Raw genomic sequence first — 72,089 nt, 5'->3', positions numbered from 1 at the left:
AGTCACTGTGTGATGACAGTGTAACGTATTACTAAGTGCAAGCTTTTGCCCTTCTCTGGCATTTCCAGCTGCTGAGCCACCAGAGTTGCTGTTAGAGATGCCAACACATTTCTGCATATTAAAGCTAATGCTCTAGCAAAGGCAGTCACTGAATTTCGTTCTTCCAACCTGATACCTTCCCTTTCTATACAACCCACCCCTGTCTCCTCATCAGACAGGTCTTTATCTGCCTGGCAACTTTTTCATAACTTCTCTTTTAGCTATTAATCTCACATATGGCACCGTGTCAAGTATTTCATTGTAGTCTGGACAGATATGATCTCTATCATTTCTCCTTTCCAAAACAGTTGTCTTATCAAAGAGAATGATCAAGTTATTCTGGCATGCATCGATATTGCATTGTACCTCACTGCTGGTTTGTCTCTGTGGTTTTGGTTTAGTTTTTTTAATTATTCCCTCCTACAGATTGGCTCTAAAGTTGTGTGCACTGTGGCAGTCAGAAGAATGGGTCTGCCTTTCCCTAGATTACAGCCTTTTCCTTTTCTTAGAGACAACAGAAGTACTGCATCTGTTATTTTGCAGTCAGACACTGCCACCACCAACTTGATAGATTAATTAAAAATCCACCCTGGAAGACTTGCTATTTCATATGCCAACTATCTGGATATTCTGAGATATTCTAGTCCCTGTGACTGGAGCTGATCAAAATGCTTACATTCTGGCTTCATCTCAAAGCAGTGATTTCCTTTTCTATACACCTGGTGCTTACTCTGTGCTCTCCTTTGCCAGAATTACTGAAAGCTAAAGTGTTACTCATTTAATTCATGCTATCCTCGGGTCACACCTGTCATCTCAACGTTACTTCCTCCAAGCATGCACGGGACATTTCCACATCATATCACAAAGGAATTGCTTGTTGTTTCTTTAACTTGCCTTCACAAGGTCTACATCAGGTTGCCTTCTGATCACTCTTAATCCTTAGTTTTAGCCCCCTTGTCCCTCAACACACAGCAACCATTGCTGTGACCTGCTACTTACTTCTAGTACTGTCTGTGCTTTCTGGACTCACACCGCTCTAACCATCAGCTGAATTGGTTTAGAGCCAACATGAAAGAGATGTCACCAGGTTCTGTATGGGTTTAACATTGGTCATGTTCAAAACTACTAAAAATTAAACTTCTGCAACAAGTATCTAAAGATAAACATCTGAAGAGAAATTAAACTTGTGCAACAAGTGCCTAAAGATAAATCCTTCACTGAGATTTAAATGAGAGCATTTCACACCAAAGACCCAGTAGTTCTGGGTCAGAGATAAAGAAGCATTTTTTTCTCCTTGCCTGTTCTACATGTTCACTTATTTTGTAGATTGTCTCTTTTGTATTTTTAGAAGTGGATGTTGCTAAGGCAACCAAACTAGCTGAACATTTTGTTTCCCCAAGAACAATACATGTTTAAATATTCAGGCAATTTTCCATTGTTCAGCACGAAGGGTGAGATCAGTCAGATTATCCAGACCAGATGAGGGAAGTTTAGGTTGGCTTTCTATTATATTTAAAAGTCTTCAGTGTGCTGACAGCCATTCAAGAGCTCTGTCCAAGGAGGAACAATATGCAGCAGACACATAGATTACCCTCCATAATGGGAGAAATGTTTTGTTTTATTCCCTTCTGCTACGCTCCCCACAAAAATCCAAAGCACTGCTGTATTTCCAGGTAGCTGAGCTACACTCACGACTGTACTGAGGCTGGCACAAGGCCTGCTCATACTCTTCAAACACAGCATCAGATAATCACAGAATCGTACCATACAGGTCATAAGGAGCAGATAAAAGATATCCAATGCATCACATCCTCCTCTCTTGCCTACTCTGTGGCTTTGTTTCAAACATCTGAAAATGATTTAGCATATTCCTGCAGATTAAAGGGGGCTGGCACAGCCCATCCCACTGCCTGATCTGTGATGACAGGAACTGCCACCCTGTGAGTGGCTTGGAGCACAGTGCAGCGCCCGTACCCTGCAAGAGAGCTAGAACCAGGCATTGAGACTGAAACACCTCTAAGTCTGCTGCTGAACTTAAAATGAATGTCTTCTGAGATGATCACTAAGTATGCTTAGCTTCACTTTCCCAATGGCAATGTGAGGTAGCTAAAACTATAAAAACCTGAACTAAACATGCTTATATCTTAAAAATGTGTGTGTTGGTGTTGTTTTTTTTAAGGAAAGTGCAATATGCTGTTATAAAGCTGAAAGGAGTAGAGGGGAAAGAGGGAAGGGAAGAAATAACAGAGATAAAAAGTGTGAAAGTGGTCAGCATATGAGTGCACAGACAGAGAGGAACAAAAAGCTTGTCGCTGCTGAGAAAGGAGAGCTGCACCCAGAGCTGACCCTCATTAGGCAGGGAGCAGCCTAATGCTGTAAGATGGAAGGTGCAGAGAAGAACCGTAATGGGAAGATCAGTGAGGAACACAGGACTGAAGCTACTGCCAGTGAATGACAACAGAGATGCTGCACAGTGGAGCAGGCACCGAGTGACACAGCACATGCCTGACTGATGAGTGTTACTATGGGATGGAGCTGTTTATCCTTTACAACACATCTAGCTCTGGAAACGTGTACCTCCCTCTTCCTCCTAAATACCTCTTCTGGAGATATGAGCAATACCTTGTTAACACTGGGCTTCAAGTTCTCAATCTGAGAAGAGAAACAGCTTTGTAGTTGTCATAATTTAGTAATTTCAATGTGCATATTTGTGCTCCACACTGTCTTCCTCTTTTTTAATAGTGAAGCATGTCACCTAGAGTATTCAAATACTTAAGCCTAGTAGCAAAGGGGGTTGTGCTGCTCAAAGAGTGATAATAGCAAGGTCTCCTACTTTATCTAGGCTGGATCCAAGCACACTAAACAGTAACAGATGTGTTCTAGGAATGCCAAACATAACTGGGCTGAAATGGCAGTGTTGGCAGGGAAAATTAGTTTTCATGACACTAGCTAGTTCCTAGGATGATGGACAGCTAGGCAATGGCTGAATAACTTGGAAGGAATAATAAATTGCACCAGTACAGGCTGGGGAGGTGATCTGCTGGAAAGCAGCCCTTTGGAGAAGGACCTGAGAGTTGTAGTGGACAACAAGCTATCCATGGGACAGCAGTGTGCCTTTGTGGCCAAGAAGGCCAATGGAATCCTGGGGTGCATTAAAAGCAGTGTGTCCAGCAGATCAAGGGAGGTTCTCCTCCCCTTCTACTCTGCCCTGATGAGACCTCACCTGGAATATTGCATTTGGTTTGTGGCTCCCCAGTTCAGGAGGGACAGGGATCTACCCGGAAGAGTCCAACAGAGGGCTACAAAGATGATTAAGGGGCTGGAGCACTGCCCTATGAGGAGAGGCTGAGGGACCTGGGGCTTTTTAGTCTGGTGAAGAGAAGACTGAGAGGGGATCTAATCAATGTTTATAAATATCTGAGGGCTGGGCATCAAGAGGGAGGGGACAGGCTCTTCTCAGATGTGCCTTGTGGTAGGGTATAATGTAATGGGTATAAACTACAGCACAGGAAGTTCAGCCTCAACATGAGGGGGAACTTTACTGTAAGGTATATGGAGCACTGGAACAGGCTCCCCAGAGAGGTTGTGCAGTCTCCTTCTCTGGAGACTTTCAAGACCTGTCTGGATTCATTCCTGTGTGACCTGCACTAGATTATGGTCCTGCTCTGGCAGAGGAGTTGGACTTGATGATCTCCAGAGGTCTCTTCCAACTCCTAACATCTTGTGATCTGTGAACTAAAAAAGTCAATGAGTCATGGGTTAGCCTGACATAGCCACATGAGCCATAAAAGTCCTAGTCCCTACAAAAGCTAATCTGCTTGGCTCTTTCCACCCCACCATTTCTCCTGAAGGACAAGAAGAACTGGCAGATTAGATGGGGTCCAGGATGGGTACACATCACATCATGGATAATTAAACTTCAGGATGATTCCCATCAAGTCTCTCCTTTACAAGCCTGAAGATTGAACTGCCTACATGACCAGTCTCCTCAAACTCAGAGCAAGATGGAGGACTAGGAAGAAAGTCAAAGTCTGAAACAGGGCTCATGGCTGAGAATGGGGTCTCTTTAGTCAGAGATAGGAGTCTTGCAGATGCTTAAACCTGAGTAACTGAAAAAAACAGAAACTGGGTAAAACGAATTATTCAGAGGTCTAGAAATCAGGCAGACTGTCCTACCCCAGTGCTTACAGTTAGAAGAGGTTAGGGAGAGTCCTCATTCATCACTCTGCAATACATCTGTATGCAAAAAGAAGGGGATAGTTTCAGCTCTTGCTCATGGTCTGCTGAAACCTCTGTGCAGTCAGGGCATGAAGTACCTGAGCTTCTTGCTCCCACGAGGAAGCCAGTTGCAGGGAGTGAAGAAGGGAATAAAGAAGTGGAAATCGTAGGTTGGAGTGGACCAGGAGAGGGTACCAGAGGGACAAGGGGCAGAGGAGAAATACAATACGTGCTTGCTTTCGTTGCAGCCTGTTGTTGAAGCATCAGCAAACAAAGCCTTTATTTCATCCTTACTGACTCTTTAAATGTCAGCATCTCTGCTCCTGCCATGTGGCACCTATAAATTATTCAGTCATCACGTGAGAAAAAGGGAAGACTGAGCTGAGCAGGACCAAAACCCAGAAGGCATTATTGTAATTTAAGCAAGAGCACCTACTGTGTAAAGAATCAGCTAGTTTCTTGCCGCAGACACCTCTAAGAGAGAGGGGAAGAACCGCCAGCAGCCATGCAACCCCAGTGTTGGCTGTGACAGTCATCTGCAGCGAGTCTCTCTGGGGCAGGAATGGAGAGCCCAGAGATACTGCAGACTGGTTTACTGCACATTGCATTGGAAGTGGCCTAAGCCAGGCACAGTTTCAAGACTAGGCACTGCCAATTGATATTACTCATACCACTTTGAACGATTCACTTGCCCTCCAACTGTCTCAGTTTCTTCACCTGTGAAACAGAACCTGATAGTGGCTTTGCAATGACTGACTGCTTTCCTGGCCCTGGCTTCTCCACCTGCTCTACAGCTGCTGGCAGGGCAGTCTCCAGGTGGCTCCCCTTTCAAGTCTGTAGCCTTAAGGGAGGCAGCTTTGGATATGGGAGACCACAGTTTTATGAATAGGAGAACAGTGCAGGCAGTGCTATCATGAGAGCAGCAGTGGCTGATACAGGCACTGAGAAAAGGTGATTAGAGCCATTAGGCAGATGGTGCAGACATACAAGATGTGCTTGTCTACCACTTTCAAATTCTACTTGCATCCATATATGTGAACTCACTGCAAAATGGTTTCCCCTTGCCTGTCAGTTAGCCAGGTATTCCTCTCTGAACATCACACAAAAACATATGACCATTCCTCTTGTGACCATTGCCTGGCATACCTACCCTGCAACCAGGCACTGTGGCCTTTGCATGCAGCTGTGAATGATTTGGCTAATCTGGGAGAACAATGCACAGCAAGAAAAGGGAGACTTTCCATAAAGGAGCTACCAGAAACTCATATGAGAAGAGACATTTCTCTGCACTGAGCAGCAGGCCTCCTAAATGATTTTTATTAGTTTTCTGTGGACAGCAACTTTTTATTTGGCCAATACAAGAAACACAGCCATGGCCTTAGGTGTTTGTATGAATGAGATTCCTTCTTTCTCTTTTATACACACCTGCTCTTCCAGTTGCTCTTTTACTGAGCATTCAGGGAGAGGGAGGAAGGGGTCAGGAGAACAGGGTTTGAAACAGCCTAGATTTATAGATTCATACAATGGTTTGGGTTGGAAGGGGCCTTAAAGATCACTGATTCCAGCCCCACTGCCATAGGCAGGGACACCTTCCACTAGACCAAAGTTGTTAAAGTCTCATCCATCCTGGCCTTGAACACCTCCAGGGAGGAGGAATCCACAGCCTCCCTGGGCACAGTGTCTCACCACCCTCACCATAAAGATTTTTTTTCTAATATCCAGTCTAAATTCTCCCTTCTCAAGCTTCAATCCATTCCCTCTCATCCTGTCACTTGTAAAAAGTCCACTAATGGATCTCTTGTAGGCCCCCTTCAGGTACTGCAAGGATTCTATATGGTCTCCCCAGAGCTTTCTTTTCTCCAGGCTGAACAGCCCCAGCTCTTACAGCCTATTCCCATAGGGGAGCTGCTTCAGCCCTCTAATCATCTTTGTGGGCCTCCTCTGAACCTGTTTCACGCTAGTTTCAAGAAGCTCCTTACCAGACCTCCTACACAGGAGCTCAATTTTTTCGCAATGCAAAGCTAGAAGTTAATAATAAAGATGTGGCCTTGTTGTTCCCACCTGTAGAAACAACTACCTGCAAGTCACATTTAAAAAAAACAACTCACAAGTTCAAACATCAATGAGAAGGCTTTCAGGAGTGAAGAAAAGGGAGGTTTAGATTCTCCTCTGAATCCTCACTAGGCATACATACTCCTGATTTTGGAGCTGTGAGTAAGCGGCATTACGTAACTATGCAAAATGTCAGAGGTGTGGGGGCAAGAATCCTGTCGGGGCTCGGGTATTAGACTGGGACTCTGAATACATTGCCGTGATTTCCATCGCAAATCCACTGAGTCACAGAACTGCCGGGGATTATTCACGCTGTGGGAGGAGCCAAGGGAACACAGATCTGGAAGGAGACCTTTTGCACCAGCCAGACAATGCTTCAGGCAAGCAGGGAGCACTTTTCTGGTCCATCTGCAAATAGCCTCAATGTCCTTTCAACTATTGCACACCATGAACAAATGTTTTCACACTGCCACCCCCTCTCTATACTAGGTGCCTATGTACAAAGATTCCTTTGGTATCACACCAAGACACTCAAACAGTCTGGCTCTCCTAGAGCCTTTTTATACTACACTGATGCAAAGAGCTGGCAGCAGATTTATCCTTACATTGGACAACCAGACTGCAACTGCTTGACAGCAGGCTCAGAGCTGAGGACACAGAAAGATGAGAGGGGAGGATCTCCATATGTGAGGGGATCTCCACACAGGTTTGAACAAGCAGCTCTCTGCTTTGATTTCAGGGTGATAATGATGATCTTTTCAAAATGACAGCTTAGGGCTCAGCTGCTGCAACACTGGTTTTGGAATCAAATTACCAGAAAGGTCAAAATCATTAACATGCGCTTCAGGAAGAGGGAGAATACCAGGCAAAACCTGGCAGCTTCCACTGCTGAAAGATGCCCCCTGGACTAGCAGATGCTATTATTTGCTTGATTTCACCATAGGCAGAAGGGTGTCATCTCACCAAGGGAGCAGAGAAAGAGGTCATTCTGCTTGCAGGTCTTTAAAAGCCGTGCATAGCGGGAGAAGCCTCTCGTGACTTTGTAGAATTTAAACTGCACAAATCAGAGTTAGAGTGAGCGAAAGAACGGATTATGTCCCTCTTCTCTGGCACAGCCCTAACCTGTACACTCTCCAGAGGGCCTCTTTAACACTCTGAGCTGTTGGAGATGGTTGTCCCAGAGCTACAAATGCACAGACTTATTCTTGGTCCCACAGCAGGAGACTGCAAATACGGAGTTGGTGCTACACCCAAAGGACAATACAGAATCACAGAATCAGAATCAGTCAGGGTTGGAAGGGACCACAATGATCATCTCATTCCAAGCCCCCTGCCACGCCCAGAGATGCCCTACCCTAGACCAGGCTGGCCAGAGCCTCATCCAGCCTGGCCTTAAACACCTCCACGGATGGGACTTCAACCACCTCCCTGGGCAACACATTCCAGGCTCTCGCCGCTCTCATGCTGAATAATTTCCTCTTCATGTCCAGTCTGAATCTCCCCACCTCCAGCTTTGCTCCATTCCCCCTAGTCCTGTCACTACCTGATAGCCTAAAAAGTCCCTCCTCAGCTTTTCTGTAGGCCCCCTTCAAATACTGGAAGGCCACAATAAGGTCACATGGGAGCCTCCTCTTCTCCAGACTGAACAGCCCCAACTCTTTCAGTCTGTCCTCATAGGAGAGGTACTCCAGCCCTCTGATCATCCTTATGGTCTTTCTCTGGACCTCCACATCAGGAGGATTTTGTTCATGCCTCAGTTGCACAGTTTGGGGCATAAGCATAACTGTGATTCCATTACAGTTCTTCTTCAACAAGAGTAGTTAATAAATACAAGAAAAAGAGCAGACAAAGGTTTCCAAAATGGTTGAGCGACAGCTTTGTGAGGCCACCTGAACACATCCTGAGTCTCACCAAGGCAGTTAGCAGATCAGGGAGATATATTTCCCTTTGAGGGAATTCCAATGAAAAGCTAAAGCATCTGTCAAGAAACAGTGTAGAGTCCCAACAAAAACCTGAATTTTGAGTGCTCCATGCACTGTTTAGAATTTTGAATTGGGCCTCACTAAGTAAAAGGCAACCCTACATCTTCCAAAATATGGCTAAGACACTGAGCTCAAGACAGACATCTCTGCTCTAAACTTTGAAAGCTGAACAGGACAGTGTGCTCACAGGCTTCTCTCCCACTGATGCTTTTAACCATCTCCTCCCATGTAAGCAAGCCACTTCGGCCTTGCATGCTCCAGTGATGCCCTCATATTGATCATGTGTACTCCTGTGTAAATAATAGGATTCACCTTGACATGATAGTGCCAATGTCTCTAAAGTGATCTAGCCCATGAAAAAAACAACTTTCTAATCCCTGAGAATGTCCTGTGTATTAGCTGCACCCTTCCTGGTATGAATCCCCCAGAGTGGATTCAATTTCACACAAGTCGTGGCAAGACAGACCATCCTAGGCTAGGAATTCATACCCCCTAGAACCTCTACTCCTCAGAGAGGAAAGCAACCACTGCTTTTCCTATAGGATCCACCTTTAAACCTACATATAATTTTTGCCTTGACTGGAGCAGGGAGGTTCAATCTGGGAATTTGGAGGCAGAATGCTTTGCATTGTCTTGCCCCATATCTCCGTTCTATATTTATACACCTTTTTGTGCAGCACTGCATGTCCACACTCAGTGTTCACTGGCAACGTTAGATAAGAGTTTCAACTTATCTAACTTATCAACTGACCAGTGTTGAGTATGGGGGAAGAATAACCTCTCTTGTCCTACTGGCCACACTTCCTGATATAGGCCAGGATGCCATTGGCTGTATTTCCCACCTGGCCACACTGCCTCAGGACACTGCAGGGCTGAGGACCTGTGTGGTGATTGTAGAAGTCCTGCAGCATCACCCAAGTGAGCACAGCTTTTCAAAAGGACATGCTCCAGTACAGCTTGACACACTTGTATTCACTTGGCCCAGCTTGATCTGGCCTAAGGTCATGCAACAGCAAAAACACACCCTTCATGCATTGTACTCTTTTAAGCTTCACCTTCCCAGTGCATTTCTTATGTACGTTGTTGCAGTTGTCACATGGTTATTGTCACATCCATCACAGACCACTGTGGCACAGTCTGACTGGGTTGGTTTGGGGGTTGATTTTTTTCAGCTATTACTATTGCTTTGCATTTCATTGTGTTGGCTACAGCACTGTTGCTGCAATCAAGTACTTTGATTCACAGCAAATATGAATAATTATCCTAATTTACCCTGCACACAAAACTTAAAGGCTGTTGCAATCACTCCCACTGGAGAAAAGAAGTGTCAGAAACAAAACATCTTAGGAAAGGTTCAGCTCTCTGCTCAGAAATGGCAATTCAGGAAGGGTTTATAGAGGTCAGATTTAGTTTGCCTTTAATGTTATGAAAGGGGAGAGTGTTTTAAACTTTCAGAAGTCAGTAGCTGCCTCAGGACAGTGTCTCCTTGACTCCATTCTCTCCAATGGAGAGCCCCTCATTATTCACCACAGTAAAATAGCTTGGTCATGACCTTGCTCTCAGCTTTCCCTGGTACCACAGATCTCTTTGGTAGATAGTACTTCTGAAGGTGTGAGGACAGCAGGACTGTATTCACCTGATGATGAGGCCAGGACTTGTCTCTGAAGGAATTTAGCAAATGTACTGAAAACACAAGTCCTCTGCTTCTCTTTTCTCTCTGGGGATTCTGGTATCCAGCACCTCCATGCAGAATTTCCTCAAGGGACAGCAAGGGCTCAAAAATGAAAGAATTGGCTTCAGGCCAGCACTTGGTCCTTTGCTTGTTCAGGGAACTCCAGAGGTGCCCTATATATGAAATGAATTGTGGACTTCTATCTCCAAGGGAATTAGAGTTAATAGCTTCATGTTCTCACAGCATGCACACACACACACACACAAAAGCCAAAACCATGATGCAGGCATTTTGAGCAGCATCACTGCTGGGCTGTGTACTTTCTTAATGCAGTTTCAGGAGAGATGATTGTTAGGCAAAGGATGTAGGATCCCATTTTGTATGCAGATTTCAGTGCTGAGTTGAAAGTCTTACAGTCCCATGATACCGGGGCAGCAGCAGCAGCAGTATCTGCCCATTCCTCTTACAGTGATCATCAAATGACCTTGAGATTTACCCAACTGGGCCGGTACCATATCTAAAAATATCCCCATTTTCCAGGACTCTGTTTTCATCCTGGTAAAGAATCCTCCAAGTGCAGAATCAATTCAGTTGGGCACAGCCTCACTGCCTTCTCACCCTTCCCCTCCCCCACCAGCCCTCCCTTGTTCTGAGTTTGCAGGAAAAAAAAAGGGCTCAGAGCTTTCTCTTTTAGCACTGACCTTCTGAGCTGTCTAATGATGAAGATAGGAAGAGGCTGCAACCAGACAGTGGAAAAAAAAAAAGCAAAGCCTTTTGCTAGCAGGGGAATGTGTGAGTAATATACACACTGCTGGACTGCGGCCAAATCACTCTAGTAACGGCTGTTAGTTCCCCTTACCAAGAAAATGATCAGATGAGAAAGAGAAGCTGCAGTCGGGTGTCAGCAATGCTGAGTCGCAACGGGAAAGTGCCGCATCCGATGGAAATTTACCCAGGAGCCAGCGACCTTCACAGGCTGGGCAGGAAAACCAAGGGCTTGCAGGGATATCCTGCCCTCACTCACACGACGCTGCTGTGCTACCTCGGTGTCACCTCTCAGGAAGAGCACACACCAAGCAAAGAGGCCAGGAGATGAGCTCAGGTGCTCTGCAAGCTTCAAGACAGAGTGGGCTGCCAGGACAACCTTCATGGCTTGAAACAGGGCTCTGCTTCCATGGAGTAAAGGATGGCTGGCTCCACAGCACTGGCCCGACTATGGTGATTATTTGTTGGGTGATTACTTGCTGCTCATCTGGCCCTTCCCCTGCTGCTCTGGACACATGGTCTTGAAATCAGACAGCTGGGTCCATTCGACCCGTGCCTGGAGCTACCCCACCTGGAGACTGCAGGTAGAAAAGATTACTTCACAGCTCCCTGCTTTTAGGGCTCATGGGCTGTACCTTGTGTCAGGCTACAGCTTCCCCAGGGGCGGCTTCAGTACTTGCTCTGTAGCCATTTTCACATTTCAGGCACCCAGCATAAGTAGAGCATCAGGATACTCTCAGCTTCACCTTGTCTGCAGCTTCTGAGGTTTGAGCATCTCCCTTCCTCCTTACTCCCAAGTACTGCAACACAGTCAATATCTTTGCCTGCGAGTTTGCAGCCTTTCTCTGAAAGACAATGGTGAGCAGGAAGGATATGCAGTAATACCAGAGGACAAAGCATACAAGGCAGTAAAGAGCTGAAAACAGAGGACAACTACCAGCATCGAGCTGGAAGATGGGAAAAAATGAAGAGGTAGCTGATGATGCAGTGATGGGGATGCTTGCTAGATGGTGCTAGCACATGCTTCTCTGCTTTTGTCAAGGACTAACACAACATTATTACTGCTTTTTCTTGAGACAGGGGTTTCATTTCCATTGCACTCTCCAGAGCTGGAGAAACTACTGTCTATTGATAACACTGCTAATAGAGAACTGGGAGTCTTCAGTGGAATTCCTATCCCTTTCAAAGATGAAGAGCTTCTGGAAAATAAGAAAGATAATGCTCCCTTTGCAGACTGGGGGAATGATACAACTGCCTCAATACAGTACTCCTATGTTGGTTAAACGTGACACAAAATATGATATCCGCCTTGCATCATGCTTGAAATCAACCCTTCTTGCACTGTGCTGCAGGGACTCAGTCTTAATCCTCTGGACTATACTGGATTAGGCTCTCCTGGTTGTGCTAACAGAGCTGGCTCCTGTCACCAAGGCAACAGCAGACTCCTCAGCCCTTGAAAGAACCATAACTGCATGGTGAGGTGAAGAATGTGGCTCAAGCACACCCAGTTCCATGAAACATACACTTTCCTTTTGTGCTTTTAGCCTGGCTGCATCCTGCTCGTGGGACAACATCCGTGCCATCCTTTAAAGGATCCAGGTCCGTGTGAGATAGATCCTGTGCCTACTGTGGTAGGAAACCAATGGGCTTCTGGGACACCTGCTGGTGGACAAGTGTTTGACACACCAGGTCATGTGAAGTTCAGGCTCGCAAAAGGACTGTAGCTGAACTCCAGAGCTTGGATTACATGTCTTCCAGCACTCTGGTAAATATCTGTGGTGAACAATACAGACTAAGGACAGGTTAGATCTTGAAAGCAGGCTCAGGCTTAAATCAAACTCCTTACATAGCTATGGCTTACAGAGAGCCCAGCCACCACTAGAGGGAACAGAAGGCCACAGTGAATGACAAAATATAAGAGTGCTCTCTAAGATGAATGCAGTCAGCCAGAAAACACTATCAGACATTCTCCATTAAACCTGGAAGAATGTATCTGAAATATTGGCATCTCCTGATCTAGTAAGAGAAGGAAGTGGAGACTGGAAATGGAGAGCACTGACCAGCCAGCCTTGCCATGTGCAACAGTGGGAAAAGGAATCACCATTGTAAGCAGAAAGTAGAAGAATAATTTTGCCCAAAAGGCTAGAAATAACCTCAGATTCAGCAGCTGGTTATCCAGCACTGAGAGAAATGGGAGCAGACATTTAGCCTAAACAGCACAAATCTCTGTGAATCACTTGCCTACCCTCAGGGTTTGCAAGAATGGGCTTCACCAGTCCCTCCTGCTGCCTCCTCCCTCAGAGCTATTCATGCTGCCACAGGTATCCTTTGTCCCATGTTGGAACAAAAGCTAGGTGCTCTGATGGCACTTCATAGCAGATCTGCTGCTGGCAACTGCTGCAGAGCAGTCAGCAGCTGAAACAGATAGAAGAGTCAAGCATTCATAGAACCATAGAATTGTAGAATCAATCAGGATGGAAGAGACCTCCAAGATCATCCAGTCCAACCTATCACCTATCCAATCAACTAGACCATGTCACTAAGTGCCTCATCCAGTCTTTTCTTGAACACCTCCAGGGACAGTGACTCCACCACCTCCCTGGGCAGCCCATTCCAATGCCAATCACTCTCTCTGCAAAGAACTTCCTCCTAACATCCAGCCTAGACTTTCCCCAGCACAACTTGAGACTGTGTCCCCTTGTTCTGTTGCTGGTTGCCTGGCAGAAGAGACCAACCCCCACCTGGCTACAGCCTCCCTTCAGGTAGTTGTGGACAGCAATGAGGTCACCCCTGAGCCTCCTCTTCTGCAGGCTGTACACCCCCAGCTCCCTCAGCCTCTCCTCACAGAGCTGTGTTCCAGCCCTCTCACCAGCTTCATCGCCCTTCTCTGGACACATTTCAGTATCTCAACATCTCTCTTGAATTGAGGAGCCCAGAACTGGACACAGGACTCAAGGTGTGGCCTGACCAGTGCTGAGTACAGGGGAAGAATAACCTCCCTTGTCCTACTGGCCACACTGTTCCTGATGCAGGCCAGGATGCCATTGGCTCTCTTGGCCACCTGGGCACACTGCTGGCTCATCTTCAGCTACTATCTACCAGCACCCCCAGGTCCCTTCCTGCCTGGCTGCTCTCCAGCCACACTGTTCCCAGCCTGTTATGCTGCTTGGGGTAGTTGTGGCCAAAGTGGAGAACCCTGCACTTGGCCTCGATAAATCTCATCCCATTGGCCTCTGCCCACCCATCCAGCCTGTCAAGGTCCCTCTGCAGGGCTTTCCTACCCTCCAACAGATCAACATCTGCTGCTAACTTGGTGTCATCTGAAAACTTACTGATGCTGGACTCAATCTCCTGGTCCAGATCATTAATAAAAATATTGAAGAGGACTGGGCCCAGCACTGATACTTGGGGGACACCACTAGTGACAGCTGCCAACTGCATGTGGCACCATTCACCACCACTCTCTGGGCATGGCCCTCCAGCCAGTTCCTGACCCATCACAGAGTGAATCTGTCCAAGCTATGAGCTGCCAGCTTTGCCAGGAGCTTGTTGTGGCAGATGATGTCAAAGGCTTTGACTACATCCACAGCCTTCCCCACATTCACCAGGTGGGTAGCCTGATCATAAAAGGAGATCAGGGTGGTCAGACAGGACCTGCCCATCCTAAACCCATGCTGGCTGGGCCTGATACCATGGGCATCTTGTAGGTGCTTTGTGATGGCACTCAAGATGACCTGTTCCATAATCTCACATAGTCTTTCTCCCTAAACGTCAAGGTTGGCTGAACAATACTGTGGGAAGAGTGCACTCTTCCTGCCTCTAGTGCCAGGCATTTCAGCATATCTTTAAGTCTTCAGGGTTGTCCCTTTCCTGGCTGATGGATTTTTGTGTCTTCATCCTCTGCATCACTACATCAGGACCACTGCACTGACTTCAGCAGATTTACTTCTGATTCACACTGGTATAATCAAGGGGAGAAGCAGTTCTCCATGTGATTGTTGCCAGGAATGAATGCAGGAGGTATTTTTTGAGCTGGGCAACAGCTACACGGTAATTTGTAGTAGAAACTGTTGAAATACTGCTGTTTGTCCATATGACTCATCATGATCCTGTTAACTGCTACTAATGTAGCTCCAAAGAAAGACACTAAGCTTTAGGCTGCCAGTTTTAGTTCCACCTCCTTCTTATGCATAAGCTTTTCCTTTAGTTACTGTTGTTGCTACCCTGCCTGGCATGGAAGGGACCATTTCCCCTCACTCATATAAGCAAATCCAATGCAGCCCTGTGCAGTGAGTACTGAACACCCACTGGTCACGCTGCAGTGAGCAACTCAGTTTTGAGGTCCTTGGCTGAAGGAGAGCTGCTAACACAGCACCAAAGCTAGCTAACATATGTGGTTCTTTTTTGTCCCCTTCCCTCCTCTGGATGAAGAGGAAAACCCTGGGTCAAATATGGCTGTAGTCACTGTCCAAGCTGCACTGCACAAAAGTCAATGGATCAGAATGGTATCAATTCAGTCCAGTCATTGTGATAGCACTTTTCAGGTCTGAAGATGCCTTTCAGGGCCAGTCCAGTTATCTCACAGTATCACAGTATCACAATATTATTAGGATTGGAAGAGACCTCACAGATCATCAAGTCCAACCCTTTACCACAGAGTTCTCTGTTGCCTGCCAAATACAGCAGCAGTTCTGCAGTCAGATATCAGGTTCACTCACGTGTGCGCACACACAAATCTATTGACACCTTTACTTGTGGCCTGTCTTCCCTTCTCTTCTTCTTCTTCAAATTCCAGTCTCACAGAGTTACTGAGACTGACTCCAAGACTTTGCTTTGGTATCTTTATGACCTGCATATCCTCTGTCCTTTCATAGAATCAACCAGGTCGAAAGAGACCTCCAAGATCGTCCAGTCCAACCTATCACCCAGGCCTATCCAGTCAACTAGACCATGGCACTAAGAGCCTCATCCAGATAAAGTGCCTTTATCTCAGAGCTTGGCTGTGGGCAGAAATGATGCATTGAGGAAGAAAGCACAACTCCTTTACCACTGACAGGACGGCCTCTGGGACTCCTTTGACCCAATGCAGATGCTGAGATGGGCTGATGTCACAAAATAGAATAATAGGAACAACTCAGAGGTCAGGGAAATGCCAGCCTGAAATTTCATGTCTTTCATAACAAGTGAGTGACCATTTGCCTCTAGATGGATCTTTGTACATGCTTGAAAAAAAAAGCAGAGTATCTGAATTCAAGGTTGAGAACTGGGTTCCTCCCTCACCTGTTCTGTCAAGCACTTCAAGATTTCCTATCAGACCCCATGCTGCCCAAAGAGCATTATGACCTCATCCCATATACTGTCAACTCTTCTATCAAGTGTGTGGTTATGATCTCTTCTCAATCTGGTCACCATAGGAAGACTATTTCTAAAGCAAAATGTATTTTCACAGCAAACTAAACTAAGAAAAGGATTTTTCTGCTTAACAGCCTATTAGCAGTTTAGAAACATTTGTCTCACCTAGACTTCAGTCTTTTCTAGCCAGCAGTGTGCCCAGGTGGCCAAGAGAGCCAGTGGCATCCTGGCCTGCATCAGGAATGGTGTGGTCAGCAGGAGCAGGGAGGTCATTCTGCCCCTGTACTCTGCACTGGTCAGACCACACCTTGAGTACTGTGTTCAGTTCTGGGCCTCCCAGTTTAGGAAGGACACTGAGATGCTTGAGCGTGTCCAGAGAAGGGCGACGAGGCTGGGGAGAGGCCTTGAGCACAGCCCTATGAGGAGAGGCTGAGGGAGCTGGGATTGTTGAGCCTGGAGAAGAGGAGGCTCAGGGGTGACCTTATTGCTGTCTACAACTACCTGAGGGGTGGTTGTGGCCAGGAGGAGGTTGCTCTCTTCTCTCAGGTGGCCAGCGCCAGAACGAGAGGACACAGCCTCAGGCTGCGCCAGGGGAGATTTAGGCTGGAGGTGAGGAGAAAGTTCTTCACTGAGAGAGTCATTGGACACTGGAATGGGCTGCCCGGGGAGGTGGTGGAGTTGCCGTCCCTGGGGCTGTTCAAGGCAGGATTGGACGTGGCACTTGGTGCCATGGTCTAGCCTTGAGCTCTGTGGTAAGGGTTGGACTTGATGATCTATGAGGTCTCTTCCAACCTTGGTGATACTGTGATACTGTGATACTGTAATACTTTGGCCCTATGGATGTCAATGGGAGCTCTGCTCTTGATTTCTGTGTGCCAGGGCTTGTTTTAAGGGCATTTCATTTTACCAGAAGTTGGAAGAACTTCATCCACTCTGTGCACACAAGCCTCACCTACCCATTCAGGGAAATACTGTCTCTGTGGATGACCATGAGATGACAAGACATCCACAGGCATAAAATAATCACCATGCCAAGGCCGTAATTTTTCTGAAAACAAAATTGCCTCTAAGAGCTCTGCCTATTAAGCAGTTCACCTTCCCTTCCCTCTGATGGAAAATAGGCTGAATCAAGAGAGGAATTACAAATGGGACTTGACAAAGTGTACAATTCTTCAGAGCAATTACAGCCACAGCAAGAGATAGGAGCTGCACAATTCACCACTCTGCCCAGTGTTCACATCAAACTTCACTTGAGAAGTTTGTCACTGCCTTACAAACAAGAAATGGATGATGCACTTGAAGCATGCAAAGGCCAAACTAGAAACAAACTGTTTTATAAGCCAGAGCTGTAGATTTTAAGCTAACTCTTCTTCCCTGGAGCCAATCTGATAGCAAGATGATATCGTCAGACCTTTGACAGGAAGCTGCACATGAAGAAAGAAGGGAAGCGGAACAGCAAAGCCACACAATACTTTACCAGAACCACATTATGCAGGTAAGCCTTAGAGATGTGACAAGCCCACGTCTAGTAGCATGGAGAGAAGCTTGCTATATGCCCACGGGCTTCACATCAAAATGGTCCACTTTAGCATCTGCACTACATCTGCAGTGCACTGATGGTCCCTAATTTTGAAGAGACATAGAAATATATCATAGAATCATAGAACAATTCAGGTTGGGAAAGACCCCTGGGGTTATCAAGTCCAACTATTAACGCAACTCTACAAAGTTCATCCCTAAACCATATCCCCAAGCACCACATCCAAACGATTCTTAAACACATCCAGGGTTGGTGGCTCAACTACCTCTTTGGGCAGTGCATTCCAATGCCTGACCACTCTTTCTGTCTAAACATGCCCAGTTGCAGCTTGAGCCCATTCCCTCTTGTTCTATCACTATCCTGTGAGAGGAGACCTCTCCACAACATCCCTTCAGTTAGCTGTAGACAACGATGAGGTCTCCCCTTAGCCTCCTTTTTTTCAAACTAAACAGCCCCAGCTCCTTCAGTCACCCCTCATAAGATTTTCTCCAGGCCCCTCACCAGCTTCACTGCCCTCCTCTGCACTCGCTCCAGCACCTCCACATCTCTCTTGTATTGACGTGCCCAAAACTGGTCACAGTACTCGAGGTGTGGCCTCACCAGTGATGAGTACATGCAGACAATAATCTCCCTACTCCTGCTGGACACACAGTTTCTAATATAAGCCAGGATGCCATTGGCTTTCTTGGCCACCTGGGCACACTGATGGCTCATATTCAGCCCCTTGTCAATTAGAATTTCCAGGTCTCTTTCTGCCAGCCAGCTTTCCAGCCACACTTCTCAGAGACTGTAGTACTTCATGAGGATATTATGGCCCAAGTGCTGGACCTGGCATGTACAGAACCACAGAATGGCTTGAACTGGAAGGGACCTTAAAGATCATCTACTTCCAACTCCCCTACCATGGGCAGTGACAGCTCCCACTAAACCAGGTTGCTCAAAGCCTCATCCAGACTGGTCTTAAAGACTTTCAGGGATGAGGCATCCACAACTTCCATGGCCAAGCTATTCCAATGTCTCACCACCCTCACAGTAAAGAACTTCCTAATTTCCAATCTAAATCTACCCTGCTCTAGTTTAAAACCATTGCTCTTTGTCAAATCACCACATGCCCTTATATAAAGTCCATCTTTGGATTTCCTGTAGGTCTCCTTCAGGTACAGGATGGCTGCTATAAAGTCTTGCCAGAGTCTTCTTCAGGCTCAACAGACCCAAGTTGCTCAGCCTGTCCTCATAGGAGAGGTGCCTCTGCCTTCTGATATTCTTTGTGGCCCTTCTCTGAACTGTTTCCAACAGATCTATATAGACATAGGGAGGGCTATATATATATATTTATATATTTAATATTCTAGTAAATAAACAACTTTTTACACACCTGTAGTAATACAGATGATGAAGACAAATGTTGTGTCATGAACATATCTTCAGCTATCATGGTATAAGAGTTGTGGTGGCTGCTCGAAAGTTTCAGTAAGAAATGCTTCTGTTAGGCAACTTTGTTCTCACTCTGATTTTACAAAACCATGGCTGTCATGGATTGCATGGTGACAGTCAGTGCACCTGAAAGTAGCCATGAGATAACTCTGGGGTGATTAAGCATTAACAGACATCAGTCAAAAGTATAGCAGAAGAGGACATCAGGGAGCAGCAGAACAAGATCTTGCTGCAGAGCTCCACTGATGTACAGAAAACATCACATCTACATGGGAAGCTCTTTTCCTTTCCTGCTCAGCAAATCCTGCCACCTCTGCAGAAGAATTCTCTGCAAACAAACAGCAGGGTGAGGTTTAGACAAGTGGAAAAACAAGTTTCCTTCTGGAGGAAAAATTGCAGAATGCAAAAGACAACACCAGCCTGAAGAGTCCAGCAATCCATTAAAAAAAAAAACTTATATGAGCCACATTTTCCATGTTTTAAAACACAACCAAAGTAGCTAACATCTCCCGCGTGGCAGGAGTCCAGAGAAAGAGGCAAGCCAAAGCAAGCTGGGCAGTCCTCCAGCAGAGTGGTTTAGCTTCAAAAGCTGAAGTGCACTTCAAACTTTAAGGGGGAACACAAGGCCAAATTTAGATACACTTTCACCAACCTTACATGCATTTCCAACCTGACGAGAAGCTCCTTTCTTCAGATCTGTACTCCCCCCTTAGGATATAGTTTAATACATAGGAACTGGATGAAGCACTTAGTGCCATAGTCCAGTTGATTGGACAGGGCTGGGTGATAGGTTGGACTGAATGATCTTGGAGGTCTCTTCCAACCTGGTTGACTCTATGATTCTATGAACTGCATCATTTAAGCTGCTGGGGCAAGTCTCAGCATTCCACCATTAGCATAGATGGCATTAGGTATTTCCAGTATACTCTCTGTGCACACGCAGGGCAAATTTTCCCCCAACACTGCAACATATCTACCTGTTTAGAAGCAGTCTGGGGCAGGAAATAGGAAGGATTGCTTTTGCAAAGGAAGATTGCTTGAGCAGTTCTAAGTAAGGTAGCATGTAGCACTGCAGGTACAGACATGTATGGATGAGTAATTGTGTGTTTAGAATACAGCTGTGGCAGCCTATACTTTGTGGAAAATAGCATAGCAGAGAGTTCATTTTTTGTCTCACCTGAAAACTACCAATACCAGAGCATCTAACATAGGGCTGCTGATCCACTTGGTATTAGCTGAATCCCTTGAGAATCTCCCATCCATGTTGTTGCTCCAGTCACTGATGCTTTTCTTGAGTAGAGCTAATGGGGACACACTGCAAAGTCAGATCAGCTGTCAGACAGCTTATCAGCATGGGGCTGATTTTTCTTATGGTTGTTTTGCCTTGCCTTGTTCATACAGATGACTGGTCATGTAAAATAAGTGAGTAAAAAAATAGGTCTTTAAAATCAAGAATTTGTCCTCTGAGCACACTCAGATGAAAGACATGGTTTCATGGATCTTGTAGTGCTTTTGGGAGTGAGACAGGAGTTGAAGTAATTTTAGAGGAGATATGTAGGACCAAGTAATCTCAGGCTTAGGGATCTGCATTTTGCACTGAACAGGCTGAAGGGGAAGGAGGCTGCAAACCTGCTTATATCAATTCAGCAGAGAGAGAAGCACTAACCACAACACAAGGCACACTGTCGTGACACATAACTCTGCTCTGCTGACAGCCTTAGTGAAGGGAGCAGAATTAATTTGTTTTGGAGCCTGCATACCTACCTCTATCCAGGAGCAAACGTGAAGGAGTAGAAGCCATGAAAAAGAGGAGTGGAAAGGAAAAACAATTGTTGCACACTGAATGAAACTGCCAGACAACTTCCCTAGTGTCCTTACATTGGCAAAGAGCCTTCTCTCCTCCTTAGCAGCTGCCCCTTGTTTCAGTGTATTAAAAAATCAAGATTACAAAGCTGTTCAGGAAAGGCATTTACACAGCATCTAAAACACAGGCCACATTTTTAGCTGGATGTTCCTACTTCACAGAATACATGGCCCAGATGTTTTTTAATTAAGCATGTGCAGAAGTTCTGTTATTTCTTGGGAAGAGTGAAAAAGCCAAAACCCCAAAAAACCCCACTCAGACCTTAAACACTTCCCTTTATCCAGTTGCACTATACGTAGATGATTGTCTTTTTTTTGGGTGCACCGTAAGGCAAACACCAAAGATTTCATCCAGGAAGTTTTGGAGAGATATTTCAATGTGGTAATAACAGAAAGAAAGTTTATATTAGGAACCTCCTCCAAAACACAGGCAGGTAGTCATACGAGAGGTATCAAGTCCAGAAGAGCCTGAAGAACATTGTTCTCCAAGTCTACATACATTGCCAGCTCCACAACATTTCAGAATAACCTATTTATAAAGCAAAATTCTAACAGCCTATAACACAAAGTTAAATGCCAGCACTATAATGTGCCATGGGAAAGCAGCAAGAGAGATAATAATTACTGCCAGTGCCCAAGATCTCTGAAGAAGCTAGGACTTTGCTATGGAAATTCCTAGCTGTTGGCATGTAAGAGAGAAGCAGGTAGGATTGGCAGCATGTGATTTCTGCATGGCACACGCATACACAAAAGCAGAAGTTAGAGATCAGATCCAGATTCACAAGTCTAAGTCTAGAAAACAAACCCTACTTCTAGAGATATGACCTGCTGAAAGAGAAGATAAGCCAGTGGTAAAATAATAGAAGGAAAATAAGGTGGAAAGGAGATTAGGCACAAAGGAAGGGAATGGGTAAAGACAGGGAAAGAAATGACAGTGAACTGTTTTTCTAATTGCCAGTTCTGCTACAAAACTCACTGGATAACCTTGATGACACATAAACTTCACCATGCTTTTCCTCAGTTCCCCACATCTGTAAAAGAGATGCAACATTTCTGCACTTCATAAATATAAATGCCTCGAGATCCTTAAATGAAAAGTCCTAAAGAAATACTATATAAAATAAATAAAATACTACAGTGAAGAAAAGCATCAGCTAGGCATAAAAGAGAAGAGCTAACCCAGAAAATAATCATTGGCATCTGCAGGAAAATGTAATTTTGGGTGCCATAAAAAGGTAAACCTTTTATAATGTTATAAAAAGTCATGGCTGAGGAAAGCAGTGCTCTGTCCTTATTACCACTGTGGTTCCCAGCAGAGCTTCCAGCTGAATGAACAGACAGTGTATGACAAACAAATGACGATGTGATGGTGATAGTGATTGATGAAGGAAAAGTTAGATCCTGCTGTGTTCTGTGCTGTGAATACCTAATGATTCTTACTCCAGAGTCTCATATTTAGACTGTTAAACGAGAAAGAATAACAGATACAGTAAGCTGCTAAATGTACATACTGCAATGAAATGGCTGTATTGAATGGGGCTTCATCTTGATGAAATGATAAGTGACTCAGTCACCCTACCCTCATGTTTCTGGGGATCTGGATCTGTCTGTTATGTATGAAGGCAGACAGCAGTTCTCTGCTGTGGAGGGCAGAGACTGTATTAGGCAATCTGTGAGCCATAACTATATGCAAATTATTTCCTCTCCAGTGGATGACAGCAAAAAAGGAACTTTTGGCAACAACCTCCCCCACCTCAAGGTTTTCCACTGTTCTCTAGGGAATCTGCCTAAGCTAAGTGCTCTTACAAGATACATTATTTCCTTATTCATGCAGCTTGAGCATTATTTTACCTGTAGTGCTGCAGGGATCTTAGCATGCATCTTTGGACTTTGCTAGTCAGCTCACTGGAGTACTGAAGCAAAGCAACGAAGCCGATGCAGCAAAAGTGCTGATGGTACAGCCCAGGAAAAGTGCTATTCACAGTCAGCTCATGGCAGAGCCTGTTACAACATCATAAATCCTCCAGAACAGCAAGAGCAGGACCAGGCAGAGAAGCCTGCTGTCTCTGCTTTTCTTGCACAGCCTGTTCTCAGTGCTCTGCGTCATGCTCCCCTTCACCATCCATCACTTCAGCACAGCTCAGGCAGACATTAAGAGTCAGGTTTGCAGGGTTATGAGTTAGCAAAGCCCTTTCCCACCATGTCCCATGGACCACAAAAACCAGCAAGTTTCTTGCTGTCAATCCACATATTTGCACTCCAAGTAAATTTGACATAAATATGGAGCACCCATGGAGCAAATATTAAAAACAGTGTTGAGAGTACAAGAGGAAAAAAAAAGAGACAAGGCTTCTGGAAGAAACAAAAGCAGTTGTAAATGTCAAAATAATATAATGTCAAGAAATCACACATATAGAGAGGCTTATGGTAGCTATTAGAACTGCTGAGTAAGAAACGATTTTCTGTTTTCTGTTGAAGGGTTGGAAGCCTTTTTCCCCATCTTCTTCTGTTATAGGACAAGACAGAGGCTCTTGTGATTACTTTCCTATGAAAAGTCAGAAAACAAGAAGCAAAAGGCAAATATTTGATAGCTTGGGGTTGCAAGAAATTGATTGTCAAATCTGTAGCAAAGACAGTTACTTAACAGATAAATTTACAGTATCAGAAAGACCATAAATGAGCAGAAGGCCAACCAGCAGTGTGAGGAGCAAAGTAATTTGCTAAAGGATACAGAACAGCCTAGTGGCAGAGGCAGCTTCTGTTGTGGCTAAACCCAGTGTGTCAAGATCTATTCACCTACCTATCAGGATTTACTAACCCTGCATCTCCCATGAAGCTGCTGCTATTCTGAAACTTAGGTTTAAATACACCAAAATACTGTTGGAAGGATGATATGAAAATAATTTCAAACAATCAGGGCAGGTTTTTTTATTTGGTGCAAGGATGCCAGGGCATCTGGAAAGCTGCAGCACTGGGCTAGGGACAGTGAGCATTCTTAGCTGATGGGTTTTGCATCCTTCATAAAAATAACCAGATGAGAGCTGTCAAAGGTGCCTAGTAGTAGCTAAGAATCAGTCTTTGATTTTCACTGCATGTGTGGCATGCACCTGAATCCATGTTAGTAAATATTCTAAGGTCACAGAGACAAGATATGCCTCTTACAGTGAAGTTACACCATTATTAATGTAACACTTTGAAGGGGATAGTGATGAAGACAGGTACAGAGGAGTGCATAAGTAGCAAAATAACAGTGGCTTTGATTTTGTACCAAGTATCTCTGGTCACAAAGATATCATTCTGCCATGCACTGTAACTTACACTTCCATTTGCAGGTGGAAGAAATGAGAGGTTCTACATTTTCTGTCCTTGGAGGTTTGAAAAAATGGATAAAACTATGAGCAACCTGCCCAGTTCTTCAGCTAGCCTAGACCTGTACAAGAGGTTGAACCAGAAACTTTCAGAGGTGCCTTCCAACCTGAACTATGCTTTGCCCAGTGCAGCATGAGGAAGGCAAGGTGTTGCTGTCCTTGGTTAGTAAGCTACTTCTAGCCCTTATATCCTTCAACTACTGGAGACAAACCCTTTCATTTTCCATGCTTCACCAGAAAGCATCACTGGGCACAGCTACAGAGGCAGCTTAACCTAGTAGTGCAAGACTCATCCACATACATTTCTAGTTAGCTTAAATCATGAGCTCCAGGACCAATAGGTGCTGACACTTTGCATTGTGCTGCATGGACACAGCCAAGAATTTAAGTAACAAGCAGAAATGTCTCTTAATCATGTCATACTCCCTTGAAGGCATTCACAAAGAATAGAAGCACAAACGATTCCTCTTCCACTTAGTGCCTGCCTTGCCTAATTTTCTAACGTGGCACCTTATGAACAATCCAAACAAACAACTTTGTTTCCAGAGATCTTTTAGAGTTCTGCTGGTCCTTCTTCCTTCTTTCCATATCTATCTTTTCATTGAATAGTAACTATTTCCTCTTCATTTGTACACATAGAGCAAATAATAACACCAAGGTTAGGCACTCTCAAGACGCTTCCACAGGTCCAAACATTTTCAGATGATGTGGCTGCAAATATGATAACGTGAGAAACAAGGAGCCTGCTGGCCTAATAAAGCTGTTGCAGCTCTCAGTGAAAAAAAAAAAAAAAAAAAAAACAAACCACACAAAGCCAACAAAAAAAACCCCAAACAACCCCAAAACAAACAAATAAAACCCTAAAGCATAGCACAAATAAAAGGAAAGGATGCATTATTCTGTGGATGTAGTTGAGAAGCTATCAGAATTTGATGTGGTTAGAAAGCTAAACACAGTAAGAGCTATATAGACAAGTTCCTGCTTCTTGGTGAACACAGTTACTGCTGGGATCTAGCATGGTGTCAGGTACACCAACAAAATACATGAGTGGTCTTACAACAGTGGCCTCCCTGTGGGTGGGTACATGGCGTTATCAGCTGTGTGGTGCAAAGGCAAAGCTGTATCTGTGAAAGATGAAAGCAGGCTCATGGCTTGAGTGTGTAAAGACTAGATATTGAAATCATGTTTCAGGGATTCTCAGTCACACTTCTTGTGGTGAGGAGGAGAAGCTGATCTGTCCCAGCCCCACAGAGAAGCTGAACTGAGAAAGGCAATTTGGAGCAATAGTGATTGCCTGAACTGCTTGCAGTAACAAAAGGAGTTGAGGAGAAGCACATCATGAATCAGAAGTAATTATGGCAAAAGAAACAAACAAACCAACCAACCAACCCAACACCACCAATGAAACTCACAAAAAAAACCAAACAAACAACTACTGCCTAGAGGCATTTGCCTTATCCTAAAGGTCCAGGGGTACCAGCTTCTATTAACCTGGGAGTAAAGACCCTATACCTAATACAGGAGGGTACAGAATAGGCCAAGCAAATATATTTTTGGGTTTATGCAAACTGTCAGAATGGTAACTGAGCCAGGGCACATGCACTGAAAGAGCTTATCACTAGCTGAACTGCAGGGCTGTCAGGATCTTTGTTACCTGGCCATGATCTATTTGTTTGAACAGATACAATGGCCACAGAGGCCGAGTATCAGATAATGTTGCACTCTCCATCTTTCAGGGTCTTTTTGTTTGAAAACCCAGATATTTCCTGGGAGACCTCAGCCTTCCTCTGAGCTGTCACTCTGCTGCCACCTCTGCACAGCAGGTGATCAAGAGCTGTTCCCAATTAGCTGAACTGAGTAGCAACAAGGATGACCTCCAGCCACCCCCTGCTCACAAGATAATGAAGCAAGAGCTGTAAATGCCATGTAATGGAGACCCTGACAACAGCGGTTGCTAGTCACACGTGAAAAAAGTCTGTAATCCCGTTACAAAGCTGAAGAACTTAGATCTAGCCCAACTTTCATCCACCTTGCTGAGGTAGCCACAGCAGCAAAGACAGCAAGTCTTAGCAGCATGAACCAAGGCCATGTAAAAGGGCAGTGACTCAGGTGGTTTTGTAATCTGTGATGCTCACACAGAGGGAGGAGAAGTCCCAGGGGAAGGTGTGCTCAGAGCAGCAGGGTCTTTTCTGAGGCTGGGCAGACAGACCTCACTTGGCACAGTCACGGAAAGCCACATTTATCATCCACCCACATGGACTCTGGGACTGTCAGCTTAAGTGCTCTCATTAACAGCTTCACTTCTCATAGCCTGCAAAGAGGGGTGACATGTAGGAAGGAAGGAGATTGAAGCAGACCTGGGATCTGAGAGGACATAAGAAGAAAGCAGGATGGGGCAAGGTTACTAAACTACAACAGCAGGAGCAAGGGATTGTGTCGGTGAAATGTCAAGGAGCTACTTCTGGATCAAGATAATCTGTCCTGCAGCGACAGGGTTAATTTTAAATTGGCAAAGAACTGCTCAGACTTTTTCACTTCCACCATCAAATCTCTGGGGCTGGCAGTTGCTAATTACAATAATGGGAGGTGACAATCACATGAGGAGTGGTAGATGGCTGTGCTGGGCTGAAAATCCACAAGGTCAGATCACAGTGAATTATAGTGATAGGATGCAGAAGCCCGTTTACCCAGATTTTTTCTTCCTCTCCTCCTTCAGCTTCCCCCCACCATCTGCAGTACCACAAAAGAAAAAAAAAAGTAAATAAAATTAATTCTCATGACTAGAATGCAAACAGACAGAGGGCAGTGTAAGTTGAGCTGGGAGCTGGGTTTCAATGGCTATGCTGTCACTCCAGTTATTCAAATTCACAAACCACACGACCAAAAGGGACCAGCTAAACATCTCCTCTCATTTCCTACATAACATGGGCTTCCAGGTAGCACTCGGCTTCTCTGACTGCTAAAACAAGATCATTCTGAACTCTTAAGACTGTATTTTGACACAAAGAAATCTGCATGAAGAAAGTACAAAACTGGTATAAAACACCATGAACTCAGAGTGTTCCTCCTCAGCATTCACTTTGCATTGGCCCAAATCATCACGCAGAGATAAGGCAATTTGTGTGTAAAAACTGAGACACTCTTAAGTCACATTGTTACCCTTTCTTTCCCCTTATCTAGCTCAGAAAAAAAAAAAAAAAAAAGGGGGTTGGCTCAGTCCCATTCCCATGACCAGTGAGTAAATTACTGCTACTGCCATTCTCACATCAAAGATTGATTCAGCGCTGACCTCAGACTTACCCCATGGGTCTGTGCAGAGTTATTATGAGTGATTAGTTCAGTTTTTCCCCTCCAGCATTTCACAGCGATGTTATGATCTGTAGGTCATCATCTATGCTAGAGAAAGCCAGGGGAGAACTTTTTGACAACACCAAACTTCTCTGAAGGAGAAACCTGCTCACCATCTATAACGGCCGATTTCCATGACAAGGATGACAGCTGACTGACCTCTTAACTCTGTTCAGAGAGTCATAGCCCTGGAAAAGGGTGGTCTGTGTTAAGCCCCAGGTCCATGGATTTTGAAAACACTACAGCTAGCTGCTGTGGCCTTTTCTAAAAGCTTTCTCCTGGATTGAACTGAAAGACAAAGGAACTGAGACATACATGGAAGCGAGCCTTTTGTGAGACTTTCAAAATAAACAAAACAGGGCTTGCACCTCTTTGGTTTAGTTTCTTTCCAGATTATGAAGTACACCCTGAAAATACTTTGACTGCTTTTTCTAATTTCTTCTGCATTAGAATAGAACATTTTTCCTCTCCATCTTGTCACAACAGGTATTCTTAATGCTTCAAGAATTATCTGAAGCTACGCATCTTGAGGCCAAACTTAAGTGGAAAGAGAGAGAAGAGAATAGGTCAATTTGATACGTCAGTTCTGTAGATCTATTCAAAATTCCTTGTGCATTAGGTTTAGTTCTAAATGGCCAGCAAGGCCATTGGGCAAGAAATCTCCTTCTGAAGAAGTCATACAAAGCTTCTGTTGACTGCTTTCCAGCTATATCAATTAGGAGCCATTATCATCTAAACTGCACAGAGATAGCCAAGCCTGGATCCAGCCTAATGACTAAATATCAAGCTAGTATATTGACAAAAAGATGAAGCCATTTCTGATGAAAAGGGGGATCCAGCTCTTCAGCTCATGTATAAAAAGGTCCTGGTAAAATGCTGCCTGCTAAATCTGTGAGGAGATTCATCATTGACTCAGCCTGAAGCATCTGGCTCTCTGCTGAATCAGTGCCACCTGAATTTCCTGTAGCCCAAGGCATTTTTCATTCTCATTTGGCAGCTCTACCTTGAAACACTGCACCCTGCCTATCTAGGCTTAATATGGGACTGTAGCTAGACACCCATTATGGATTTCAAGCATGCAGGCTAAAAGAAATGGAGTTCACAACAACAGCTGCAGAAAGAAGAAAAAAAGCTTTTCAGCAAAGAGAACTAGGAGCAAACACCTAGCTTTTAGCAATGACATGTAATTGGAAAAGTACCACGGCCTGTCTTGACATTTGAAGCTGCAACAGCAAATAGTCATCAGGCTGGCTTTTCCTCACAGTAACGACCCTGGAAGAGTCACTGTCATTACACCAGCTCTGTAATTTGCAACAACTCTAGGGAATGCATTTATTAGCACAAGTGGTAAGAGTTAGCAGAACAGGGCAACTTTTACAGCTGATGTGCAGAGCAGGGAGGAGCAGTTATGTCAGTGCTTTGACAAAAGCCTGAATTACTATGATTAAACCATGCAGGAGGTGAAAGAGCACAATTCATTTAACTTCTTCATTGCTAGAGGAGCTGAACAAACATACATTATTTTCTGTTGATAAGCAGTGCATGGCTTCTCACTACATATGCATAGCAGCCAAGTTACACAGCTTTGAGGAATGGACCTCATTCTGCAGGTCATCTCTAAGCACATGGAGGAAAAGATTATCATGGATACCAGAATGCATTCACAAAGCTTGACCACCCTGATAGCCTTCTATGATGGTATGACCAGCTGGGTAGATGAGGGCAGAGCAGTGGGTGTTGTCAACCTGAGTTTCAGCAAGGCTTTTGACACTGTCTCCCATAACATCCTCATAGGTAAGCTTAGAAAGTGTGCATGAGCAGACCTTGAGGTGGATTGAGAACTGTCTGAAAGCCAGAGCAGAAGAGGGTTGTGGTGCAGGGTTTTGTGATGCTCCCCAGAGGTCAGTACCAGGTCCATTCTTGCATGACATATTCATCCACGACCTGGATGAAGGAGCAGGCTGTACTCTTGGCAAGTTTGCTGGTGATACAAAACCGGGGGGAGTGGCTGACACCCTGCCATTGAGGCTGTGCTGCCATTCAGTAAGATCTGGACAGGCTGGAGAACTGGGCCAAGGTGACCCTCATGAAGTTCAAGCAAAGCCAAGTCCTGAACTTAGTGAGGAATAACCTCATACATCAGTAGAGGTATAGGGTTGACCTGCTGGAGAGCAGCTCTGTGGAGAAGGACCTGGGAGTCCTGATGAGCAGCAAGTTCACCATAAGCCAGCAACACGCCCTTGTAGCCAAGAAGGCCAATGACATTCAGGAGTGTGTTAAGAAGAGTGTGGCCAGGAAGTTGAGGCAGGTTCTCCTTTCTATCTACTTGGCTCTGGTGAGGTTCTGGGCTACTGTGTCCATTTCTAGGCTTCCAGTTTCAAGAGCAGAGGGACAGGCAGATAGCAGAAGAACACCTGGGGCTTCTAAGCTCAAAAAAGAAAAGACTGAGAGGGGATCTTATCAATGCATATAAGTATCTAAAGTCTGAAGGTTATGAGGACGAGGCTGTGCTCTTTTCAGTGGTGCCCAGTGACAGGACATGGGGAAGCAGGTACAAATCAGAACACAGGAAATTTCACTTGAACTTAAGGAGAAATTTCTTTACTGTGAGGGTGCTGGAACACTGGAGCGGGTTGCCCAGAGGGGTTGTGGAATCTCCTTCACCATAGTCTCCTTCCTGTGCAAACTGGCCTAGGTAATTCTGCTTTGGCAGGGGAGTTGGACACAACGATCTCCAGAGGTCCCTTCCAACCCCTGCCATTCTGTGATCAGAACTGGTTAAATATATCCTAGTAAATCTATTAGAAGCCATTTCTAAGGAGAGATTTGTGGAAGCCAGTAACGATGGCAGTAGGCTATTTAATGGCAGAATATTCTGTGTAGAAATTCCAGGTTGTCTGTAGAAGCCCTGCAATTGATAAGTAAGCCTCTCCTTGCACCAGTTTAGCTTTTCTACTTTCCTTGGGTTTTCCATGCTCAAAGCTTTGTGCAAGCATAGAAAGGTTTGTCACAAAGTTTTGTGACTGTCACTTTTGTATACACAGTTTTGGAGGTTAATCTGATGTAGGAATGGTGATCAACCAACAAAACAACTGTTCACTAACAACTTAAAAACAACGTGTTCAAAGTGATAGAGCTCAGAGTTGCAGATGGAGATTTATCACAGCATCTAGTTGGTTTCCTAGACCAGGAAAAAATGGTTTAGTCATTTATTTAACTAATGTTTCAGTGCAGCTTCCTTACTCTCTCTCCTCAGAGACTTTATGATTTAAGTTTTCCTTTTCCTGTTTGCTTCTATTACTTAACTCATGATTTAATGCTGCACATGTAGGCAGGACACTATCACAAAAGTAATCCAAAAGCCTTTGATAACTTTGGAAAACAGCACTTTGGCTTAACACTTTATGTTCACAGCTATATTCCAAGAGGTATCATATCAGAAATTTCTAAAGCTGCTTCCAAAGAGAAAACAGCTCTGCAGTATCCTTTACTGTCATTCAGCAGTTTCCTTTTCACAACGAAAGATCCACATCAAGCAGAAGCTGAACCAGCAGTCTCTGCAGGGAAGTGGCAGGAAGAAAGAACTGGGAAAAGGTGTGTTTTCTCAGAGCTGGAGTCTGATGCTGGCAGATTGTATGCTGGAGTTTAAAATCTGTTTCTTGGCCCTACTCTGGGTGATGGACATTGGCAGATCACTGGTTTAAAAGTAAACATTTGGCTGTTGCATGTAAAAAGAATAACAAAGAGAAATCTGTGTGATTCCATTCACTTGCTGATGGCAATAAAATTCAGTTGCATAAACAATTCTTTCTCTTTCTTTGCTCTTTCTCCTCTGCAAATTCTGCTTAGCCCTTATTTCTGAACTTCTTGCAGGCACAAAGTGTCTGGGAGGTAATGGAAGGGGGAAAGAAGGGGGAGGGAGAGGAAGGAGGCTCTGAGTTTGTTGAGAGGAATGATTTGGATCCTTAAGAGGATCTTTGTGTTGTCTTTACTTTGTTAAGATCTGTAAATATTTGTCAATATGTTTTTGTACATACACATTGTATTTTATACTTTTAGATTGTAACTTGCTGTAAATATATAGCTTCATTTTGCTTCCAAACCTTCTCAGCTAGTCTGGTGATCTGATTTGGAAGTAATTTTAACCTTTCACACCCCAGAAAAAAAAATTATAATGACAGTCTGTTTTTACCATCTTATATTTACTACTTCATTGACAGTTCTTGCTTTTCCAGAGACTGGATGTACAATGCATACAGCTGATGCTTTTAAAGTCAAATTAAAGGGTAAGTAATTTAAAGAGAGACTGATTTTTAGTATTTTTGTGTTTTCTCCTAGTGTAAACTCCAGCTGAAGCTAACCAAAGTCACCAAGTTGCAGACTAGTTTGCAGCTCTTCTATCCACTGGCTTTTGAACTTCTATGTTTGACTCACTGACCAAAACAGCATAAGGCACAGTGCTCAATATGCTGTGAGTCACTGCAAACACAGCTGAAATTGCAGCTCTCAGCACTAGCAACACCAGTGGAACTGGGTTGGAGCAGGGGTGTGAAATGTTATCAAAACAAGTATCACAGTATCATCAGGGTTGGAAGAGACCTCACAGATCATCAAGTCCAACCCTTTACCACAGAGCTCAAGGCTAGACCATGGCACCAAGTGCCATGTCCAATCCTGCCTTGAACAGCTCCAGGGACGGCAACTCCACCACCTCCCTGGGCAGCCCATTCCAGTGTCCAATGACTCTCTCAGTGAAGAACTTTCTCCTCACCTCCAGCCTAAATTTCCCCTGGCACAGCCCGAGGCTGTGTCCTCTCGTTCTGGTGCTGGCCACCTGAGAGAAGAGAGCAACCTCCTCCTGGCCACAACCTCCCCTCAGGTAGTTGTAGACAGCAATGAGGTCACCCCTGAGCCTCCTCTTCTCCAGGCTAACCAATCCCAGCTCCCTCAGCCTTTCCTCGTAGGGCTGTGCTCAAGGCCTCTCCCCAGCCTCGTTGCCCTTCTCTGGACATGCTCAAGCATCTCAATGTTCCTCCTACACTGGGGGGCCCAGAACTGAACACAGTAACCTCAGCTTTTCTCCATGAGCCAAGCAGCTGTGAACTGCAAACCTGAACCAGCATTACTCAAAACCAAAATTCATGTGCACACACTATTCTCTTTTTTAACCTACAGCAATTTTCAAAACACACTTACACCCACACACAAACTCTGCCCTTCTTCAAGGTGACTAAAAATCATCATGTCCCTCCTGCAAGAAATTCTGTTCTCATCTATTTTTATTCAGTATCAGAATGAAGCATAAAATTAAGTATTAGAAGTTCCCAGTAAGCACTGGATGCAGGGACACAGAACTGTGGATTATCAGGCTACAGAGACCTGCAAGTCCACCTCTCTCATGCTAACCATCTTCCTTGCACATTTTTTTCCCCTAGCCAAACCACTTCTTGCTCATAGTGCAGCACGTAATGCCACCCTATCCACAGATCATGCAGGGCAGACTGTATGTAGGAAGTGACAACAGACACCTCCAAGATTCATACTCATATCAGAGGCAGACAAAGGAAGACTGCTTTACTCTCCACAGATCCCTCCTCCTTCTTCTCACTCCCTTTTGACCCTGATTTTGTCTGGGTTATGTGAGGACTTGCTTCAAGGAATGGTGCTTATAAAAGGTTATGTGAGGCAAAGATCATATGTATATGCTTCCTGCTCAGATGTCTTCCAAATGCCTTCCAGGCATATACAACAGTGTGCAAAGCTTCCAGATGTGACTACGTGTCTAAGGGAGTAACAGGGGGGAAAAGCCTACTCTTTTGAATTAGCTGGAAAAGTCATGTGAGATCATGCAGTTCAAATCTGTACTCTGGTGTCCATCAGGTATCTATGAGGTTTTCATCTTATACTTCCACTCTTCCTTAGATTTGGGCTACCTATATCCTCTGCTGCTGCCTAAGATCTAGAGGTGGGCAGCTATAAGGAAAGGGTTATTCTGTGCTATCTCCATAGCCCTCTTTCCCAGGCATCTGGGGTGCTAGAGCTGAAGGTGAGGCACTGAGTTAGATCAGTAGCTCTTGACTGCCAGGTTCATATGGAACTGTGCTGGTTGTGAGGGTGGACATCTGAGATACTGATGAACTGTGCTCCTGGTGAAAAGATTAATTCTCACTCAGAGTTTTGCCAAACAAGGCTCTGCTACCAATAAATATATTATCCAAAGGAACAAAAGCACTGGTTGATGAGGCTGAAGGCAACATTTGAGATCTGGGCCTGCTTAGTAAAGGCACCCACCTCCTGGGATGCTTATGCTCTTGTAAAACAATGAACAAGCATGATGAGTTTGGAGATCTTAGAGAAGAGCAAGTCCACCTCTCACAGATCTTCTTTCTGATATTATCAGCAACAGGGTAAAAGCTCACACATCTGGGTCATTTTGTGCATGGCCCAGAAGGGGAGGAAGGGCGGTGAAAAGAGGGGAGAACCTTTCAGCAGTAAACAGTCTCTGGATTCGTTGCAGTGGCTTCAGTGGAAGAGACAGGATCTGAATTTGTAGCTGTTCCAAAGGTCACACATTTCACTACTAACACAGTGTAGGTCACATACACCTACTCAGACTATGTCACATTGACTTTGGACTGTCTTGCTAAAAGGTGCTCAGGTCCCACGGTTTTCTATGGGTTAAGTACACAGTTAAGTAAAGCACCCTGAGCCATGCTCTCCTGAATAGGATGGTTCCTGATACAGAAGTTAGCCGAGGATGTGACATATAAGCACATTTCCAAGTGGCAAGTCAGGTTTTGAATTTGCTGCAGAGCAGTTCCTCAGCAGACCTGTGTTTCTAGCCCATGAGAAACACAAGAGCCTTGCTCAAAGATTCCAATGGACTCTGATGACACATGAAGCTTATCTCATCACAATTTGCACTGTGCTCACATTGAAGCATCTGCCAGGTCCGCAGCTTTGCTGTGTTCATAGACAGTCATAGCAAAATTAGTTCTGCATGGAAGTCAATGCCCTACTTCTCCGGGTGGGCTGTTTCCATGCCAAACCAGAGTTTGAGACATTTGGGCTCCACCTCATATCCAACCAAGCCAAACCAATCCAAAAGTCTAAAGGACTAATAGGAGCAGTGAATTTCCCATTCTTGCCTAGTTCCCTTCTTTCTAGGAACTGGCAGCATTATGTCACACATATTTAGGCAAAAGAGGGTAGACAAAGACACACATGATCACATTTTACTGCATGTTACTAATGATGGAAAATGGCAACTTCAAATAGAGATGTGATTTCAAATAAAGTAGTTTTCAAACTGCTGGGATGTCTGTGACAGTTGTACTGCAATATGTGTCTTGCTCTGTACAGTAGCTCTGCAGCAAGGGATCACAGATGGTTTGTGGTGGTGGGAAGACCCTGCGCTTACAGCTTGCAGATTTACTGTACTTGCAGAATTCCACCTTAAAAGTAATTGGACGTGTCTATAACTCAGAGGAGATTTGCTAGGCAATGACACATTGCACTTGGATCTTGAAGGATAACATCTGGAAGCCAAATGTTAGAGGAGATATAAAACAGCCAGACCAACAAACCAGCAGGGCATTTCTAAGCCAGGAACATCCTCAGAATGGACTTGGTCCTTCTCTGTGTGTTCCTGCCTCTAATGACCGTGGCATGGGGTCAATACGGTGACTATTACTATGGTCCCTACAACTATGGAGATAATGATGAATGGGTCAATGTGTACAGGCAGGGTTTCAACTTCCAGTGCCCTCATGGGCAGGTGATTGTGGCCGTCAGGAGTGTTTTCAGCAAGAAGGAAGGTTCTGACAGACTATGGAACTACGCCTGCATGCCCGCGGCCCAGAGCCTCGGTGAGCCGACAGAGTGCTGGTGGGAAGAGATCAACAGGGCAGGAACTGAATGGTAGGACACCCCTAACCATCCCCAGAGGGCACAGCCCCAATACCCTTTTGGAACGTGGGTGCTAACACTGCAGTCACAGCAGTGCCAACACACACGAATGCTGTTGCAACCAGTGGCTTCACTGCCCTGAACAACTGCCTGAAGCTCGTTAATCATGATGCATGCATGTAAAGTGATCAGCATCACATCTACCTTCTCTGTAGCAATTTCTTGCTGGAGGGTCTCAGTGTGCTTTACAAATGCTGTGTCACTTGGTCGCTCTCAACCTCAGCTGCAAAGGGGTATGACCCTGATATAGTTTCACAGATGAGAAAAACAAGGCACAAACCTTCAGTGAGGAGAAAGCCCCTCTTGAAAGGCCACACACTGGCACAGTGACTAAACTGGGGAACACACTGTAAAACCCCTCACTTTGTCCTCCCGCTCTTCTCACTAGAGGAAAAAAAAAAAAAAAGGAAAGAAAGAAATTAATTCTGTGTCTGTATTGCACCAGCTCTTCTCTTTGTGTTTTTTGTTGCTAAGCTTTTTGGCTTAGGCAGAGTCAAAGGCTGTTTTCTAGTCCTGCTGGTATTACAGGAGCCAAAACCCTACACTAACGAGTGATGATGTTGGCATAGATATGCATTGTAACGATAGCAGAAGATTATGTTAATTTGTGAATACAGTCAGTTTTGGGTAACTAAACATAACATTTTCCATCAACCTCAGAAGGAAAGGTGATCAAATTTTATGGCCACGATCATTTCTGGAAATATATAGTAGTGCTTCATGTTTAGGCAGCGGATAACAGGTAATTCTTTTTTGTGCTTGCTTTTTCTCATGAAATGTGAAACATGGTTTTGGACAACTCTGAGTCTGAACTATTCTTTGGACAGAATGAAATGAATGCAAGAATATTTTCAAATACTTGAAATGTTTTTAGTGCAGCAATTGCAGTGTGAATTTTGTACATTTCATGTTGCATGGGAGCAGGCTAGCAATGAAATATGAAGATTTGGTTTTTAAGTAATGCCAAATTTTGTTCTGGATTATTCATACTTTTAACGCATGATACATTCCTATGGCTGATGCAATTGCTAAGGGAAAAAAAAAAAGACAACTTTGAACCTATACTTAATAACTTTTGAAAAAGAACTGAAAAGGAAGAGAGCTGCAAAACAGGCAGAAAGAAGACACTGTGATAATCCTGGGTGATTTCTTACTTTTTCATACTTTGATACAATTTCTACTTACTGCATAGTGATTTTGAATTAGACCTTTCCATTGTTTAAAACAAAATTATCATTCTTCCCGAAAGTCCCTGGCAGCAATTGCTCAAACTCACTTCTCACAAGCAGGATGCTGCTTTAGTCTGTACAGAATGTTTTCTTCTGCTGCCTGACCATTGGGCCATACTCATCATCATGGTCCATATACTTAGCACAACTACATCCACAATGCATTACCTGATTTTCTCCACCTCTTAAAAAATTGTTTCCACTTTGCCCTCTTTCTTGTCTCATTTTTTCCCCCTATTGCCAACCCTATGTTTTCTCTAAATCTATTTCTTTTCCAGCCCCTCTTTAATGTTTAACTCTGTTTCACTCTCTTTCATTTCCTAGCCTTTGGAGTTATTTTAGGGATTTCTTTCCTAGCTCACCCTTCCAGTCCAACATCCTCACATTTGTCTCCTCTGCATAGATTTCTTTCTTTCTTTCTCTCTTTCTCTCTTTCTTCTTTCTGCTTTTGGGGGAGAATACACCAAGGTGATTAGACAACGCATACCCCTTTGCAAAGGTGAACCTGTGTTCTTAATTACTTGGGCTCTTTCCATAAGTCCTAGCTAGCTGCACCTGATTGTGTTCTGCAGTTGTCTGCACCTAGGGCTGAGCTAGTTGCTTCTGCAGTGCTTCAAGCACCTCACAGTAAGGCATGTCCTTGCTGTGCTCCGATACTCTGCCCAAGAACCCAGTAGGATCATTCCAGACTGGAGTGAAAATGTAGGCCAGCAGCCAGCCAGCCTGGAACATCTAACTGCAAACTCAAACCTCAAATTAACGTGACAGCATGAACGTAGCCTGTGGGACCTTTGAAAATACCACAGTTTCTCTCCTGGTAATCTTACTCTCACATCTTCTTTCTTCCATGCCCAGTGCTCAGTGCTATTTGGAGACAGCCCCAATTCTAAAGAGGCATGCTCAGTAATCCAGTGGAACCACAAGTACGAGTTGCAATCTGTACCATTTGTTCCTGCTTGGCCACCTCTGTTTCCCTGCTGATCTCCTGACAAAGCAGCCTGTTGGTGACCAATAGCTAGGTCAGCACTCTTGCTGGACATTCCCCATCTGTGTTAGACGGATTGTAGTATTTCTTCTCAGCTCTGCCTCACAGGGTATTTTGTCTCATCCTGCACGTCATATTCAGGGAGATGCAGCAGCTTGCACCACCAATAACTACAAAGCCACCGAGTTTTTCTTAACATTTAAGCTACATTTCCTCTGCTGTAATTGAGGCTTTTCATGTTTTTCCCTACCTGCCCTCAGGAATGAGAACAAGCACACTGCATCCTTTGTTAAATCTCTTTCACTTATAAATAGGTAGCAGCTCTGCCTTTCTCTCACCCATGGACCTTCACCCATGCTTTTGCTTTCAGGCTGAATGTGTCTCCATTCTGGTTCTCCCTTGGAAATTTTACATTCCAACACTTCTACACAAGTGCTGATGATACATACAGCTCTCCTCTGAATTGCCTCCAGTTTCTCAGCAATGTTCTAGAAACTATAGGCAGAATCACCAAAAAATTACCTCTGACAAATGGTGTTTATAGTGTTTCACAAACCACCATCCTTGAATGTTGTACCACCATCCTTGAATGTTGTGCAGCTCACAACAGAGACAAACTTAAGAGAGATTTCTTTAGAAAAGACATCAAGAGAGAGCTTTAATGAGGAAATGAAGTGGGAGCATAAAGCAGAGAGAAGAAAGAGTCTAAGTCATTGCTTTCCTTAGCCATTAATACTGGTGGGTGGGAATAGCAGAAATAGATGTGGGAGACTTAGAGGTAGAAGAGTTGAGGGTTGGAGGGCAGAAGGGAACCACCAACAGAGATGGTTTAGGCATGTTTGTTTCCTACACTAACACTAGGTAATATATGGACTTCCAGGATTAAACTTTTAAGCCTTTGCATCTTACAGATATGGAAAAGGTCATTAAACAGAAAGAGGGCAATGACACAGATCCATGTCAGGCATCTCATCATGCTGCCATGGCTTCTGCCCCCTCCATCATCAATGAAGAGAAAGAAGTAGTCTGAAAACTGCTCTCTGGGGCACCTGATCTCTCTCCAGAAGCAGACTTATGAAGATCAAACCCTTCTGACAATTGCCTAGAATGACCTGCTGGCATTTCAGAACAAACAGAATGTACAGGTGCTTTTTTAATAAATGCATCCCTGAAGTTAGGCAGGTACTTTCATAAACTTTAGAAGAGAGCATGTTCTTTTGTGTGCTGAATGGACTGGAGAAACCTGTGAACACATTGCAAGACTCAACAAGGAAAATTTTACCATCAGATAACAAGGGATACCTTCTCAGCTTCATTTTCCCGTGAACATGCTTACAGCAAAGTGTGTGTGCAAAGGCTTTCCTGTATCTCACAAGATCCAGCACCTTACTCCTGCAGAGAATAGCTGCTAACCGAGGTGCTATTCAGGACTGGGAGCAGAATCTCTTTCTGAATAATTTAGAAATTCTCATATCTGGAGTAAGCAAAAGTCTTCAGAACAACGCCAGATTCCATAGAGCCCTTCTAGTGATTTGTATGCTGTGACATCTCAAGGAATCTTGCCTTTTCAGGTGGAATAAACCTTATGTTCTTAGCTCCATTTGTACTGGAGGAAGGCTGAGCTTAGGTAAATATTTCACCAGCTAAGAAAATGTAAGGTCTGAGTGATGGTGGGTTAGAGTGTTCTTCATTACTTTGCTGAGTACTAGAGAGTAGTCTCTGTAGACCACCCTTTAGCCAAGATACTTAAGAAAAACTATTTTTCTTGCCAGAAAGCGATTGTAGCAAAGGACAGGGATCACACAAGTGAACAAAACTCCACAAGTGAAAGACAAACAACTCTTCTTTCCAGGAGAAATTGTTTGTTTTACACAACATTATACAGATGGAAGCATGCCATATCCACAATCTATTCCCATAAGGCACAAAGCAGAAACAGTTCCAGGCAAGTGGTATCTAATGCATGTTTATTGCCTCTCTTCCATGTTTAGACTTCTGAGAAAGTGTTTGGATGAGACTTGGATAAAAACAGATATTTGGATTCTCCATCCTCGCTCTCCTTTGCCTTCTAAGTGCACAGACAGACACATTTATGGATCCTTTGAGCTGGCACACAACTCTCCTTCCCACAAACTGGGTGCAAAAAGATAGGCTTGTGAGCAAAGGAAGTGTCTGCAGGAGCCTCCTGTTCAGACACTGGAAGCACACCCCAGTACATCTGCAAGGAACAATTTTTGTTCTCATCCTCTGGCCAATCCCAAGTCTCAGAGCTGAGGCTTTATTACTCAAACCTGGTAATCAAGCTGCCTTTTCAAAATGTTCCCATTTGTGCCATCTATGCAAACAAGGGGTTTTTTTTGTTTGGTTGGTTTTGTTTTTTCTAAAGCCCAAAGTTTCTGTTAAAGGGATAGCTGCACAGCTGCAGTGCACTGAATTCAGTGGGAGCATCTGAGGAGAAAAGAGATGTTTCTGTAGATAAAGAAGCCTCATGAGAATCTGTCAGGAAAAAAAATAACAGGACAAACGGGGCTTTGCCTTCACTTTGGGTGGAGAGGAAAATGAAAAACAGCACTGACCCCTTAATGAATCAAAAAGATAGACAAAAATGAGAGTAAGGTTGCCTTGGCATGTGGAAGTAGCAACACTGCATCTCACCACCCCACAACAGATAGTGGAGTCTCCTTATAGAAGTGGCCATTGGAGACTGGCACAGCCTAAGCAAACGTGGAAAAGTCATTCCCTTTGTATGAGTGCCAGACTTTGAAGTGTCCTGAGCCTGCCCTCAGCCACTTCTTTCTCTCCACTCATCTGTAAGAGATTCAGCATTAAATTAGCTTTTATCATGTGACTACATAGAAGCTAACACTGCAAAAATAACTCAGGAGAGCAGGACTGGGCCTCCTCTCCACAGCTGTACCAAGAGGAAAAGCTTTGGATACTTAAAGAAACAGATTTTGGTGAAACAAGACTGCAAGAAAACATTATATCTAACATTCTATTTAAAAATGCCTCCTACACTCTTAACTGTGATCTTTCTGATTGTGTGAAGCTGGGCCACCTCTCTCCACCTCTCCTCCCAGGAAGACTGCAGGTGAATGCAAGCAGTGCTGTTTCTGTTGGGTCAGTTTGCTGTGTTTGACAATCTCTGTAACATTCATTCATTCTGCTGTGAAAAGCTCTAGAGAAACAGCTTTAAACTAATTAATGGTGCAAGTTTTATAGAGGCCATCTGCTGTACAGCAAAACAGTAGGATATTTTTGAAGTACATAGTATAACACTCTTGTGTTACCCTGTTGCAAGGAAAAAAATCACCCTTAAAAGACCATGACCCAGCTTTGAGTCAAATTCTGCACATTCCAAGAGAACTTCAGAAAGTTCTACCCAGTCAATGCAACAATTACCCAGGCAACTCTAACAGCACCACTTGCTGCATCTTGCCTTGGACTTCCTTGAGTGGATTTGTAGTGAACGAGCTCCCTTTTTGAGTTATTATCCTCAGGATAACACACTGCTCAGGCTATATTCCTGAAGTATCTGAGGCACAGGAGACCTCACAGGGAGGTTTATAGCACAGCACCAGTATTAGATGGAGCACAACACTCTGAGGCTTTGTCTAGCAAAGAGCAAAAGTAAGATGTGGGCATAATTATGAATTATCACCACAATTATTAATTATGAATTATCACCACAATTATTGCTATTGCTCAAAACAATTGTACTGTTGCAAGTAATATTTGTCTTCAGTCTGGCAGGCAACTGTTGAGTCAATGAGGTACACACTTGCTTCCCCAGGTTGTATAAATGTTGGAAAATAACATAGTGCAATTTCAGTCAACCTGAGGGTGAAAATTTGTGCATGGACCCAGCACCAACATACACATTTTTAATTGGTTTGTTTGAACCCTGCTCTAGTTTGCTATCACAGATAGAGAGCAAGGTTCTCACTGGTGAACAAGGAAAGCAATCCTAACCTTAACTGAAGTGATAACATGGATGCATAATTTGCTATGATACAGATGCCATAGTGTAACTCAGCTGTACAATACTCATTAACCAGTTTAGAAGAAGGTTTGATGAAGGCTTTCCTCAGTAATTGCAGCAGGTCATGGAAAGTCTCAGCTACCATATACCCTACACAGAACTCATCCAAATATAAGGCTGTAAAGTCTACTTACTTTCTATGAAACACTGCAGGCATTTCCAGCAGATGTAAACGAGGCCAGCTTCCCATTCCACAGCACCTGACCCTCTCCACTACTAATCTTCCCACTCCTCCATCTACTGGCCAGCTCATCTCCTCCCAATAAGAGATCTAAAAGGCAACTCTACATCCACTACTTCAGGCAACTAGAAAAACAAAACAAACTATCCATTGCCAAGTTGAAACCCACACAGTCCCAGACAGTTTTTCATGCTCTTCTGCATTCACTTAACTAAGAGGAATCTCCCTTTCATCTTAGCAGTGTTAGGATTCCATGACTGAGCACTCAGGGACATTAACAGAATGGTCCAGTGAAAAAGGCTTTTTTTTTAATTCCCCTCTTTATTTGCTTGGCCAAATCTCCGAGGTCCTGAACCATTAGCTTTTATTCACTATAATGGCTGGCAAGAATTGCTGTAATAGGATTAGTGAAATCAGGAGAGAAAGAAGAAATCTGGACATATCAAGTGTTGCTTCCAGATTAATGCATCTGACTAGAAAGGTGTTTCTTTCCCTTGAAGAATTAGTTTCTGTTTGTAGGAAAGAGGCCAACTGTTAAAGGAAAAGAGGAAAAAAAAAGGTTTTATATGAGCTCATAAAGTCAGTGCTCCAATTTCTGAGAGCATGTCTTCATTTTTGGAGAAATATCTGGCTTGAAAACTGGAAAGATCAGGAAAAAAAATCTTCTCTCAAATCTAAAGAAAGGTACTTTGATGCCACTATCATCTTTCTTTTCCTGAACCAAATAGTGAGCTTGAATGACAGATTTCAGGACTTTGTGTGCATGAGACAGAAGTAGAGAGGGAGAAGTGAACATGACCTTAAAAGCATATTTTAACTTTTACTGTGAATATTTTAAAATCAAATTACAATTTATAAGACATGACTTATGTCCTCCTGTGCTCCCCCATCTAAAAATAATTTTTTAAGGCAACTGAAAACAGTATTTTTTGATCAAACTTTTCATAAGAAGGCAGAATCAGGATGAAAAATGATCAAACTATGCTAAAGTTTGTGCTTGAATATATACACATGTAAATATAGCAGCTTTATGTCAGCTACATGCTTTTTTTCCAAACCACTGTAGAGGGAAGGGTTCATCAGTGACACTTCTCTCAAAACGAATCTTCCCATCAATTCTGGACTATGTTAATAGAGAGGCCAAGTAAATAAAAGGTTTTGTTGGGCAAAGAGGGTAGGAAAGAGGTCAGGATTTCCCAGGCTGAATGCAAACAGGTGGGGAGAGAAAACAAAGAAAGAACCTCTCATAGAAGCATGAGTAGAAGCGCCAGGTGCTGATTAGTGGGGATGAGAAATTGCAGGGCAGTGCTGAGACTCTGAGAGGAAATGTAAAGGAAAAATAAGAGTAAAATGCTCTCACAATTGCACCTATGCAAAAGAGCTAGGAAATCCCCCAGAGGCAGAAGAACCTGATCAGTGAAAATGTAGGTAACTGGGAAGCTGAAGTATCACAGAATGTTAGGAGTTGGAAGGGCCAGCCTGATCTAGGGTAGGGTGTCCCTGCCCATGGCAGGGCAGTTGGAACTAGATGACCCTTGTGGTCCCTTCCAACCCTGACTGATTCTATGACCTTGAAAGATCATCTAGTCCAACCTCCTTGCCAGATCAAGATCACCTAGAACAGATCACACGGGAACACATCCAGGTGGGTTTTGAATGTCTCCAGTGAAGGACACTCCACAATCCCCTTGGGCAGCCTATTCCAGTGTTCCATCAACCTCACAGTGAAAAAAATTTTCCTCATCATGAAGAAGACAAAGAGTTTGAGTTTTCTTTTCACACATCAGTGCTCATCTTGCAACAGGTGCAATTATTCCCTATATTTCTATCAACCTCTCTTCCATCAAGATAACACCAATCATCTGCAGCTATCCAATATGCTTGCACAAAGTCTTAGCCATATGTTCCCATGGCCTATATGCCAAAAAAACAGAGCAACTTCCTATCAAAGTCCTGCTAAAATCTTCTGAGTGAGAGCCAAGCTGCCTTACTTGGTGCGATACCATAGCAACTCAGCGTCTCCATCACTGCTGTATTCTGAAGGTCCTCAAAAGAGTCTCTCAAAGCTGTGTGGCCCCAGCAACGTGGGAGATGCAGACATACAAACAAATGTAAACACTGTTGTCTGAACAACAGAAAACACCCAAAGGTATAAATGGAAGAAACCTCTGGTTCAAAGGTGGAAGCTGAAAGTTATGCAGAGGAATTCATCCCTGTACAGGTCAAAATTGATCAGTTCTTAGCTTTTGCATCTAAACAATTGATCCTCAGGCTTTGCAAGCACTGACATCTGTATGCACAAATGAATGACTGTCCAAACACCAAATCCTGCTAGATGATGTGCTTTTCCCTTCTGGGAACTCCAGGCCCATTAGAATAAAATATAAGGTCAATAAATGAAACCAGGCAAAAATTTTGGTATTTCCTAATCATGACGTTTCTTTTGTAACTATCTTTTGGATATATCAATGTATTTGATTTTATTATATTGCAAGGAAGGTTTGCTACAGCTGTAGGTGGCCAATTTCCTCAATGAAGGGGGGAAGGGGGGATAGAAAAAAGGGGGGAAAAAGAAAAAAGGAAGACAACAGAAGGAAAGGAAATGGAAGAAACTGAATTTCTATAATTTTCTCCATTGGGGAAACAATGAGGGTATGAGGTATTGAAAGAATGAGCACTCAAGAGCTGAGTTAACGAGCTATCTGTTTTGATGCTACCATTATGTTTGGTCTCCAGGGAGCAAGCTATTCAAATTGATTATCACTCAAATTACTTTCTGTATCAGTGTCCAGATGATTGTAGTGTGTGCAAAAAGAGAAGCACACACCTCTGCCCTTGGAGACCATGCCTAGTCTACTTGAAAGCAGTGATTCACACAAATGACAGAACTCCCCAATACAAACACAGCATCAAGCAGCAGGCTTTGCAACATGCAGTCATACATTTTAGGTCTTACAATTTGGTAACATCTGCATCCCAATTTTCCTCATGTGACTGTTATCAAATGATGATTTCCTCACAAGACCATAATGCTTTTGATGAAGAGTGACTTCTGTGGGAGACAGGTTATTCATAGAATCATAGAATGCACAGGACTGGAATGGATCTCAGGAGGCCATCTAGTCTAACTTCTCTACAGGGGTATCTTTAACTTGATCAGGTTGCTCAGAGCCCCAACAAGATTTTGAATGTCTCCAGGAATGGGGCCTCCATCACCTGCCTGGGCAATCCATTCTACTGCTTCATCACCCTCACAGTAATGAGCTTCTTCCTAATGTCCAATCTAAACTTACCCTGCTCCAGTTTAAAACCACTGCTCCCTGGCCTAGTGATACACACCTTTATGAACAGTCCCTCTCCAGCTTTCTTGTATGCCCCCTTCAGGTAAAGCTACTATACGGTCTCCCTGGAGCCTTCTCCAGGCTGAACCCCAGTTCTCTATGCTTCTCTTCATAGGAGAAGTACTCCAACCCTCAGATAATTTTTGTGGCACTCCTCTGAAACATCTCTATTAGGTCTGTGGTTTTCTTATGTTGATGGCCCCAGAGGTGGACAGAGTACTCCAGGTGAGGTCTTATCAAAATCACCTCTCTCAATGTGAGGAAGAAGTAAAATAATAGTAATTGCTGAACTTCCCTCAGAAAATATTTTCTAAGGCTTTTTTTTTTTAAAGAAGCAGTGGGAGAGAAAATTACACCAGTGAATCCCAAATGCTCAAATACCAACAGTCAAAGATAGAAGTATTAATGTACTATTTAGAAATCAGACTCATGATTTATAAACAGTTGAGAATGTCAATACCAGAGCAATCTTCTTGCCTGACTAGAGTACTGGAATGATTAAATACTTATTTTGAAATGCAGCATAAATGTTAAGATATTATTAGTTAATTACAGGCTGCTTTCTTATACAAAGTGGTTAATCAGTACACAGCAAGTGCCTACAATGCTCCTCGATACAAACTCAAACCCTTAGCTTCCACTCTGAATCAAAAATTGTAAAACTATTTGCAGAAATGCTTGAAACTAATCTAATATCATATTTTGCTCTCTTTGTTTCTCCTCTTTATTAGGTATCAAACCTGCTCAAACAATGGGCTGGTGGCTGGTTTCCAGAGTCAGTATTTTCCATCTGTGCTCGACCGTGAATGGCAATTTTACTGCTGTCGCTATAGCCGGAGGTGTCCATATTCATGCTGGTGAGTGCAGAAAAAAGCCAAACCTCTTTGCCCTATCCCCTCAGCAGTCTCTTTAACAGGCCACTTAGCCCAAAAAAAACTTAATCTGAGAAAAAGTTAACTGTGTTGTCATAGAATATAATCATAGAACTGTTGACTTCGGAAGAGACCTTTGAGATTGTCCAGTTCAACTGCTCACCTAGAGCTCACAATCCCGCCACTACTGCTAAGCGACCTCCACTAAACCATGCTCCTAAGCACCACATCACATGCATCTTTTAAATCTCTGCAGGGGTGCTGACTCCAACACCTCTCTGTGCAGCCTGTTACAGGGCCTGATAACCCTTTCTATGAAGAATTACAGGGCCTGATAACCCTTTCTATGAAGAACCTCTCCCTAATACCTGACCTGAACCTCCCTGGCACAACTTGAGGCCATTTCTATTTCTCCTGTCACTTGCTGCATGTGAGAAGAGACAGATCTCCACCTCACCCCAACCTCCTTTGAGGTAGTTGTAGAGTGTGATAAGCTCTTCTCCCAGCCTCCACTTCTGAAGGCTCAACAACCTCAGTTCCTTCAGATGTTCCTGATAAGTGGCTAAGTTATTTCCAGTCAAGTAGAAGCATCTCTGCACTATGTGCTACAATGACTTACAGGATTCAACTTACTGCCCCAGGAAAAATATCCTCTGGCTGACCAAGTAGGGATTTTTCTATTTCTAGTGTGCACAATTTGCTCCCTCTCCCAAGGCTGTTTGAAGACCAAATACTGAATGAACTACCAATCATAGTGCAAACCTAAAAAACCCAGGTGATCTCACCTCAACACAGTATAACAACTGTTGCTGGAAACCTTTTAGAGATTATGGAAAAATAAGCTACATATCCTGAGCTTTCCTGTGTTCCCCAGTGTGGTTTCTCTAAATTGAGAAAGAAGCACAGCAGCAGCCTGTGTAACAAAAGCTCTTATTGCTCCCATCCATTCTGTGTAACAGAACTCATGATTTTATTCTCCAGGGCTATTAATCCATCCATTCCCATAGAATAGCAAAGAATAACCTGCCAGGTCTTTTTTTCTTTAAAAAAAAAAAAAGAGAGGGAGAAATGTGTGTGTTTGTTTCCAGAGTTTGGCTTAGAACTAAACTTTCCACTGAGATGCATACAAGCTGTTTATCTGCCCCTTAGTCTTACTTCCCTGTCTGTCTACTGGCAAACACAACAGCAGTGCCTTGCTTTGCATCCTTCAGTCTCCTTTCAGCCAAGAAGAAAATAAATGTGTTATCATCACCATTTTAAAATATTTTAAGTGCCAGGAACTCTGTTAGAAAATCTTTGAATATTCTTCTGCTCTCTTTCAACTGCCTACTGATGTTCTCTACCTGGGGGTTTATTTACACATCTTCCCAGGTTCTTCCCTCTAAGGAAATCTCACTAAGTTTTGAGCACTTCTTGCAATCTTTCTTACTCCTCTAATATCACATGTATTTTCAGAGAGACAACAGAAATCTTCTCTGACCTCTTCTGTTGCTGTTGACATTTCTGCTTCCCTCATATGTCATCTTAACACATGGGAACCGCTTTGGTTCTGCACTTAGGGGCAGGACTGCAGTGCAGAGGGATATAAAGATAACCTTTTTCTCTATGAGGACAGTGAGATGTTTAATTGGTGAAGCTGTGGAGGCACCAGCCTTGGTTGGTTTTCAAGACTTGACTGAATAAAGCCCTGAGCAGCCTGGTCTGACTTCATGGTTGATTTGTGTTTGAACAAATGGCTATACTTAAGTCATGTTGAGATCCCTTTTCATCAGAGTTTTCTTGTGATCCCAAATAGGAGATTCCTCTGCTGGAGGGACCACACCGTGCAGGAAAACAATCCTCTCCAAAACAGTGGTCTCCTGCCTCTTGTCTGCTGGGAATTATTTCCTTTCTGCTTTATCCCCTTTATCCTCCCTAAACAGTGTCTGAGAGAGGGCTAGTTGTTATGCTGACATATAAACAACATGAATTGCAACGTGATTGTGTGAAACCCAATGCTTTGGATCAGTTTCACCACTACAGATGTGACTTGTCGGAGTTGTTAAACTCCAGCATACAACAACTAACATTCCTATTCCCTAAGAGCAGGAGATTTTACGCATGACTTCTCTTCCTTTGGCATTCCCAAGTTACTGTCACAAAACCTTGTTCAGACATCACACTTCTGGTCTGTTTCTTGCACTCTATTTAAGATGCATTTGACAGAGACAGTGTGTTTCCCAAACAATCTACAAAGCCCTTCTGAGCTGCCAGGTGTAGTACCTCAAAATGCATGTGCATATAAGATACAATAAATATGTGTATGCATGTAGAGTATCATCATTGATTAGAGTTTCTGCCTCAACCTATAATGGTATTTGTTCTATTCCAGAAACTAGCTGTCAATAAACTGAGGAAAGGCAGCTATTAATATGCTGCTGACCCCTCTGCTGACTCCTCCTTCCTGGTTGAAGCAGATTCATTTCATGCAAGGCCATCTATTAGTACACAGCTACATGGAAAAGTAACACCAGGAAAATATGCAATGACTGTCGTGCCTTGTCAATCATGCATCACACATAGCAAAATCTATATTCAAAGACAATCCCTGTTGCAGAATTTCTGAGCAGCCTTGAATTTTAATGTGCAATGAACCCTTCCTAATGAAACCAAATATAGGCAGAAAGGCTTTTTTCTTTAAGAAAACAGACAATATCGAAGTGCAGCACACCTCTTTGGTTTAAATTAGCTCTCACCTTGGGTATTTGATCTCTTCCTCTTCCAGTTGTCTCTCTGGCAAATACAAACGCAGCAAGAATAGTTGATCCTTATACATGATTTCGCTCAGCTCTTCCTCAGGACTACACTCCTCCTGAAGAGTGGTGGTCTTCCCTACAATGAACAAAGAGAGTTTTCCCCATGTTTATTAGAATTTAACCCTATTTTTACTGCTGGAAGATTCTTGTGTTTGAATCTTGGTAATACTTACTAGGGTACTGATTTATCACACCATCATGGTCACTAAAACCTGCACTTAATCACTTCACTGCACATGTTAAAAAAACAAATACCCTTACTCTTAGAACCTTTTTCATTCTGTTTCACAGCTCATCTTCTCCACTATTAATTCCCAATTTACCTGTACAGTAGGTCCATATTAAAACTAAAGGCACTAATCTTTTCCAGTCTTACAGCTTTGCACTTGATATTTTAAAATATGTGGTTTTTTGCAAGTACTTTGCTTCGTTCCCTACCATGCCAAATCTTGCCACAGATTCTGCACATTTCTACCATACTGAAAATAATTAACATTCCTCACAGGAGGCAGAAAAGCTCCCATTATTTAACCTGCCTAGAGACTGCTACCATGGTAAAATAAACGGTGTGTTGACCCAAACTACCAAGGAAGCAGATGCAGAGACGGGGTTATTAAGTGGCCCTGTTAGAGCTCATTTTTTTCTCTCTGCTAGGGAATTGGAAGTTTGACTCCATACTCTCAAAAGCAAACACATTTCATAGAGCAGCTTCAAGTCTGCATAGTTTATGACCTGTTCTCCTCTACAAACAACCAGCAGCCCAAGATCCAGAAGGTCTGTCTGGAGCTGTGGCTGCCCTGTCTCACAGTGACATTATCCAGACAACAATTACAGTTTCCAAGAGTTATGAGACTTAAAGAGCTTATTTGTTTCCCTGACTCAACCTGCCACCAAAGTCATATTAAAAATGATGAGATCCTTTGCAGGTTTCTCAGAGGTTATAACATCAGAGATACAAATCCAAGAGATGAACTCAGAATAGATGTGCTAGAAACATACACTTCTGGACAAAAACAAACAAATAACAATAACAAACCCACAAAGGGATTTAGCTGATGTTTTTTTCTTAATATCCCATCAAACATAACCTTACAGTTTGGTCTCAAGGACCATCTTCCATCTTAAGAGAAGAACATTTGGTTAACAATGGAAAGCTGGCCCACGTTCACTGAATGTAATGTGCAGGCTCACAGCTCTTGAAAAAAAAATCTCCTTTAAGGAAAGCTGTATCTTGAAGCACTTGCAAATAACATCCAAAACAGTAAATCCATTCAGGGAACAGTCCTTGCCCTTAAAGGTCAGCAAGTTAATGTCAAAGCTTATGTTTTCCTCTAGAAGTGGAACAGCTCCTTCTTTTGGTTGTGGCATTGTTAGAGGAAGAGTTCAGCAGCAAGGAGAAAAAAGAAGGTGAAAGAGAAGCCATTCATCTTGTTAGCTCTGTAGCTGCACAAGAAGTGGAAAGCATAAAGCCCCCTAAAACAACATACTGGGCAGTACAAAACAAGTATATTCAACAGCTGGAGCAACAAACCATGAGCTGTGTTAAAAGACTCACTTGGTTTGTCAGCTTGATATCTGAAAACAAGGCATACCCACAGTTCCTGTGTACTTCCCTAAGGGACTGGCTCTACAATATTGATAAAACCATTGGTATGACTCCATCTTCTTACTGGAAAAAAGCATAGATTCATGGCAACTGTTTCTGCAGTTGATGGTTTAAAGAGTGCTAGGGATCACTGCAGATTAGTACAAGACATTCTTCTCAGTACTAAATGAGTAACTCTGTTTTCTATTAATCCCTAACATAGTGATTCCTCACCATGGAAAATAAACAACATCACTCATTTCAGACCAGAATAATAACAACAGTAATCCTGTTAAAAAATTAATGCCCTTTTTCAGTGCATTTCCTACATAGAGTAAGATTTAGAGGATTACAGTAAAGTACATTAGGAAAACATGGTGATGGGTGGGGTGACGCAAACCAGGCAGAAGATAAACTATCCCACATCAGCTCTATACCAGCTAAAATCTCTATTATGGAAATACCTTTTTCTGTCAGGTTGCCCCCCCATCTCCTCCACACATGCCAAGCCACTTATATCCCTCCTCACAGGCTTTACCTATTTCTCCTCTCCTGACAATGCCCCATGCACTCCAGCCTCATGTCCAAACATCATACACCTGATATTGACCTGGATCTGCAAAGCTGGAGCAGAATTTCTGTATTGATTCATTCAAATAGATCACACAGGTTGAAAATACTACCATATAATCAATCATAGAATTGTTTAGGTTGGAAATAGTAACGTGAGACCTGATTTGAGAAGCTATTTTTCTCTCCTATGAGCCCTTCCCCAAACTTGACACATTTGTACATACTTGGGTTTAGTAAACAATCCCACTAAATGCACCCTGCTAGTCCCTACACAGATCCTATGCCTCTTTAGAGTTCAATTGCCACCAAATTACTCAGTGCTTAGGTCCCATGGTAAGTATGACACAGATCTTCTCACAAGTTACTATACAAAGCTCTCTTCTAGAGCCTTCCCTCATGCACCCTCTTAGGTACCACAAGTACCAGAGCATGGCTCTAGAAACCTTAGGTCACCCCCGAGGGCAGCAGCAACTTTATCTTAGCACTTAGAATTCCCAACCTTCTCACTGCTCTCCGAGCCTAGTTTTCCTTTTCTAAGAGTTGAAGTGCTTACAGGGCTTACTGTGGACAGCTCTTCCCAAATAGGTCTTGCCCTTGGGCTTGGACTATCTTGGGAGTCCAGACTTCATGGGTATACAAACCCACTAGGGCAAAAGATCTCCCTTGCTTGTTCCATGACTCCTCCTGGGTATAAACCAAACACTGCCATATGTGGCTTTCAAGTGTTGCCAATAAATAAATCACCTGTGTGTAGGGCCCTGATTGGTCATTCACAACTGGTATGCATTAGCAAGTAAAACATTGGATATTTTCAATAAAGCACTTGAGAAGGAGATTGCTTGCCAAGCCACAACAAATGCTGAGGGAATCTCTGTCCTTTGCCAGGCAGACCACTTTGATCTTTTCCCCCTTCACGTAGTGGATACCCCTGTGTTACACACTGAAACATCTGTCAGTACAGCTATATTTCGTGCAATTTACCCCAGGATTCCAAAGCCAGGGTTAATAGAGAAGGGCTGGGTCACACCACAGAGTCTTGCTATAAGGACAGCCACATTCCTTCTGAGGATACAGTGCAATCCAGATGACCTTGAGATGTACAAGCTTAAGGGAACAGCCTGTTAAATGAGTATAGCAAACATGAAAGAGAACTCAATTAGACAGACCACACAGATCCAAGTGAACTTGAACATTGCTGTCAGAGCACTATTTATAATTTTTCTTTCCAGAACAAAGGGAGTCAGTAGGCATCTGTCTATATAACAAGACAAACTTGAGAGCAGTTCAAGCCCTCAAATAATTTACTTTCAGTAATTGCATATATTTGCTTTTCAAATATTTCTTAGTGATGGAGACTTAAGAGTCTGCATGGTAATATGGAGAAATTGGTAGAGGGAAATGACAGCAGGCAGGAAGAAAAGAGAGGGAATCTAAATGAAGGCTCCCTACTGCATCCATTCATTTCAGAACAACACTGCCTATTTCTGCAAAAGATCTGTGAGGCTCTCCACAGTAATTCAGAAGCTTGTCATCAAATTCACTTTTCAACTAAAAGGCTTGTGAAACAAGCTCAAACAACTGACTCTCAGTTCTGTCTCTGAGTACAGCTGAAAGTGGCTTTATAGCCTTGTGTTTTACAGTCTCATCTGCCCAGCACATAGTGCTGGTCAAGATTACAGAGTATTTTCCTTGCTGAATGCCAAACAGATGTTATGAAATACATTTGGGGAGACATATATAAACACATGCCTTGGTGTTTTCTACTACTAATAGCCTAAAGAAGCCCCAAATCCTAAAGTTGATAGGCGAATGTAAAATGAAATCCTGATCTCAGAGCTGATCTTGCCACATTTCAAAAAAACTGCTATGATCCAAGAATCTTCGAAGTTGTGACATCAGAAACTCAGGTTTCAAACTAGTAAACTAAATATCTGGAGTCTCTTCTAGCTGAGGAAGCAGCCACACCAAACTTCCCCACTCTCCAAAACAGTGTCCACACTCTGTCAGTTGAGAATGGTACCTACCATCTTATAATTCAATAGTTCTGAGTCTTTCCTATTTGATTTGGACTAAAGCTGTCCCAGAGTTCATGTCTCAGCAATTAAGTTAGAGTCTCCAGAAACATTCTCTGCTGGTGCTTAATTTGCTAGCATGTATAAAGCCCCTTCTTGGCCTCTGCCCCTGGATCCGGAAATACTGACTGGTTCCCAGATTCAGATCCATGGCTTCACTGATTTTGTAGCCATGCAAAAAGACTTCCTCAAGGTCATTATTTTGATGTTAGAAAAAGGGATAAAATACAAATCAGATAGTAGAGATCAGACATTGTGAAGTATGCTCTAGCTCTCATCACAGTTCTGGGCATGAGTACAGGGTCCCAAAACCAGCTTTTTGCAAACTGGAAGGCTTTCAGGAAGTTTGCTATACAAAGGGTCCGGTTTATGTTCAGGTTAAGGTTCTTTTCTGAGACTCTAGAGGTGTACTACAGATTGAAATCGTAAGTTCTCTAAGTGTAAAGGTATTCTAATCAAAGCTGTAAGATGTCTCACACTGGAAAATAAATCTCTGAGAGGAGATATCCTGGAAGCAGAAATTATAACATCAGGCTTCAATCAAAATAGCAAATAAATTAGGTTTGCCGTGGTTTGACAGAAATACATTCAAGTGATGGACTTTAGTGTAGGAAAACCCATCAGCTAACAAGTGTGTTGCTGTGAGAAGCAGCTTTTTTGTAATACTTATATTTGTCTGGGCCAGAGCCAGTTCCCTTAAAATCCATAGTGATTGCATTTTGGATTTTTCATGGAAGCTGGCCTGAAAACTGTGTCTCTGCTTTTTCCCACTTGCAGAGCATATTGACAACCCTATTTATTCATCCTAACAATTGCTTGTGTACATAGATTCTTCTGTTTCTTCTAGTCCTTAGTGTCTCTCTGCAAGACCTGTGAAATACTGCCACTCAATTCTTATCAATGGCACAGCAGTGCAAGAGCTTTGCAGATCCGTGGGTCCTTAGTCAGAGCTCTCACAACAGACACTGATCAGGCCTGATCTCTGCTTCTCAAACACACTTGGAGATGGGTGTTCCATCCGTTTGATGACTGGCTTGACCAAAGGACAGAAGGTGTGAGAACAGGATATATTTAAAGAGCTGACTCTTGAGACTTCAGGATCTTATAAGGCCATGCTTGAGTTTTACCCTCAGTCACATTTTTCCTTTGTCAAGAGACAATTATTTGTTAGGAACATTGTTCCAACCGAACAATGTTTTTCTTTCACTTTCCAAAGCTGAAAAATGATCTGAAATGAAGTCCCATCTGCTTTACACAGGCTACGTAAACAGCATAAGCATTAACAGAGCAATCCAAAAACCCATTTAAAATATGCAGAGCGGTGCTCATTTCAGAGCAGTATTTTTGTTATAGCAAATTCTTCTAATAGAAAGTAGCCAAATATTCCAGAGTGCCTCAGTTTTCAGTTAAGTTTCAGTTTCTGAGCACTCCAACAGTTACTGGTTTGGGCTCCAAATACTCCCAAAGAGTTTAATTTAAAAAACGTAAAAGCATCCCAATAACTCCTGTTAATTATAGTATTTAAGCTTATACTCAAACTCCATCAGGTTTAGAAAACATAAGCACACACAGGAGTGCTCAGCTGGGATGTGTTAGGATCACCTTTGAGAATCATTCAAATAGATCTGCTGGCCTGAATTAAGACAGAGAAACTGTTGCTGGGTTTTCTGCAAAGCTATTTTAACTCTATTGGCCTCACCAAGAGTTGAGTTTCTTATTTCCACATGGACAGTATCTCCCTGACAAGGAACTTGATTCTTCCCTGTGCTTTTCCAGAGTGAAAACGATACAACCCCACTAGAAACTCCCACGTAAAATGGTGTAATACAAGGAAAGAGTGAGTGCCAGGTTTCCATTCCTGACTTCTAACATAATGTTGACTTAAAGCACTGTTCATGGTCTGAGTCCTCTCCTGCATGTGGACATTATCTGTAAAACCAGTACAGTATTATACTGGCTATTCCCAGGAAAGCAGTAACCATAATTTGATTAAAAACTGCAGAGGCACTTTGAGCTTCTTAGATAAAAGGCACCACACAAATATTGTCCAGGCCCATATTTTTACGTTATAAACTTGGCGGAAAGTGGAAACAACAAAGAGAAATGGATTAATTGCCCCATTTACTTAATACAATTCATAAATTGATAAACGCTTATAGTTGTTTGACTTGGCAACATTTACTCTACAGCAGGAAACAAAACAGACTCACAAGAGGATGAAGCAAATCCCTGCAGTAAAGACATTAGTAGACAAGCTTGATGTTCTTGCTCAGGCTGCTTTTATCCCAGAGTTGCAGATGTAGATCTACAGTAAGGACAGTGAAACACTGCAATAGGTTTCCTTCTCCCTGTAAGTGTTCAAGGCCAGGCTGGATGTGGCCCTGAACAATCTCGTTTAGTACATCCCTGGCCACAGCAGGGAAGCTGGAACTAGAAGATTTCCAAGGTCACTTCCAAAACAAACCATTCTATACTTTAATGATTCTATGTATATATATGTAGTACTCCAGCTTGCTCCTAACAACCACTGAAATTTGTTCACATAGCCATGTGAATTAACTGTGTAGAAGAGAAAGACAATCTTAAAGGTGAGACTCTATCTTGTAACACTCTTAAGAACTTTCAAAGAAGCAGGGAAAATTTACTATCTGAATTGCATTCATTCAGTTGGGCTTTTCTCTAGGATGGTAAATTATGTTCTCTTCTTTTTCCCTCGTGTCAAGGTTAACAACAGAATACCCAGGACACTATGGAGAAGATATGGACATGATGATGTACACTTATGACTACTACATCCGTGGGGCAACGACAACTTTCTCTGCTGTGGACAGGTTTGCTTTTTGTCTGTTTCATTAGAAACTAAACACCAAGGCCTTAATTTCTATTTCCCCCAAGCACTGCATGGCTGCACATCATCTCATGTAATACTCAGCCTCAGGCTTGTGTTTCAGAGCACCAAAGTTCACAGTGTGTGTGGCTAATTGTCCTGGATGGTCTATCAGGAATAAGGCATCTTCATGCACAAGGGGATCTCTGCCATGTCTATCTGAGTAGCAAAATGTATAGCAGTGATGGGCTTGGCTAAATGTGAGCTCTATAAATTGTCACAGATATTCAGCACTGTTTGTCACCTACTTCTGGTTGGATCATCTTTCATCTAATTCAGTAAAAACTCAGCCTAAACCCCTTGTCATTTCAGAAGATGAGGGACTGATTTTAACTCACTTTTGTTGCAGAGAAGGGAATCTGCCATCATACAAAGACAAGCCCATACAAGCTGCAACGTAAACGTTGTAAAGTGCCCAATCCATTGCAACACAATTCTAACAGATCTGAGGTCATGTCAGGAACTAATGTAACAACAGTTTACATGCATCCCTTTCCATAAAACTATTTGGTCAGTCCTGATCACTATCTGACATTTGCCAATCCTCCTGAGCCAGGTCCTATGGCTAGAGAAGTTGCAGTCATAGAAATGAATTCATAATTGCTCTGCTCAGCTAGAAGAAGTCTCTCCCTCTTTATTGTGCAGTACTGCAAAGTTTTAAAATGTGGCCTTAACATGACCCCCACCATGCTGTTCTGCCTGGGACTAAGGAGATCTTCACAGAGCAAGTTTAAGGATAGTGTGAGCAGCCATTGAAAAACGATTGTGGGAGAAGGATCTTGACTCTTTCCTTTCAAGCTGACCTCTAATACATCAACTATGAGCTGCTTCTCTGCTGGCATCTCAGCCCAGTGCATTAAAGCATCGATTATCAAACACAGCAAGGACAGCAAGACAAGGGGTGCTCACTGGCCTATCACTGCCATGACTGCCAGAAGAAGAGGAGAAAGAAGTGGGAGTTTAAACAGATCAACATTTCAAGCTGTCTCAAATAACCCCCAAGGGAGCCATGGTGCTTTTGTCACTGTGATGCTCTCAACTTGATGGAGTTTACTAGGAATCCCTCAGCTAAAAGATTATCTAATGAGACTTCTCCAGAAATAATAACACATCAAACTGCTGAAGCTCCAGAGCTACAATTTTCTGACTAAAATCTATTAGCCTGTTTAAATGGAAGCCATGTCTGCAAATTGTTCCTGCGAGTGAAAGAGTAATTCTCACAGTTAATTGACTCAAAGCTATTTATCTATCCCTTTAGATTAAGAATGTGCAAGGTTGAAAGGGAAGTCTCTATTATGTTGCTGTCGTTTTGTTTTGTTTTTCTCTGAAATATTCTCCACTGCTATTCTTAATCCTTGTTTTCAATGTGTGTGGCAAAGAGTGGGAGAGATAATGCAGGCAGTGCGCTCTCCTGCAGGCACATTACAAACTCTTGGCAAAAATAGCTTCCAAAACAAAACAAAACAAAACAAAACAAAAACCCACAACAACCTCCCCCCCCCCAAAAAAACCAAAAAAACCTGAAAAAGCAACCAACCAACACCAAAATAAAACCCCAAAACAACCAACCAACAAAAAATTCCCCCAAAACAATGATAAAACCCCAGCCAACCCAAACGACAAAATGGCTTCAAATTAGCTTCAGCTTGAATGCTGAAACATGTAAGTGATGATGGCTTGGCTACCTCATGGAGCTTTCTTATAGGGTTGTGGTCTGGTCTTTCACATCCAGAGAGCACCTCATGGGTACTCACATCCTGACCTGCAGCAGGTTCCTTGGACAGACATGTTCCTTGTCTTTACCAGACATGTTTGGTAAATGCCAGAGCTTACCCCGATGTAAGCTGCATAATGTATGCAGACTGTCATAAACTCCTTTCTTTTACAAAACTTCTCTGAGCCATTTCTTTCTGTGATCTGAGCAGCCAGTAACTCAGACATCATCACTGAAAAGCAGGTTGACACCCAGATAACTCCAGCAGTAACTACATTTGAAATGCCTGGACAAACCAGACATCTATTGAGTTCAGCTGAGCTAAATTACAGAGTATTTTAGATCCCTAATAAGTTTCATATGACCAAATAAAGAGGATTTTGTCAAGCCAATTATGAATAGGAATTCATAGAATTTTTTAACTGAATTTGAAACAGATTATTGGGCAACGTTTGGAGATAAAAGATATTTTTCCTACAGCATCAGAAATTCAAATCTGGCAGCACATAATAATTGGGAATTAAAAGTGACAATTCATTATTGATTCTCCAGGCCAAAGAAAATGCATCAAGTTGACAATTTTGAATAATCTTCCAAAGGAAGCAGTGGACTCTCCTACACTGGACAGTTTTAAGGCATCTTGACATGGTGCTGGAACATATCAATTCAACTATACTATTACCTAGAAAGATTGGACCAGCTGACCATTGGGGGTCCCTTCCAAACTATCATTCTGTGATTCTGTGAATTTGAAGGGGTCCTATAAACTGGTACTAGGGATCTGCAAAGGTATATCCATGTATGCCCTAGCATAGGCCACAGAGGCCAGTTCCTGATGGGCTATGCACTCCTTCAGGAAAACTTGTAAAGGATCTACAAATTGAAACTGGCTGGTAACTACTGAATTAAACAAAGAGCTCCAATGGTACAAAGTAAATGCCTGCATTTTCGAAGTCTGGATGCTTATGCTTAACTTAAACACAAATGCTGGGGTTTGGTCAGAGTTGAGCAGTCTGAAATAAGGGATGAGGGAAGGGTAATGTTAGGTCATTCTGATAAGGAGCATAGTTGCAGGGGCCCCTTGAAGTGGGCTGGCAGAGAGAAGCTGGTTACATGAGGGGGATTAAGAGGCTAGTTGGTCAGCTCTGCCTCTATGCATGCGAACAGCCCATGTTTCTGTTATTTGACCTACCAGAATTACACACACTGTATTAGCTACTATACAAGCACCACTCTTAGCTTCAACAAACAGAATCGACCCTAGGTATCATGTTGATATGAGCTCATGTCATTCCGGTCTCCCACATGGACTTTATAATAATGGGAAAATAAACCAAACATCAAATGCATAAACCTATTGGGTTTAGTCATGTACATATGTGCTAAAACGACCTCAAGTTCAAGTTTTAACTACAACTTCATAAAGAATTCTGTTCTAATATTTTAAAGCATGTTATTAATTCAGGTAATCTGAAATACACTTATTTTAAATATGACTTTTAACTTTAAAGTATAATGATATAGAAAAATGAACTGATCCTACCTTTGGAACTAAAAGTCTCCCTGACAGTAAGCGCTAGTTTAGAAGACCTTAATTCTGATAACCCACATATAAACACTTATATTTTACTTTATTTTTAGTCTCCCAGGTTAGCCTAGTGACCAAAAGAGTAATAACTGTCTTTGAAGAGTATGCATATAGCCTAAATGAGGACTTCCTAAAATAAACCTGAAAATGAATCTTGCATTTCATTACCTCTTGGTAATAGTTCCATGAAGAAATCACCATTTAAAAGCACCTAGGTAAGACCTAAAGAAAACAACAAACAAAAAAAAACCATAAACCAAAAGCAGACTTGCTGATGAATATGCGACAGACTCTGTTCCAAATGCCATTCCACATAAACTGGTGAAGTGGTGTAATAAACTTCCAATCAGTTAATGAAAGCTGAAACAAGATGCTTTGCACCTACACAGTGCTTAAAAGACAACTGATCTTATTCCAGGATGGAGTCACGTAGTCAATGAAACTATGTAAAGCCTTAACAACTGAATCGGAGCTCAGGTGTCTTAGAACATCCCTGAAAGGCATCAGGTTCTGCATTAGTTTCCTCACCATTTGTAACCAGCTACCAGAAAAACAGGATTGTGCAGGGGCCTTGCAAAGCAAGCTCTTTCTGAATCTTTCCAGCAACATTGCCTGTACCATGCCTCAGGTTTAGGAGATCACTATTAGTAGAACCCAGACTTTCAGAAACATTTCCCAGCACTACACTTTACTAATGTAAATGACAGCTGACATCTACAAGAACTGTACATTAGACCTAAACTCCTGTTGGCCAATACCAAGCAGCCTAAACTGAACATTTGCTTCAGAGCAGGACACTATTTGATGCTCCGAGCTCGCATGTTTTTATCAGGGGAAAATTTAACACACAACAAACCAAGGCGCAAATTTGCAGCCTGTTTCAGCTGTTGAACACTAAATCACTGGACTCTGCTGTTGAATCTTGCTGCTCCAGCTATGCTACCTACTAACAACTGTTGTAGGTAACATATTGCTCTCCTGAGAATGCAGACAGCCCCTTCCTCACAAACCAGGAAGAGCATAAAATCTCCTTACACTCATAAATACTGCCCTTCTTAATATGAGATTGGAGGAGATCAAGGATAAGATGTGCATTTAATTTCTCTCACTATTGATTCCTTCACATTCAATAAATAACACAAGCTAGAAGATCTAGTAGTGGGTAGAGAAAGGAAAAAAAATAACATGACAATAAATTTTGGCAGAACCATCCTTTTCCTCTTGCTCACTAATTTAAAGTCAATTTAGGATTGACCACCATCAAGAATCATTGTCTTCTGAAGGATATTCAGAGAGTTAATCTTCTTACCTGGTAAGGGAGCTTCAAGAGATTATAGCTATCAGACATATTAAATCTCCTTCCAGCCCATAAAACCACAAACCACTCAGAGGAAAGTCAGCTAATGGCAGACATATTTTGTTGCCACAGTACCTGGTGCAATGTTATTCTTACTTGTCCTGTCTTAACTTCTGAACTTCTGGCTGATATTTCTCTCCTCTCTCTTTCATGCAGGGATCGTCAGTGGAAGTTCATTGTCTGCAGGATGACAGAGTATGACTGCCCATTTCAAAATGTTTAAAAAGCTTGAGTGTACCACACTTGGAGAGCTTGGGCACACACAGGGTGGGAGTAAGGTCCGTGTTTACACAAGAAGGGTAATTAGAGTCACAAAAGATGTACCAAGTCTCATCAGCTGTCCACTGAAGATATAATTCTTCTCCCTAATAAAGCTAATAAATTGCCAGCTCATGTGCTTGCAACAGCAGTTTTGGGAGATTCCTTCAAGCACTGGTAGTTGTACCCCCAATTAAAGCTGCTTATGATGTACATGTGTATGATTCACAAGTCTACAGCATATGCACAGTTACCTTCTGTATCTCTCTATGTAGCCCTTCTGAACACATGCACCTTTCTTTCAGATAGCAACTTTACATTAATTGCTTCCCAAAACTCTCACTCCAAATGAGGTGGAAATAGACTGTAAGTTTTCCAGCATCCACCAGACTTCCCTTTCTTCTACTTTGTATTTGGTCTACAGGCATAGGGGAATTCCAGATATTTACAACATTGAATGACATCAGTACTTGATTAAAATGAGAGTAGATCCATCAATAAAGACAGAAGCCTAACCCAACAGAACTCCGAGTCTTTTATATAATCTTTAAGGCTTCTAATGACATAGCTGTCCAGGAGCTCTGTTCTGAGGCAGGTCAGAATACAGTAGGTATGTGCTTGTCAGAAGTTTACTTTTCAGGTGGACTGACTGGAATTTCCACTACGCATGCTCTTGAGAATATATTCTTGGCTTAAAATAGACAAATAAAGCTAATGACTTAGGTGACCTCAGTTCTTTCAGTCTGTGGATCTCATTCTCTGTAAGGGATGACAGTGTTTCACGACTGCACATCACTCATGCAGCTGTAACCCAACAAGAAAGAGTATTGATCTCATCCAGGAAGATCTGAGGTAGGATTGTTGGGTTTGAACAAACCAGAATTTAGGGCTCAGTTCCTTAGCTGATGAAGTCAATAGTAAATTTAGCAGTTCCTTCAGAGCCTTCAGCAGTGCTGGCTCAATGGCCGTGATGACCCAGTGAACTAATTTAAAGTTGTATAGCTTCATAGGAAACAGTGGTGTCAGCCAGTCAATTTCCATGTTCCAAGCATTTGTGATGTATTCACTTGCATAACCTCAAGTGTGAATATTAAAACTACACTTGCCCAATAAAAGAACAATAGGTCTTGCATGACTGTAACTATGTCTTTTTCCTTGGGTTTGTTTACTCTGTCTTATTAATCTGCACACAAAGAAAACCTCTGCCATTCTCAGAGCCCATGGTGGTGATTAGTGAGATCCTGAGAGAGACGGTTGTTAAGACCTGTAAGTAACAATGGAAAAGTGAAATCAAGAGGCCTGGGGAAGCTGGAGAACCTTGTTAGCTAACACTGGTGGACAAGCAATGTAAGCCAAGGTAGCTCCAAACAGGATAGCACCAGAAGAGAAGTCGTTCACACCAGGGAATTGGTAGAAAGGGCCAGACACTATAATTAGGCATAGAAGGATCATCTCTGGAAACATCTGCTCTAGGTAGACATCCATCTCCTACACGACTTTACCTAGGCTACTTAGGCTGCTCTAAATTCACCATAGGCTCAGAGAGGCCTTTGAAGGGACAGTGCAAGATCAGTTTGAAATTATTTAGGTCCACAGCACCATGGAAAGCAGCAGTTCTGCTCTCTTGTCTGCTGGAGATGCATTGTCATATCACCCCTTGTGCCACCTTTCTCCTTCATCCCTGTTTCAATCACTTCTTTCCACCTATGCTCTATTCCCAGCTCCACCCTAGCAGTGCATCTGTGTGGGATACAATTCACAGGGCTCCTCTTCAGATAATTTTCAGATGAGGAAAGGTGTGGGTGGAAAGCAGAATGTATTTTTGGGCAAGACAGAAGTGTGATGTGGACAAAAAAAAAAAAAAAAGAAAAAAAAGTAGACCACAGCCATAGAAAGAGTGGTTCCTGTAAAGTCCTAGGGCAGCTAACTAGCAAAGCTAGCAACAGAACTTAGTTTTTATCTAAGTTGCAGCATCCACTTTTAATGTTTAGATAATATCTGCGTGTGGGAAGGCATTGCTCCAAAGCAGTTAGAGCCCAAATTCCTCAGCACAAAGCAAGGATGATACCAAGCCTGCCTTGCAAATGTTCACTGGCTTCAAAGCCTGATCAAGCTTGATTTCACTTTCCTAAAGCCATTCTGGAAAAGAGAGCCTTTCAACTTGCTTGGGACACCCTACAAATCCTTTCCCTCCTGATGCCATTGCAAGGAAATGAACAGAGTTGTGCCCATTTAGACCAAATGCAACTGAGCAGAGATGCCCAGTACAGGGACTCCACAGAACTTATTCACTGTTACATGTTCCATGTCACAGAAGCACCCCACACACCCTTGTACTATATGGAATAAAAGTCATCTCTGATCTGAGAGCCAACACAGACCCTTTGCATTACTGAAGTCCCATATAGGCCTAACGTTTAAAATAAACCCTTATTTTTGGTGTGGGGCCTGAAACACAAACCCTATGAGGAGAGGCTGGGGGAGCTGGGGTTGTTTAGCCTGGAGAAGAGGAGGCTCAGGGGGGACCTCATTGCTGCCTACAAGTACCTGAAGGGAGGCTGTAGCCAGGTGGGGGTTGGTCTCTTCTGCCAGGCAAACAGCAACAGAACAAGGGGACATAGTCTCAAGTTGTGCTGGGGGAGGTATAGGCTGGATGTTAGGAGGAAGTTCTTCACAAAGAGTGATTGGCATTGGAATGGGCTGCCCAGGGAGGTGGTGGAGTCGCCATCCCTGGAGGTGTTCAAGAGAAGACTGGATGAAGCACTCAGTGCCATGGTCTAGTTGATTGGATAGGGCTGGGTGACAGACTGGACTGGATGATCTTGGAGGTCTCTTCCAACCTGGTTGATTCTATGATTTTATGATCAGGAAATAAAGTCTTAGTTACTCAGTAAATAAATCCAGGATGGATTGAATCCAAAGACCTGAGAGAAAAGCACTCTGGTAAGTGCTGAACATTGCCCCAGCCATGGGCTGCAGATGGCATGCTGTCAGCATTGGCAGTGATTTTCTTAGATAAACTAGGGCAGAATTATGCCTGCACTGGTGAAGGCAAATGTGTCAAATCATAAAAATAAAAATCAAAACAAACAAACCCCAAAAACAAAACCATGAAGAACCTTTTGAGCTTCTGTCAGTCTAAATAAAAAGGTGAAGAAGAAAAAAATGGAGTGGGCTAGCAGGAGCAGAGACATACTAACAATGACTCTCTTTGTGGGTCTCCTTTAACTTGGAATTCAGTGAGAGCTGGTGCTAAGCCAAACCCTTGTTATACATTTGATCTGCTCCCCTTGAAGAGAGGGTAGAGTAAAAGTACAACACAAATAATCGAGGAAAACACAGACATTCTGTGGACCCCAAACAGCTGAAGAGGACTTGACTGCTATTCCTCCTAATCACAAGACTTAAAAAAAAGAAAAGAAAGGCCACATGGAGCTTGGTAGAATAAAAGAGAGCTCTGGTTTTTGCAATATATAAACACTACCAACATTTTTCACTTCCAGTATTTTTTGAGTGTTTCAAATTATACTTTTCACTTACTGTTGACCCTGGAAATGTGTTTTTTAAGTAAAGGATGAGATTCTTATTTAATGAGAGCTGAGCTTAGTTTTACAGGACATATAACACTATAAGACTAATGATAAATCTATCAGAATTAGCAACACAGCACTGATTAAAAAAGAAATAGCAAACCCATGAACATGTTGAAATTAAATGTATTTCCTGTAAAATGAAGAAAGAGTTTTCAACACTGGACTCTTCCAGTCCAGTGTTCAAGATTTTTAAATAGTAGATAAGCCTGGCATGGAGTCGTGGCATCACTCATGCAGAGAGGTGCCAACACAGCTGAAGGGAAACCAGTCTGGGGATGAAGCAGAAGACCTGGCAGAAGACCAGATGGCTCTTAGGAAGGCTTACTTAGACTTGACCCTTGACTCACAGCCATCAAATCCTTTTCTGGTTCTAAACTTTATTTTGAGCCTACACTTAACACACCAGCAACATATGTTACTGTACTGGCCTGCATCTTTAAGGCCACAGTACTGTTTGCAAGCAGAGAGTATGAGCATTGCTGGTAGTGGCACTTTGTGCCAGAGTTGTTGGCGTGAACTGTAGGCAGGAGAAGTTCTGCTAATAACACATTATCAAACATAAAACATTGCTTCTGCCTAAATTCACTTTTCAAAACACAGTAGTTAACACAGAGTGCTGCTACCCAATTGCTCACTTTTTCAGGGTTCTGATATGTGGTAGCTGATCCTCTGCACAGTTATCTGGACATGTGGAAAAATAAGGTTAGAAAAGGCAGCAGGACTGCCCCAGGCTGAAAATGAAAGATATGCACAAGTGCCTGTGGGTCAAAGCCAGAAAGTTTGGCTCTGCCTTTCTGAGCTCTGTATCTGAATAGCATCAATTTCAGTTTTATCTGCTGCCTTTGAACTTTGATCAAAATCAATGGAGCTCTGTCTTAAGAAAACAATTGGTCTTCTAAACACTTTTCCAGGATTTTAGCTTAGCTGAGGCATCCCTACAAGGAAGACTGCAAAAATGGACTGTGACTTAGAGGGAATTACTCAAAGAGTGCGCTAAGATGCACAGAACAGATAAGGCATCGCATATTCTGCTCATACTTCCTCAGACATAAACATCTAACTGACCTAATCACATGAAGATAAGAACATGCTCTGCATTAGATTGTCTTCAAATCATTTAAGAATAATAAATAAAAGGTCTGTTGTGGGACTAAATCCTAGTATTTCTTACCTGTATATCAGCATCACAACATCCATCATCTCACTGACTTTAATGAGAGCTTTTCCTCTGTGCCCTGTTATATCCTGACCTAGTCTGAGCTTAGCATTAAAAACCATATAAGAGAGATAAATTTCAGTATGTTAAAACTGCAAGATGTGAGCTTTAGATTGCATGAAATAACAAGTTCTCCAGGCCTTGCCTGAGCCAGACAAGTCACCACACTGCAGAACCTGGTCCTAAAAAGACAGGAGCAACCTGTGGAGAACACAGAATAAGACTGAAGTGCAAATCAAAAGATGGTTCTGTCTGAGAGAAAAACAAGAGGAACGACAAGAACTGAGCACAGTGAAAGCCAGATATGAAGCCACCTGAAGAATATGCCATTATGTAAGTTCCTAAACTAAATGAAAGTTCCTCTGTCTTAGCAGATGAGATGACTAGGATAATTTACTACCAGCAAGTTTCAAAAATTTGGAGAAAGCTCCCCAAATAACTTTGCAAAATAAAAAGAGGCAGTATGGTAAATATCATCCTTTAAAAGCAGAGGAATTGCCAAATGAAGCAGAGCCAACCGATAACGCTGCCAGATTTTTTTCATCTGGGTTGTGAGGTCTTAATACTTTACCAAGGAAAACAGAGAGATGAGAACACAAGGAGTAAGCTAACGCTAAAGAGTGACTACAGAAGGAGGTGTGATCACAGATCACAGAAGAGAAAGGTAAGGCAAAAAAACCCAAAAGCAAAGACATTCTCAAACTAAAGAAAATGGACCTTTGACAAAACATCTGGCCCCAGACTGAGCTTTTAGCTTTCCATGGTCGTTGAGGCTGTGCATAAGGTTTTTTCTACAGCTAACATAAACACATTGCTCAACATACTTGAGAGTCTGAAGTTACTCAAGACTCTGGCTTTGGTTCAGCCCCATTTTAAAGTGAATTCTTTTTTACTTGGAAACACATATGCTGAGATAATTACACAGGTCATTTAAAAATAAGTGGTTTTTTTTCTTCCACTGGAATCTAACAAATACCACAGCTATGTCCAGTGATGAATCAGATTCCTACCAACTGGTTTCTACTCGGGCAAGATTACAAGTTTTTGCTTCCTCCTCAGCCCTTACTTCTCTTTTCATTTGGGAGGCAGGGAACATGGTTTTGCAGAGCATCCGAGATGGCTGTTTGTATCACAGTATCACAGTATCATCAGGGTTGGAAGAGACCTCACAGATCATCAAGTCCAACCCTTTACCACAGAGCTCAAGGCTAGACCATGGCACCAAGTGCCACGTCCAATCCTGCCTTGAACAGCTCCAGGGACGGCGACTCCACCACCTCCCCGGGCAGCCCATTCCAGTGCCCAATGACTCTCTCAGTGAAGAACTTTCTCCTCACCTCCAGCCTAAATTTCCCCTGGCGTAGCTTGAGGCTGTGTCCTCTCGTTCTGGTGCTGGCCACCTGAGAGAAGAGAGCAACCTCCTCCTGGCCACAACCACCCCTCAGGTAGTTGTAGACAGCAATGAGGTCACCCCTGAGCCTCCTCTTCTCCAGGCTAACCAATCCCAGCTCCCTCAGCCTCTGCTCGTAGGACTGTGCTCAAGGCCTCTCCCCAGCCTCGTCGCCCTTCTCTGGACATGCTCAAGCATCTCAATGTCCCTCCTAAACTGGGGGGCCCAGAACTGAACACAGCACTCAAGGTGTGGTCTAACCAGTGCAGAGTACAGGGGCAGAATGACCTCCCTGCTCCTGCTGACCACACCATTCCTGTGGGTCTCACCTCGTAGCTCCAAACCAGGGCAGTGGAACCTGGGTGTTGTAGCACCCTCATAAAGCTTCTCCTCTTACATTTCCATAGGCAAGCTTCTCTTCCTCTATATCCTGGGGTTAAGCACTGGAAGTCTTAACCATGGAGACAGAAAGTCCTCCAGGAGGTAGACAGCGCAGGAAGGGGACTAAGGAAATTGTCATTTTGTTATTCAATCCATAATTCTGCTACCAGCAAGGACAACTCAGTCTCTTTTCTCCCTCCTGCCTGATTTCTCCAGTGGTAACATGGGGGGCAGGCCTGCTTGTGGCCTCCAGAGGCCCAGTTTGACCTGCGCAGTTCCAGCCTGCTGAGGCCTAATGGCAGCTGAGGCGATGGGGGAGGAGAAGAGGAGCGCTGGGGAGGCAGGTTAGCAGGGCAGGTTTAAGGGGGTTTCATGCATCCTGTTGTGAGAGTCTAAATCCTCTCTCTGGTTCATCGACAAAGATAAAGATTGCATTGCCTCTCCCTGATCGGCAAAGACAAAGGTTGCCTTCCTTAACTGCCGGGACCCAGACCCGGGGCTGGCCCAAAGCTCAGGGGTGCAAACCAACAGACAACGCCCTGGAAACTCCTGGCCCTCAGCCTGGCTGGAGTGCCCGGGAGGCCTACGTCTTAGCTCAGCTGCCCCCAGGGGAAAAGGTGTATGTGTATCCAGGGTATGGATATGGGAGTACAGCCAGGCAGGGGGCCGAGGCCCTCTCCCCGGTGGCGCCGGACCCCTGCCAATGCTTGAGAATAGACAGGAAGAGTTCCTGGGGAGCTGCAGCTGGACACTGAGCAGACAACTGCATAAAGGGCAGGAGGATGCCTGCCAGAGGGTGGCACTCCCACCGCACCGCCACTGGCACCTCTACCAGACCACCAGTGGCACTCCCACCGCACCACCAGTGGCACTCCCACCAGACCATCAGTGGCACTCCCACCAGACCACCAGTGGCACTCCCACCGCACCGCCAGTGGCACCTCTACCACACCACCAGTGGCACTCCCACCGCACCACCAGTGGCACTCCCACCAGACCATCAGTGGCACTCCCACCGCACCGCCAGTGGCACTCCCACCGCACCGCCACTGGCACCTCTACCAGACCACCAGGGGCACTCCCACCAGACCACCAGGGGCACTCCCACCAGACCACCAGGGGCACTCCCACCAGACCACCAGTGGCACTCCCACCGCACCGCCAGTGGCACTCCCACCAGACCATCAGTGGCACTCCCACCAGACCACCAGTGGCACTCCCACTGCACCGCCAGTGGCACTCCCACCAGACCACCAGGGGCACTCCCACCAGACCACCAGGGGCACTCCCACCGCACCACCAGTGGCACTCCCACCAGACCACCAGTGGCACCTCTACAAGACCACCAGTGGCACCTCTACCAGACCATCAGTGGCTCTCCCACCAGACCATCAGTGGCACTCCCACCAGACCACCAGGGGCACTCCCACCACACCACCAGTGGCACTCCCACCAGACCACTAGTGGCACCTCTACCAGACCACCAGTGGCACTCCCACCGCACCATCAGTGGCACTCCCACCAGACCACCAGTGGCACCTCTACAAGACCACCAGTGGCACCTCTACCAGACCATCAGTGGCTCTCCCACCAGACCACCAGTGGCACTCCCACCAGACCACCAGGGGCACTCCCACCACACCACCAGTGGCACTCCCACCAGACCACCAGTGGCACCTCTACCAGACCACCAGTGACACTCCCACCGCACCATCAGTGGCACTCCCACCAGACCACCAGTGGCACCTCTACAAGACCACCAGTGACACTCCCACCGCACCATCAGTGGCACTCCCACCAGACCACCAGTGGCACCTCTACAAGACCACCAGTGACACTCCCACCGCACCATCAGTGGCACTCCCACCAGACCACCAGTGGCACCTCTACCAGACCACTAGTGGCACTCCCACCACACCACCAGTGGCTCTCCCACCAGACCACCAGTGGCACCTCTACCACACCACCAGTGGCACTCCCACCAGACCACCAGTGGCACCTCTAACAGACCACCAGTGGCACTCCCACCACCACACCACCAGAGCTGCACACCACCAGAAGAACCTCTGATGAACTCCACAGCAGATCATGCCTGGGCCATGCACCTGTCTCTTTCTCTCCCCTCCATCTTCGACTGAGGGAAATAGGATCACAGCTCTTTTCCTTCCCTGCTTCTCTTCTCCGCCGTTCTCTTTATCTCTCTCTCTCCCCCTTCTCCCCTCTCTCCCTCTGTTTTGTCCAACCCTATCCTTCAATAAATAGTTTTGTGGTGATCTATGGTCTCGTTTGCACCTTAATTTCACAACACGGAAATCCATAAGAACAGGTCTTGCTCCTCTGGACAGAGATACTGTTAATCTCTGCTTCTCTGGACCTTGACACCTGTATAGGTATTAGAATCACAGAATCATAAAATCAACCAGGTTAGAAGAGACCTCCAAGATCATCCAGTCCAGCTATGATTTATCTGCTCTATATATTTCTGTCTATCTTTTGACATATAATTTGGTATTTCTTTCCAGTTCAAGAGCGCTTTATGGGGAAGTAAGGGCAAATCAAGCCTGACAAACTTAGTGGCTTTTTATGATCAAGTCACAGCAACAGTGGACAAGGGAAGGGCAACTGACGTCACCTACCTGGACCTGAGCAAGGCATTTGACTCTGTCCCACATGACAGCCTGGTCCCCAAACTGGAAAAACACAGCCTGGATGGGTGGAGCACTGCTGGATAAGGAATCGGCTGAATGGTGACATGCAGAGAGTGGTGATCAAAGGCACAATGCCCACCTGGAGACCAGTGACAAGTGGTGTCCCTCAGGGGTCAGTGCTGGCACCAGTGCTGTTTAACATCTTTGTCAGTGACATGGACAGAGGAATCAGTGCACCCTCAGCAAGTTATTCACAGAATCAGGGACTTGTTTCAGTTGGAAAAGACTTCTAAGATCATCAAGTCCCGCTGTCAACCTAAGACCATTAGGACCAAAGTGCCACACTTGCACATTTTTTTAACATCTCCACTACCACTACCACCTCCCTGGGCAGCCTGTTTCAGTGCCTGGATTTATTTTCTTCCATAGTGTCCAATTGAAATCTCTCCTGGCACAATTTCAGGCTGTTTCCTCTTGTTCTATCATTTGATACTAGAGAAGAGACTGACCCCCACCTCACTATCTCCTTTCAGGGAGTTGTAGAGAGCAGTGAGGTCTCTCCTCAGCCTTCTCCTCTCCAGACTGAATAACAGTTCCTTTAGATGCTCCTTATAAGATCTGATTTCCAGACCCTTCACCAGATTTGCTGTCCTTCGTTGGACATGCTCCAGCACCTCAATGTGTTTCTTGAAGTGAGGGGTCCAAAACTGAATCCAGTATCTAAGGTGTAGCCTCCCCAGTGCCAAGTACAGGGGCAAAATCACTTTCCTACTTGCTGGTCACACCATTTCTGATCCAGGCCAGGATGCTGGTGGCCTTCTTGGCTACTTGAGCACACTTCTGGCTCATGTTTAGACAGCTGTCAACCAGCATCCCCAGGTCCTTTTCTGATGGGCAGCTTTGCAGTCACTCTGCCCCAGGCCTGTAGCATTGCATGGGATTGTTGTGACCCAAGGACCTGGCTCCTGGCCTTGTTAAAATGCTTCTTAGAAGAACTACTTGAAAGGTTTGGGGCAGAAAACTTCTCTCCATGCCTGACCTCTCAAGTCCCATATAAATTTGCATGCAGCATCATAAAAATGATAAAAGACAACAGCTTAAAGCATCAGAATCATAGTGCAATTTCAGACACACAACCTCACTGCCCTGAGGCAGTGAGTCCCAGCCAAGGCCCACTGACAACAGTAGGATCCTCTCTACCAATTTTTATGAGGTTTGCATTGTTCCTTGTGTAAGGAGGCAGAGGAAGCTCACATGGAAGAAGCTCACACACCTTTCCATGTCTTAAGATGGTACCATGCAGGAAAGCAGATTTTAATAAGATGCAAAGATGTACTGCTAAAATAAATAAATAAATGCTGATCATGGTCTTGAAAGGAAATATTCTTTCCTCATTTATCTTGATTTTTATCTATTCTGAGTAAATCTGGGACTCATGGAAAATATGAGAAACTCCTACCCACACAACAGAGCACATTTCTGCAGTGTATTTCTGACCTTCCCGGTTAGGTCTCTTTTGGACCTAGGACAATTGTGGAGCATCTGTGGCTTACTCACTAACAGCTGTTCCGCTGAGGCCAGCAACAAAAGGCATAAGTAATGCTAGCTGCCATAGCTTCTCTGCTAGAAACTCACTCATGACCATAAACTTGATTCAAAATCAGTAGTCAGCCAACTATAAACTGTATCAGTCTTGCACTTGGTACAGCTCACAGGCTGGACTGTAGCATGAAGAAATGATTTACAATCATTTTATTTGCTACTAAATCTGAATGGTTTGG

At 43.7% G+C, this 72,089-nt stretch overlaps 1 protein-coding gene across 1 annotated transcript; it reads left to right on the top strand.

Moving 5' to 3' along the window:
- The first annotated feature begins 35,246 nt into the window (after positions 1 to 35,246).
- On the top strand, positions 35,247 to 61,812 carry DPT (dermatopontin). Its single transcript, XM_064143225.1, has 4 exons — positions 35,247 to 35,553; positions 46,111 to 46,236; positions 56,000 to 56,107; positions 60,979 to 61,812. Exons 1-4 carry the CDS (start codon positions 35,255 to 35,257, stop codon positions 61,043 to 61,045), a joined length of 600 nt encoding a protein of 199 aa, XP_063999295.1. The 5' UTR covers positions 35,247 to 35,254; the 3' UTR covers positions 61,046 to 61,812.
- Positions 61,813 to 72,089: the final 10,277 nt, after the last annotated feature.

The sequence above is a fragment of the Pogoniulus pusillus genome, chromosome 5 (assembly GCF_015220805.1).
Source record: "Pogoniulus pusillus isolate bPogPus1 chromosome 5, bPogPus1.pri, whole genome shotgun sequence".
In the NCBI taxonomy this organism is placed as follows: domain Eukaryota; kingdom Metazoa; phylum Chordata; class Aves; order Piciformes; family Lybiidae; genus Pogoniulus; species Pogoniulus pusillus.
The sequence above is the reverse complement of the archived record's forward strand: the minus strand, read 5'-3'. Positions and strand labels throughout refer to the sequence as shown.

Coding starts and splice junctions, on each gene's coding strand:
- DPT (XM_064143225.1), top strand. CDS start 35,255: ATGGACTTGGTCCTTCTCTGTGTGTTCCTGCCTCTAATGACCGTGGCA. Junction 35,554..46,110: donor AACAGGGCAGGAACTGAATG/GTAGGACACCCC, acceptor CCTCTTTATTAG/GTATCAAACCTGCTCAAACA. Junction 46,237..55,999: donor AGGTGTCCATATTCATGCTG/GTGAGTGCAGAA, acceptor CCTCGTGTCAAG/GTTAACAACAGAATACCCAG.